General features: G+C 35.9%; 4 protein-coding genes and 1 pseudogene across 4 annotated transcripts in view; 3 read left to right on the forward strand and 2 right to left on the reverse strand.

Moving 5' to 3' along the window:
• The window catches only part of LOC122295522 (serine carboxypeptidase-like 13), a 5,830-nt gene extending 1,069 nt beyond the window's left edge, over nucleotides 1–4,761 (forward strand). The window contains exons 3-14 of the mRNA XM_043104563.1: nucleotides 1,049–1,125; nucleotides 1,237–1,359; nucleotides 1,556–1,658; nucleotides 1,787–1,824; nucleotides 1,954–2,055; nucleotides 2,162–2,248; nucleotides 3,209–3,340; nucleotides 3,452–3,523; nucleotides 3,724–3,842; nucleotides 4,081–4,194; nucleotides 4,309–4,363; nucleotides 4,454–4,761. Of these exons, the coding sequence (XP_042960497.1) occupies nucleotides 1,049–1,125; nucleotides 1,237–1,359; nucleotides 1,556–1,658; nucleotides 1,787–1,824; nucleotides 1,954–2,055; nucleotides 2,162–2,248; nucleotides 3,209–3,340; nucleotides 3,452–3,523; nucleotides 3,724–3,842; nucleotides 4,081–4,194; nucleotides 4,309–4,363; nucleotides 4,454–4,537 (1,106 nt within the window). The 3' untranslated portion in view covers nucleotides 4,538–4,761. The remainder of the gene's footprint in view (nucleotides 1–1,048; nucleotides 1,126–1,236; nucleotides 1,360–1,555; nucleotides 1,659–1,786; nucleotides 1,825–1,953; nucleotides 2,056–2,161; nucleotides 2,249–3,208; nucleotides 3,341–3,451; nucleotides 3,524–3,723; nucleotides 3,843–4,080; nucleotides 4,195–4,308; nucleotides 4,364–4,453) is intronic.
• Nucleotides 4,762–5,464: 703 nt separating this feature from the next.
• On the forward strand, nucleotides 5,465–13,341 carry LOC122296923 (serine carboxypeptidase-like 13). The gene is made up of 9 exons (XM_043106719.1): nucleotides 5,465–5,558; nucleotides 6,193–6,230; nucleotides 6,351–6,452; nucleotides 6,860–6,946; nucleotides 7,090–7,155; nucleotides 12,229–12,339; nucleotides 12,575–12,669; nucleotides 13,112–13,166; nucleotides 13,258–13,341. The coding sequence occupies exons 1-9, from the start codon at nucleotides 5,465–5,467 to the stop codon at nucleotides 13,339–13,341; spliced, it is 732 nt and encodes a 243-aa protein (XP_042962653.1).
• A 10,865-nt stretch (nucleotides 13,342–24,206) lies between these two features.
• LOC122296924 lies at nucleotides 24,207–27,224 on the forward strand (annotated as a pseudogene).
• A 385-nt stretch (nucleotides 27,225–27,609) lies between these two features.
• On the reverse strand, nucleotides 27,610–29,352 carry LOC122295803 (F-box protein At5g07610). Its single transcript, XM_043105059.1, has one exon. It carries the CDS (start codon nucleotides 29,004–29,006, stop codon nucleotides 27,783–27,785), a length of 1,224 nt encoding a protein of 407 aa, XP_042960993.1. The 5' UTR covers nucleotides 29,007–29,352; the 3' UTR covers nucleotides 27,610–27,782.
• Nucleotides 29,353–49,540: 20,188 nt separating this feature from the next.
• LOC122296925 (F-box protein At5g07610-like) lies at nucleotides 49,541–50,411 on the reverse strand. The gene is made up of 2 exons (XM_043106720.1): nucleotides 50,263–50,411; nucleotides 49,541–50,216 (listed from the first exon to the last, which is right to left on the reverse strand). Exons 1-2 carry the CDS (start codon nucleotides 50,409–50,411, stop codon nucleotides 49,541–49,543), a joined length of 825 nt encoding a protein of 274 aa, XP_042962654.1.
• Nucleotides 50,412–65,092: the final 14,681 nt, after the last annotated feature.

Below are 65,092 nucleotides of genomic sequence, written 5' to 3' on the forward strand. Positions count from 1 at the left end.
GCTGAATTAGTTTGAATAGTGAGGTGATATGATCTAAGTTAATATGTAAATAGTAATATTTTGTAAATTTTATTGATACGTGTTTAAATGTAAATACACTGGTATATGTATTTAAATGTATAAAATAAGTTGAGACGTGTTTAATTTTTTTTTTATGAAAAATTAAAAAAGTAATCAGTCCTATCAATAATTAATTTGAGATGGAATGAAATCACTCAACCAACCAAACATGGGGTAATAATTCATGAAAGTTCTACAGGGAGGTTTTTGTACAGATTGTTGCACTGTTCATATCCCGGAAGTGTATCAGCCCTCATAAAATACTACTGTTTATAATGTTAGGGGTTCCATGTCGATCCATGCATTTCTGAACTTGCTTATGCATAAAGAGAAAAAGAAATAATCAAAATGATAGAAGGAGAAAGGTAAAGGTAGGCCAGATGAGAATTGAAATCCCACTAAGTTTCCTGATCCCTCTTCCCTAAACTAAAAGGGTAGGCCTTCATTTGCGATTAAATTACTTTTTTGTGATAAAAATTATGGTCCTGTAAAAATAATTGTGTACCTTTATACCTACCACTAAAATATATATAGTGGTACTAAGCTGGTAGATAAATATAAGAGAAGTGTTATAGTCATAAAAAGATTTTATAAAGTAAACCCACAAACCAGAGTGACTTTTTCATCTTATATGTACGTAAGATTGTAAAACTATTTTTATAAAATCTAAAATAACGTATAAATCTACTGTTATACGTAAGATTGTAGATCTAATGTATTAGATGAAGTCACGTTAGTTTGTGAGTTTACTTTTATGAAATCTCTTTGTAATCATAGCACTTCTTTAAAAATAATGGGCATAAATCTCTTATCCTTAGCTTATTACCATGAAAGTTTTAATTCATGGCCTTCCTTCCACCAAACTACTTGGAAGCCAACCAGATGGTGATGTTTGACATTTAGTTGTGTATAATAACATAGTCCTATTTTATAAGAAAACCCCAAAATATATGGAATTTAACAACTCACAATCTATTGCATATATTAGGTCCTTTAAAGTTCAGAATAGGAAATTACAATGGGAGCCTACCAACACTTGAAGATAACCCATGGGCATGGACGCAGGTGAGAGTTTTATTGCATTATTTGTTTGATCATAACCAACCTCAACCAGATTCTGAGATTTTCGTTTCCATAGATCCTAATCATGAAATGTGATGATGCATGGTTTTTCAGGGCCTCAACATCATTTATATGGATGCTCCTGTTGGTACTGGATTCTCTTATTCACAAAGCTCAGAGGGCTACATTATGGACGATTACAAGCATGTGCAACAATCCTATGAATTTATTCAAAAGGTATCTTAGTCTTTCTGGGTTTTTTTTTTTTTTTTTCCCCTAAAAAGAAGCTTTAGAAGTATGTAGACTCGATCTCCAAACATCGACATAGGAGAGCAAATATATTTATGTATATATATATTTCATAAAAGTATAAACTAATGTGACTTGCTTTGTTTTTCCTTTTGGTTTGCCAACTCATGCAAACTTTATACAGTGGTTGAATTTACATCCTCAATTTTTGGAAAATCAACTCTATGTCGGAGGTGACTCATACTCTGGCACACCTATTCCAATGATTGTGCAAAAGATTGTGAATGGTAATATATGTTGATGAGAGCCAGAACTTACTGAACTTAACCTCTTTTCATTAATCACTAAGTTTTTACTTTGCTTTTATATCCTGTAATTGATTGGTATTTGATTTGATCATATCATGGTGTTGCAGACAATGAAGCTGGAGTTGTGCCAATGATTAATCTCAAAGTACATAATCCATCTTTTCTCATTGAAATAGAAAATGAATGAAAATCTGTTCTTTGAATATAGAGGTTTTATTTTCTAATTTTTCAAAGTTAGTTTGATTGGATACTGCTAAAATATTTTTATCATCAGGGGTATGTCCTTGGGAACCCAGTTACAGATTCTTTCACTGACTCTAATTCAAAAATCCCTTATGCTCATCGGCTTGCTCTCATATCAGATCAACTTTACCAGGTACTTTGGTATCTAACAATTTTTTCTTTTCCAATTTGAGTGAGAAAATTTCTGATTATACCTAACAAGTTTCCTTCTAAACTCTTTTGTATTTTGCGATTTCCAGTCGGCCAAAGAAAGTTGCAATGGCAATTTTGTGCATGTAAATTCTAGCAATTATCAATGTTCCTCAGACATTGATGCTATCGATGAGGTTAGAGATCAAGGATCACAAATCTTGTCTTTATTTAGATCTACATATATAATTGAAAAGTTTATTTGCAAGCTGGTATAAAGGAAATACCTTCTATTGATATGACATGATTTAATTTACAAAAGAAGTTTTAAAATTTGAAACTCGTAAATCAAAAATTACCATATAAACAGTACGAACGGCATGTCTGTTATGATCCCGAGAGTTAAAAGCTTAACTAAAGGGAAATTCTACAAACTATACCTTCATCCCACTATAATGAGGTGGTATTGTCTATCAACCTATAGATTTTTTCTTCAAAAAAGATGAGTGTCACATTTTACATAGTGGGATGAGAATAGGATGTAAATGCAGTTTGTGATATTACTCTAAACTAAACTAGTATCTAACAATCATAGGGTTTTTAGATGAATAGTTGGGTCTTTAATAATTGGTACTAGTGTTAGACATCGCCGGCTTTGGTACAAATTATTACGAGCCCGAATGATGGGTCCTGTAATAAGGTATATTTAATGATAAAAGTAGGTTATTAGAGATAACTTAGCGTCGTTCAACTACAAAAGTTCGGGAATAAACTTCACTCATGCTTTTATTCATAGAGCCGTGCCACTTAAATAATAAATGTAGTGTCTCTGCATGATCATTACACAATAAAAGTCTAAGCATGACGAGATAAATATGATACTCGTTAAGATTCAAGAGATAAAGATAGATGACTTAAGCTGCTAATAATATAATCCTCTTATTAACAAACTATTTTTATTCCATTGGACTCTTGGACTCTTAACTAAGTTGATGAGTATTGCTAATTCCACGTAGCTATGTGATGATGGATGACTACTGGTAATTATCTGTAACTGGACGTTTCACATCGACTTACATATAGAATGACTATAATTTCATCATCAAATTTCTATTCATACTGAGAACATGATGTCGAGCATAATTTGGAATTTGCAGCTGTTAAGAGATGTAAATGATGTACACATTTTGGAACCAGTATGCAGTAACGCAATCCCCAAACCAAATGCAGACATGGAGTCTGTACGGAGATATCTCTCAGAAAATTCAAACCCTGCATTTTGGTGTCGTGTAAAGCTCTCTCTCTCTCTCTCTTCCTCCGAGTAGTGCATGTATTATAAAGTTTCATACAGAAACAAGTTCATGCGATTAACACATTGCTTCAACTCTTATATATGTCAGAGTTATAACCATATGCTCTCTGTCATCTGGGCGAATAACAAAGGTGTTCAACAAGCTCTTGGTGTTCGAAATGTATGTGCAGTCTTTTATGATATATGTTAGCATTAAATGACTGGAAAACTGTTTGTTATCTGTTACTCATCTGCTAATCATTTATCATAAAACGATGAAAAATAAGAGATAAGATGGTTAAAAGGAGGATCATGAATACTATTTTTATATCCAACAGTTGCAACAAAGACTTACTAAAACATTCTCGTTATGTCAACCAGGGGACAAAAACCTCATGGCAAGGATGCAATACCACCTTAGCTTATACTGAGGACGTGACTTCTGTTGTTGGTTATCATCGGAATCTCACAAATGCCGACCTAAGACTTCTGATATACAGGTAAAAATAGAGTTAAAAGTGCAAAATTTGACTTGTAGGATAGAATTAGTACCCGATTGTAGTGCAAACAAACCGAAGTTAGCCACAGTATAAGCTAAATGTTGTGGGATCAACTTTATGTGTTTATCTCTTACTCTAAACGCAAGAGTTTAAACTTTAGGGAATCCTAAATTAGCTGGAGTTATAAGCAACAGTATATAGGCTAAATGCTAATACAATTTTCTTCTAATTCCAACAGTGGTGATCATGACATGTCAATCCCAAACATTGGCACGCAAGAATGGATCAAGTCTCTTGGTTTGAGTACAGATGAAAGCTGGAGAGTATGGTCTTTAGACGGTCAAACAGCAGGGTGAGTTTTGAGTTGCCAATCACTTAGAACACTAATCCCAGTCCCCAACCACTTTTTCCTGGTTGAATCTCTGAGATGTTTGTAGCCTGAAATGTGTTCTCTCATGTATTTCAGGTACACCGAGAAGTTGATCAGTGATTCTTTCACCTTGACATTTGTGACTGTAAAGGCAAGAAAATCTCTCACCCATGTTTCCTTCATCTAGATAATGTCTTCCAAGTCTAGAGGAAGTTTTAATATATTCTTTGTCCTTGTACAGGGAGCAGGCCACCTTGCTGCAGAATACAAGGTTAAGGAGTGTGCTGCCATGATAGATAGGTGGATGGCTTATTTCCCTGTTTAAGTACCATGACCGATTAAAATCTGTCACAGTATGTTTGATCAATTAGAAAACTTTATTAGCACTTCAAAAGTGATCACAGAATAAGCAAACCCCGAAAATTTTCTTTCGGTGTCACTTTGTTTGTTCTGTTCATAACCATGAAAGACAATTTCTAGGTCATACATTAATGTCTGTAACCCTATCATAATAATCGAAAACACTGTAGTGCCATGCATTGATACCAATCCATTTGTGTAACAGCTGCATCATGTCCGTTCAACGTCCAAGTATGCTATCATCAATATGATGAACTAATTACAAGGCACAGCAAGTTATGATGGTGAGATGAACAACAAGGAAAAAGTATGATGAACATGGACTTGTTATGTTTGGGGAAACCTCAAATTGTTTTGAGAACGCTTGGACTCCTACTACTTGACAAGATTCAAAACTATAAAAGTTAAGAATCCAAAGATTATATTGTCAAAATTCAAAAATAAAAATAAAACACAGGTGAATCATTATGATAAGTACTAATCCAAGAGAACATACCGAGCCAAGAAAAAAAAGAAGTTTCATGTTTTCTATTTATTTATCTTTCCACCTTCAATTCTCAAAGGGTTGCTAGTCTTGAGCACAGCTGCTCATTTCTCAAAGTATGGTCATGCCTTTTTTTTTTTTTTTTTTTAAAATTATTATTATTATTATTTTAAATTTTAAAGATGTCATGGTCTTTAGAATGATTAACATCGATGGTATCTGTAAGTCATTAGTTGGCCGTACATAATTTCTTCTACAGACTTACAGTTAGCACTGATATTGATTCAAAACTTGACTTTTAAAAAGCTGTGTGTGATCTTTCTGCAACTTCATATTTATCAGCCGCTAAAGAGCTTATCTTTTGGTGCATCTAAACAATAATTCATCAGGGTATTGCTTATTATCGGGATGGGTTTGCGTCTGCTTCTTCTTTTGGTTTCCTTAGTAACAGCCACCTCTGCCGGCTCGAACACCTCAAAAGAGTCAAAACTCGTCTCGCCGGGTTAGTAAAAAAAAACATAAAACAAGGAAATAAGTCACAGAGAGAGAGAGAGAGAGAGAGAGAGAGAGAGAGAGAGAGAGAGAGAGAGAGAGAGAGAGAGAGAGAGAGAGAGAGAGAGCTATGCTGTCACAATAGTGGTCCATAATGTGTGAAGCTTCTATAATGTTTTTGGCTCAGACATATTTATAAGATTCATTTTATATCTTTCAAATTTAGAAAGCTTGATTGACGTGAATTAATTTTTTCATCTGAAAATGCACTGTATCGGAAAGAAACTTGAAGTTGGCTTTGGGCTTGGACTTTGCTGGTATATATTAGGTTCTGATCTCCATTCAAAATCTTCAGAGGGCATTCTTTTCTATAATCCTGTATATTGCCAACTAATAAATTGAAGAGCTGGAAAGGTTTCTCCAAATTTATGAGAGGATTCAAGCTTTCTTTTAGACTCTCTTAGAGTTGTTACATATATATTATATGTGTGATTGACCCAATATTTCCTTCATAAAGACCAGTACTCCACTATTTTGCAGGCCCTTTAACTTTCAAACTAGGACATTACAAGTTAACGAGAACCAAAACTTCCTATAAATGGAGTTGCTGTTTGTAAAATCTTCCTTGTTTCATGGTGTTGCAGGTAACGAAGCTGGAAGCGTTCCATTGATTAATCTAAAAGTACATGATCCCACCTTTTTTCTCAATAAAAGAGAATATGACTTTAACTGTTGTTCCTAGAAAAACTGGTGCTTTCGTTTTGTCTCCTTAAATGTCTTTGAACCATTAAATTGTTCTCAGGGGTATGTGCTTGAGAGTCCAATGACAGATACATTTACTGACAGTAATTCAAAAGTCCCATTTGCTCATCGGCTAACTCTCATCTCAGATCAACTCTACGAGGTAGTTTGGTGCTTAACATGTCTTTCCCTCTTCAGATTTCATTTGTATGATTTACTTGCACCTAAATGATTCTTTATATGAAAAAAGCTTAAATATTCATTGATTAGTAAACTTTTAGTTTTGAATGGGTATATTTGTCCCCAGTGATTGGGAGTGAGGACTAGTAAGCTCGGATCAGGATCCCGGCCCATTGAGTTATGTTTGGAACTTCAAGATGAACAATAGTGTGCTGGATCCTTTAGGGTGTAAACCTACTCTAACAAGACGGATATTATGTATCTGTCATTCTTCATTATCTTCTTTTTAATGGTACCTTCATATAATCCTTCTCTCCTTTTTACTCCCAATGAATGTCTTCTGATTAAATGTGTTTCATTATAAATTTTGTCATGCTTCATGCCTTCTAGTCAGCCAAAACAAGTTGCAACAGCAATTTTGTGAATGTAGATTCCAGCAATTATCAATGCTCTTCAGACATTGATGCTATTGATGCAGTTAGTGGATTACAAACCTACTGGTTTCTTAGATTATTGTATTATCAAACTTCCCTCTAAACTGAGAATTGGGTAATCATTAGAATTTGCAGCTGCTAAGCAGAATTAATACGCTACAAAATTTTGCAACCATATTGTCTTAGTGGCTCTTCCCAGAATCAAATGAAGAATCTTTGTTAGAATCGCATAATTCTGCCCCTTGGTGTGGGGTAAGCCTCTCTCTCTCTCTCTCTCTCTCTCTCAATTGACATTTAAAAGAGTTCAAACTTCTTGGCAGGGTTATAAGTTACTTATAACCATATGCTTGCCCCAACTGGGCGAATGATAAAGGTGTCCAAGAAGCTCTTGGCGCTCGAAAGGTATGTGCATTGTGCCCTATACAAAAACATGTGTGTGTGTATCATAATATTCAGTCACAACATGGAATCACCAAAATATTTTCGGTGATGTTTTCCACAAAAGGGGACAAAACACCTTTGGCAGTACTGTAATTCTACCTTAGCTTATACTAAGACAGTCACAAATGTCGTTGGTTATCATCAAAATCTCACAAATGCTGACCTACGACTTACTTCTTATATACAGGTAAATCTGGCAACATGCTTATAACAACTCTGTTTCATTGCTTTCTTTTTTTTTTTTTCCACCAACTAAATGTGTAAGCCCTTAACTTTTTGACCCAGAACTTCGTAGTTTAACCTTTTTCACGAATCCTTAAATCTCGACAGTGGTGATCATGACATGTGAGTTCCAAACATTGGCACACAAGAATGGATAAAGTCTCTAAACTTGACTATGTTGTGAGCTGGTCGGAGACAGAGATGATTCTAAATAAAGGAGAGACGAAATTTAATGTGGTTCGGTAATTGCCTACGTCCACAGCTGTTGTAACTTCACTATGAAATAATTTTTACAAAATTCTCTCTATAAACTCTCTCTGCTCATCCACTCTCACTTTCTTCTTTGCACAGCACTACACGCAGCACGCACTATCTATTTTCTCTTTACACTTGTCTGCACACACCTCAATTGAGCTCTCTCCTATTTATACTAGAAAGCAGCCTATAATTTTTTTTTCAGTGCAGGGATTTACGCAAGAGTCTGAGGTGTCACTTGCTGCAGACACTGTGCGTGCCTGCAAGTGGCGCCTAATATGCCAAAGAAAGAAACGGTAGACGACTCACCTATTTTCTCTTTTTTCTTTTCTTTTGTCTCCATCCGCAACAATCTCTCACTTGGAGACAAATGAGTCTACATATCTTCATAGCAACCATCACAGCAACTTCAAGTCATGCCTTTAAGTACGGAGGCCAACTAAAACTACACACAGCTTCAGTTTGTCAACAGTAACTATTTTTGTGAGCATGTCTGCTAGGTTCTCTGCTCCTCGAATCTTCTCAAGTATCAGCTGTCCACTATCGAGAAGAGATCGGATAAAATGGTATCGCAACTGTATGTGTTTCACTCTGGAATGAAAGGTTGGGTTCTTTGCAAGAAAAATAGTACTTTGACTATCACTGTGCAGAATACCTTTTTCATTCTTCTTTTTCAATTCTTCCAAGAATGACTGCAACCAAACCATTTCCTTCTCCGCTTCAGTTATAGCAACGTATTCCGCTTCTATAATTGAGAGAGCAACAATCTTCTGTAATTTAGAAGCCCACGATACAATTGTACCACCTAGCGTATAAACAAATCCAGTAGTACTTTTTCTACTGTCAACGTCACCTGCTAAATCAACATCTACATATTCCTGTAGCTTTAAACCTGCTTTTGTAAAGCATAGTGACGTATTTAAAGAGCCTTGTAGATATCTTAAAATCCACTTGATTGCTTCCCAATGCTACTTTCCTGGATTACTCATGTACCTGCTCACAGCTCCCACTGCTTGTACAATATCTGGCCTTGTACAGACCATGGCGTACATAAGACTACCAATAGCAGATGCATAGGATATTCTGTTCATGCATTCTTGCTCTTCCTCTGTCTTTGGCGACTGGTCCTTAGTTAATCGAAAGTGACTAGCTAAGGGTGTGCTCACTGGTTTCGCCTTGTCCATGTTAAACCTTCTGAGCACCTTCTTCACATACTCCTCTTGCGAGAGTTTAAGAGTATCATTAGCCCTGTCTCTAATAATTTTCATACTAAGGATTTGTTTTGCAACACCCAAATCTTTCATCTCAAACCACTTTGACAACTGTTTCTTTAGTTTATTGATCTCATCGATGCTTGACCCTGCAAGGAGCATATCATCCACATACAACAGTAGGATAATATAAGAGTTGTCAAAATTCTTCATATAGCAACAATGGTCAGCCTGTAGTCTTGTAAATCCATTACTACACATGAAGTTGTTAAACTTTCGGTACCATTGTCGTGGAGCTTGTTTTAGGCCATACAAGCTCTACTTCAGTTTGCAAACTAGATTCTCTTTTCCCTTCACTGAGAATCCTTGTGGTTGGTGCATATAGATGTCTTCCTCCAAATCACCATGAAGGAATGCAATCTTCACATCTAACTGCTCAAGATGTATATTCTCTGCAGTCACAATTGCCAACACTAGCTTGATCGTGGTCAACTTTACAACTGGGGAGAAAATATCTGTGTAGTCGACACCTTCCTTTTGTTGAAACCCCTTCACAACCATTCTGGCTTTGTAGTGCTTGCTACCATTGTGCTCTTCCTTAATTCTGTACACCCATTTGTTGTGCAAAGCCTTCTTGCCTTTTGGAAGTTTAGTTAGCTCCTATGTCTGATTTGATATCAGTGACTCCATCTTATCTTGCATGGCTTTCTCCTACTTGATCGAATCTTCAATTTGTAGAGCTTCATCATAACTTTCCGGTTCACCACTATCTGTTAGCAAGATGTAGTGTAGAGATGGTAAGAACCATTGTGGTGGCCTAATTGTCCTTGAAGATCTTTGAATAATAGTGGGTGGTGTACTTTGCTCAATCTGTGTATCAACATTCTATTGATCCTCGTTCTGATAGTGTTGACTTGAGTAACATCAAACTCAACAACCTCAGGTTTCTTTGGCTGCTCCTCAGGTTCAGCTTGTGACTTAGCTTTGTATAGAATCTGCTCATTGAATATCACATTTCTACTTCTGATGATTTTGTGATTTTTATCATCCTAAAATCGATAGTCAAATTCTTCATCTCATCACCATAACTAATGAAAAAACATTTTCTAGATTTGACTTCTAACTTGTTACGATCAGTAGAATCTATGTGAACATATGATACACAGCCAAAAACTTTCAAATGGGAAAGATTTACCTTCTTTCCGCTTCAGACTTCCTCTGGTAGATCGAATTTTAAGGGAACTGAAGGTCCCCGGTTAATCAAATAGGCTGCAGTGTTAACTGCATCAGCCCAAAAACATTCAGGCAATCCTGAATTCAGCCTCATGCTTCTGGCACGTTCGTTGAGAGTTCTGTTCATGCGTTCAGCTATGCCATTCTGTTGCAGTGTTTCGGGAATAGTCTTCTAAAATCTAATCCCATTTGCAGCACAGAATTCTTTGAACCCTCTGTCGATGTACTCTCTGCCATTGTCTGATCTCAGACATTTCAACTTCAAGCCTGTTTCATTTTCAACTATGGCTCTCCACTTCTTGAAAGTTTCAAATGTGTCAGATTTATTTTTCAAAAAATAAACCCATACTTTCCTGCTTGAGTCATCAATAAAGGAAACATAGTACCGCGATCCTCCAAGTGAAGCGACTGGGGATGGCCCCCACAAATCTGTGTGCACTAACTCCAACTTTGTAGACTTTGGAGTTCTGCCATTTTTCAAGAAACTAACATTTTTCTGCTTCCCAAAAATGCAACCTTCACACATGTCAAAATCAGTTGATTCCAACTTTGGCAACTTCCCCTTGGATAATAGTACTTTCATTCCTTTCTCACTCATGTGACCAAGCCTTTGGTGCCATAGGTTGGCATTTGCGTCAGCAATTGCAACAGTATCTCTAATGCTTGAATTCATGTATAGAGTACCTGTTTTTGTGCCTCGAGCTACTACTATAGCTCATTTTGTTATCTTCCACGTCCCACTGGTAAATAGTACCGAATGCCCATCAACATCAAATTGTCCTACAGAAATCAGGTTCCTCATGAGTTTGGAAACATGTCGCACCTTCTGTAGCAACCATGCACTTCCATTGGGCAGATTGATTCGTACATCTCCCATGCCTTCGATTTCCAATGCTTCACCATCTGCTAAGTACACCTTCCCGAAATCACCAGTAACATAATTCTGCATGATTTCTCGGTGTGCTGTAGTGTGGAATAAGGCTCTTGAATCTAACACCCAAGATTCAATTTGGTTGTCGGCTGAAAGGAGAAAGGCATCTTGGAGATCTTCTGTTGTGGCATTAGCAGAGTCATACTCATTCTTCTTCTTTGCTTCCTTGTAATTATTTCTGAAGTGGCCAATCTTGCCATAATTCCAACACTGTACTTGTTTTCCGGATCTAGATTTACTTCTGCCTCTTCGGGACTTTGACCTGCCCCGATTTGAACTTCTACTAGCTCCTCTACCTTTGGTCTTGAGGTTTAAGGCAGAACTGGAAGTCGATGCTTCTCCTATATCTCTTCTGCGAACTTCCTTGCTAAGAATATGGTCCCGGATATCTTGATACTTCATCTTTGTTTTGCCATAAGAATTGTTAACAGCTGTTCTCATGGCCTCCTAGCTTTTTGGCAATTGAACCAGAGCAATCAGTGCACGTACTTCATCATCAAATTCAATTCTCACTGAAGCTAATTGATTGATGATGGTGTTGAACTCATTCAGATGCTGAATAACTGGAGTTCCTTCTGCCATTCTCAAGTAGAATAGCTTGTACATCAAATGCACTTTGTTATTGGCTGATGGCTGCTCGTACATGTCTGATAGATCTTTCATCAAATCCGTTGTGGTCTTTTCCCTTCTCACATTATGTGCAGCTGATCTTGACAGTGTTAGTTATGACTCCCAACACTTGTCTATCAAGGAAACTCCAATCTTCATTGCTCATGTCATCTGGCTTTCTTCCTAGGAGTGGAAGATGTAGTTTCTTCCCATAGAGATAATCCTCTATCTGCATTTTCCAGTAGGCAAAGTCTGTACCATCAAATTTCTCGATACCAACACCTTTAGCTTATTCTCCAGCCATAACTTTACAAATGAGTTCAAATTTAAATAAACAAAGATCACTGTTGTGTCCGAAACACTCGAATTAGCTGGAAACGAGTCTGGAATTGTCAAAATTGGATCAAAATTGAGTTTAAACAGGCCAAAACAGTTTCGGCCAACCAGAGTGCGACAAGTGGCAGGATGACGTCAGCTCGGCTCGGCTCAAGAACACTGCTCGACTCAGGAACACAGCTCGGCTCGGCTCGGCGAGTAAAGTACATGCGCGGGTTCCCCTAGGGCGCGTGGGAGCGTGTAATTCACGCATCTTCCCCCTCTAGGGCGCGTGGGAGCGTGAGATTCAGTTGTCTTCAACCTTGGGTGTGCGTGGGGTGCGTGAGTTGTAGTAGATGCACACGCAAATCTTCTCAAGGCTCGTGTGGACTCCTCCGACCTCCGTTTTCGATTTCGTTTGTGACAACGGATTTTGACCAATTTGAATTTTCAGGCAACTCGAACCAGAGCTCTGATATCAGTTGTTGTGAGCTGGTCAGAGACAGAGATGATTCTAAATAAAGGAGAGACGAAATTTAACGCGGTTCGGCAATTGCTTATGTCCACAGCTGCTCATCCACTCTCACTTACTTCTTTGCACAGCACTACACGCAGCACGCACTACCTATTTTCTCTCTACACTTGTCTGCACACTCCTCAACTGAACTCTCTTCTATTCATAGGAGAAAACAGCTTACAATTTTTTTTTCGGTGCAAGGATTTACGCAAGAGTCTGAGGCGTCACTTGCTGCAGACACTGTGCATGTCTGCAAGTGGCGTCTAATATGCTAAAGAAAGAAACGGTGGACGACTCACCTATTTTCTCTTTTCTCTTTTCTTTTGTCTCCATCCCAAACAGACTATGGATGAAAGAGTGTGGTTCATTGATGGTCAAACTGCTGAGCGGGTTTTAAGTTTCTACTCCTGTAGAATTCTTTGTTTTCTCTTCCCTCTTTTCCTAACATATTCTCTCTTTCTCATGAACTTGCAGGTACACGAAGAAGATAATTATTGATGATTTCAGTTTAACATATGCTACAGCAAAGGCAAGAAAAACAAAAGTTCTTCAATCTAAACAATGTCTACAACAAGCCCAAACCAAAAACAAAGTTTCATTAATTCTAATTCCTTGTGCAGGGAGGAGGCCACAATGCTGCAGAAGACATGGTCAAGGAGTGTGCCGCTATGATAGATAGGTGGATGGCTTATTTCCCACTTTAAAATGAAGTGATCTGACATTGTACGAGCACGTTTGGCGAAAAATAAGAACTTTTAAATCTTCAGAACTTAGAAGTGAATGCAGATTAACAAAGAAACTCTGAAAAGTCTTCTCTCGACTCACTTATGACTTATAACTTATCCCTTTGTCTATCTCGATCCAAAATGTGATGAGTGTTCCAAGTTTCATGAAAAATTATACGAATCCAGTTTAGGGCCGAAGCTACACTCCCAACACAGGATGTTTTGTTTGACACGTTGTGCCTCATAGAAGACTGATAAAGAATCTGATGGCCTTGTATAATTAAAGTGGGCCCAAGGTTCAAAGGAGAGCCCATCTACAAGGGCCTAGCCCATCTTAACCAAAAAAGCCGACCCGCAAATAGGCATGCTCCGAGAATATTGGAAAGGGAAACATTTGCTTTAATGTAATGTGCAGGAGTGGGTAGGAGATGAGAAATTACTTATCTCAAAAGTTCTACTCTCATGTTAATTGGGTTGGAGATCCAACAGACCGAATGTCCACAACTGGATTTTCTTGGTGACTCTCATTTCCTTGAAAAATCATCAAAAGGCAGTATGCGTTTAGTCTCTTCTGCTGTGCCATGGCTTCAACTACTCTTCAGATTATCTCTGTTGGTTCATCTTAAACTTTTGGAATAGATAGAAATTTTATATAATATTAAAGCAGGGATTTTGAGTTGGAATCTTAACTCTAAATTCTATCCCATTTAATTAAATTAATTACATGTTAGGCCCACTCATTGAAGAGGAGTCTGATTTACACATGAGGGAGAGTATTAAGATATAAAATTAATAATAAAATCTATCTCTTTCCGTTAATTTATTAACATGAGAGTAGGTGCAAATTTCAAAGCTAATGTAGAATGAAGTAACATATCCCAATTTCTATATGAGGGAACCCTCAAATTGTTTTAAAAATGCTTGGGCTCTTGCTACTTGACAAGCTTCAAAACTATATGACTATCTTATTGTATGCATAAAATTTTCTCTATTTCTATATCATTTCCATCTCTTAGTTCTCAAGGGTTGCTATTCTTGAGCACAGCTGCACATTTCTCAACGTAGGGTCATCTTCAGACTAAGGCCTAAGGCCTGGTTAATTTAGATAGAGAGATGATTTCATCTTATCTCGTCTCAATTAATTTAATTTCAATATCTAAACACAACAAATTCAAACAATTTTTAATTTCAAACTTTCAATTTTTTCATCATCATTACTTAATTATTAAAATTTTCCTAAACCTTCAAACAAAAAGCAAAAGACAGTTTAATTTTTTCAAATTCTAAAATAAAAATAATATTATAATAATATTTTAACTTTATAATATTTTTATTCAACTTTTTTCTCTCATTTTTCAAAACCTCATAAAATATTTTAACTCAAATAATTTTTAACTCATCTTAACTTAACTCAACTCAACTCAAATAAGTCACTACTATTTACAAACCAACTCAACTAATCTTATTTAACTTATTATTCAAACCAAGCCTAAAACTAGGGTAATGATTCATGAAAGTTCTACAAGGAGGTTTTTGTACAGTGTTGCACTGTTCATATCCCGGAAGTGTACTAGCCCTCGTAAAACTGTGCTGTAAACAGTAAAATACTACTATTTTTTAATATTAGGGGTCCATGTCAAAGTTTTGAAATCCGTTCCGGAGACCATTCTGATTGAGGCACTGGAATAGAATATTTCGGTACCGACACGTTTCGGGATTAATTATATATTATATATAAATATTTATATATATATATAAACTAACAATTAATAAAATAAATATATATATGTAAGTGTGTGATATGTATATGTGTATATATATAGAAGAATTAAATATTTATAAAATGAATATATATTGAAAAAAATTACAAACTTGAGTTAAGATACAAAAATATAGGAAAAAAATTAAAAAATAGACAGATTATTAAAAGTAACAATACTTCTAGTACACGGAAAGAGATATTTGAATTCTAAAAGTATAATTTTATCCATTATTTTTCAACTTATTTACAAAAGAGTTATTTTTTATTTTTATTTTTAATTTGAATTTGAATTTTGGACCGGAATTACTATTCAGGCCGGAATACTGGAATTCTGGCCGGAATTGACCGGAACGACCGGAATTTGACCGGAACAGCCGGAATTTGACCCGGAACGGAATAGATATCTATCCCATTCCGGTCACTGTTTCGGAACAAAAAATTCTAGCCATTCCGACCAGAACGGAACGATTTTTAAAATATTGGTCCATGTCCATGCATTTCTGAACTTGCTTATGCATAAAGAGAAAAAGAAATAATCAAAATGATAGAAGGAGAAAGGTAAAGGTAGGCCAGATGAGAATTGAAATCCTTCTGAGCTTCCTGATCCCTCTCCCCTAAACTAAAAGGGTAGGCCTCCATTTGCTATTAAAATGACTTCATGTGATAAAAATTATGGTCCAATAAAAATAATTGTGTACCTTTACACCTACCACTAAAATATAGTGGTATTAAGCTTATATAGATAAAATATAAGATAACTGTTACAGTTATAAAGAAATTTTATAAAATAAACTTATAAATTGGAGTGATTTTGTCTTATACATCAAATTGTAAAATTATTTTTATAAAATCTAATATATACGTTGGATTGTAGATCTCTACTGTTATACGTCAGATTGTAAATCTGACGTGTTAGATAAAATTACATCAATTTGTAAGTTTACTTTTATTAAATTTCTTTATAACCATAGCACTTCTCTAAAGATAATGGGCATAAATCTCTTATCCTTGGCTTATTACCATGAAAGTTTTAATTCATGGCCTTCCTTCCAACAAACTAATTGGAAGCCAACTACATCTGATTGCAGATCATGGTGATGTTTGACATTTAGTTGTGTATAATAATTTAATGTCTTTTGATCTTGTCTTAATAATTGAAAGCTACTCCTATTTTGTAAGAAAACCTCAAAAGATATGGAATTTAATAACTCACAATCTATTACATATATTAGGTCCTTTAAAGTTCAGAATAGGAAATTACAATGGGAATCTTTCTTGTTCTCCCCACCCCCCCCCCCCCCCCCCCCCCCCCCCGGCCCCGGCCCCGGGAAAAGAAGCTTTAGAAGTATGGAGACTCGATCTGGCAGAGCAAATATATATATTTCATAAAAATCAACATACGAATTGATGTAACTTGCTAATTTTTACTTTTAGTTTGCCAACTCATGCAAACTTTATAGTGTTTGAATTTACATCCTCAATTTTTGGAAAATCAAGTCTATGTCGGAGGTGACTCATACTTTGGCACACCTATTCCAATGATTTTGCAAAAGATTGTGAATTTTACTTGTTGAGTCAATTTTTATAAAATTAAATTTATTTTTAATTAATTTACAGGAAAAAGAAATAATTGTGTAATAACGGAGGTGTTAGGATATCATTACGCTTAATGTAATGTGCAAGTATGGGTAGGAGATGTGTTGTCACCACTTATCTCAAAAGCTTAATCTGATGGGAAATTATAGATTTTATTATTTATTTTATATCTTAACATTCTCCCTCAAGTATGGATCAGACTCTCCCTCAATGAATGAGCTAACCATGTAAAATATTTACTTAAATGGGGTAGATTTTAGAGTTAATATTTGAATTTAGAACATCTACTTTAATATCATGTGAAATCACTATTTATTCCAAAAACTTAAACTGATAGGAAGATGTAGATTTTATTATTTATTTTATGTGTGAGAGCTTAGATAAAAAGTTTCGAAAAGAACCAACAAGAGACTATGAAGAGTAGTTGAAGCCATGGCACAGAAGAAGAGACTAAAAACAAATTCCCTTTTTATGATTTTTCAAGGAAATGAGAGTCACCAAGAAAAACCAGTTGTGGACATGCGGTCTGTTGGATCTCCAACCCAATTTATAACATGAGAGTAGGTGCAAATTCCAAAGCTGATGCAGAATGAAGTAATAGATCCCAATTTGTATACGAGGGAACCCTCAAATTGTTTTAAAAATGCTTGGGCTCTTGCTACTTGACAAGCTTCAAAACTATAGGACTACCTTTTTTATGCTTAAAATGTACATGTTCTCTATTTCTTTATCATTTCCATCTCTAAATTCTCAAAGGGTTGCTAGTCTTGAGCACAGCTGCACATTTCTAAAGGTATGGTCATGTTTTTTTTTTGGGGGGGGGGGGGAAGGGGAATAATTATAATCTACTGTAACTGTAAGTCAGCAGAAGAAATTATGTACAGCCAACTAATTATTTCATCTTCAGACTTACAGTTAGCACTGATATTGACTCCAAACTTAAACATTAAGCTTTGTGTGCATGACATCTTTCTGCAACTTCATATTTATCATCAGCCTTGAGAGAGAGTTTTGCTATTGGTTCATTTAAACAAGAATTCATCAGAGTAATAATGCTTGTCGGAATGGGTTTGCGTCTGTTTCTTCTATTGGTTTTCTTAGTAGTAGCCACCTCTGCCGGCTCGAACACCAAAAAACTTGTCACGACTCTGCCGGGTTACTCCGGTGAGTTACCCTTCAAGCTCGAAACTGGGTAAGTAATTACTATTCCATCTGATATTATTATCCAAAAAATTCAAATTAAGTCCCTTTCTCGAAGATAATATCATCATTAACTATCCTTCTCTACCTTTATTTAAATTGCCACCCTTTTTACTATGTGATTATCAAAAAGTTTTAATGTTATCTTCATTGACACAATCGAGATTCTACCATGCTTGCTGTCACCTATGATTCATCAATGTTAGCATTCAGAATAAAACAAGAAAATTCGAGTTGAGAAGAAGTAGTATTTTAAGCAGGATGTGCCAAAATGGAAACTGAGATACTGCACAATGATAGGTCCCAACTCAAAAAAAATGCGAAAGTAAATAAACAAGTATCTCTTCGGGTGAGAAAGTACCGCAAGGTTTAAATAACAAATGATTTCTTTTTTCTTCATTGATGATTGTAGGCTGCTTAAATAAGCAAAACCTCATACAATGTAAACCACGTAAACCGAAATAATAGGACTAACCACAAGACACAAACACACATAAACAATACAAGAAAAACATAACACAACTACATGAATTAAAAGGAACGTAAATCACGCAACAATAACTACTGAAGATCCATTTGCAACTGAAGACCGACTCATTCGCACGTCTCTCTACTGGACGACGACCCAGTCTTGTCCTCCACTTTCCACGTGCCTTATTGGTTCCGTCGACTGCTCACTACGTTGCATGCAACGTTCTTTCACGTATGGTTTCATCCCAAATATCTGGGATTTGGCTTATGGGCCCTCCCAGATCGCCGTGGCTTATCAATGCCTCCCCCAACAAGCGGATCCTTGTCCTCAAGGTCCAGACTCGGAAACATTTCCTTCAGCTTGGCTATTGATTCCCACGTTGCCTCCTCGACTGGAAGATGTTTCCACTGCACCAAGCCTTCTTCAACCAGCTGAGTTCCTTGCTTGACCCAACGGTAATCTAAAATAGTTTGAGGTTTTAAGATGATGACCCCATCGTCGGAGAAGGGTGGTAGCTCAACTTGTTTAGTTTCAGCCATCTCTCCGTTGACTTCCCCGTTAACCTGGTAGCGTTTAAGCAGCGACACATGAAACACCGGGTAAATGCGTGCTTCCTTCGGCAGCTGTAATTTGTATGCGACTGGCCCAATTTTCTCGAGAATCTGATAGGGTCCGTAAAAACGGCTAGCGAGTTTTTGGTGTACCCGTTTAAAGATCGTTTGCTGAGGATATGGATGTAGCTTCAAAAGCACCCAATCACCGATATTGAACGTAATGTCCCTCCTCTTTTGATCTGCCAACTGCTTCATTCGATTCCGCGATCTTTCTAAATTAACCTTCAATTGTCGTAGCAGTTCATCTCGGCTCAGGAGTTGTTGGTCAACTTCGTGTACTGGAGAAAGGCCATCCTTGTACGTCGGAATGGAGGGTGGTAATCGTCCATACAGCGCCTGGAACGGAGTCATCCCAGTCGAAATGTGGTATGTTGTATTATACCAATATTCAGCTCAAGGTAAGTAGGAACACCATTTCCGTGGCCACTGATGAACAAAACACCGTAGATATTGTTCGACGCAACGGTTGACGACTTCCGTCTAGCCATCCGTTTGTGGATGGTATGAGGAACTGAGCTGCAGTTTGGTGCCCGACATCCTGAAGAATTCTTGCCAAAAATTGCTGATGAAAATCGGATCCCAATCGCTAACAATAGACTTGGGCATCCCGTGAAGCTTGATAATGCCTTCCACAAATTTTTCTGCCACATTTTTTGCAGTAAAAGGATGACTGAGGAAATGTGCAGACTTACTGAATCTATCAACAAATACCATTATGGTATCCTTTCCTTGCGAGACCGGTAACCCTTCAATAAAATCTAGGGTGATGTCGTCCCATACTCGGCACGGAATTGGTAGTGGCTGAAGGAGTCCGGCTGGAGCCAATGTCTCTGTTTTAATTTTCTGGCAAACTTCACACCCTTTTACGTAATTCTGCACTGCTCCATGCATCCCAAGCCAGTAAAATTGTTGTCCCAGCTTCTTAAATGTACGTAAGACACCCGAATGACCCCCTACCTTGGTGTCATGCATCTCGTGCAGCAACTTAGCCCGTAAGGCTGTGTCGTTCGGAACAACGATCCTTCCCCTATAATGTAATAGTCCTTTGCACCATGTATACGAACTTCCAGGTTGTTTTGTGGCCACACGACTTTTTGACTGGATGTTAGGGTCATTTTCTGCAGCTTTTTTAATTTCATCCCACAAGTTAACCTGCGGAAAGAAAATATGTTGAAGGACGAGGCTGCCCTGTTTTCGAGAGAGAGCATCAGCTGCAGAGTTTTCTCGGCCCGGTTTGTATGTAATTTCATAATCGTAACCCAAAAGCTTAGCAACCCATTTTTGCTGCTCCGGGGTTGCTATTCGCTGCTCTAGGAAATATTTGAGGCTACGTTGATCAGTCTGAATATAGAATTTCTGACCTTCTTGAAGGTAAGGCCGCCAGGTGCGTATGGCTTCGACGATAGCCAACATTTCCTTAGCGTACGTCGACCATGATTTCTTAGCCACTCCGAGAGCTCGGCTCATGTATGCCACTGGCTTGCCACGTTGAGATAGAACTGCTCCGATGCCTTCTCTCGACGCATCCGTTTCAATAGTAAAAGATTCATTAAAGTTTGGCATGGCCAATATAGGAGTGGTCGTCATGGCCTGTTTGAGAGCAAGAAAGGCACGTTCAGCTTCCTCGTGCCATCTGAATTACCCCTTTTTGAGAAGATTGGTGAGAGGTCGAGCTATGATGCCGTAGTTTTTGACGAACTTCCGGTAATAACCTATCAAGCCTAAAAACCCACGTAGTTCCAAAATGTTAGTGGGTTGGGGCCAGGCTACCATGGCAGCAATTTTATGGTCATCCACTTTCACGCCTTGACTAGTGATGATGTGCCCCAAGTACTCCAGTTCTTGCTGCCCAAATGCACATTTGCTAGCTTTTACAAAGAATCGATGCTGCCTCAATATTTCAAAGGTTTGCCTTACATGTAATAATTGGTGATCCCAATGCGGACTATAGATTAGAATATCATCAAAGAAAACTAATATAAATTTTTTAAGATGCTGATGAAAGATGGAGTTCATGATAGCTTGAAATGTAGAAGGCGCGTTACATAAGCCGAACGGCATTACTAAGTATTCGTAATGACCATTATGTGTCCGAAAAGCAGTTTTATGGATGTCACTTGGTTTAACTCGTACCTGATGGTAGCCCGCTCGCAGATCGAGTTTGGTGAAATAAGAAGCACTGTAGAGCTCATCCAACATATCATCTACTGTCGGTATCGAAAATCGGTCTTTAATGCTTGCGGCGTTGAGCGCTCGATAATCTTTGCAAAAGCGCCAATTCCCGTCTTTCTTTTTTACTAGCAATACGGGTGATGAGAATGGGCTAGTGCTGGTTTGAACAAGCCCAGATTGCAGCATATCCTGGACCTGCTTTTCGATCTCATTCTTCTGATAATGTGCGTACCGATAAGGCCGAACGTTTATTGGTTCGGTTCCTTCCTTAAGGGTGATACAGTGGTCAACTTCCCTTGGTGGTGGTAAGCATGAGGGCTCTATGAATGGATCAGAAAATTCCTGCAATAATTTTTGCATGCTTGGATGAATATTTATCGGTGGTTCTGCTTGAGCGATCTGGAAGCATAACTCAAACAACGTTTGACTGGGACGAAATTCCTTGGTTAGCTCCTTGAGTGATGCTGCTTGGATGTTTTGCCTGTCGATGCCGATCAATTTCTTGGGTTGGTTTTCCCATAAAAATTCCATGGTCAACTGTTTCCAGTCGCACACCACAGAACCAAGTAACTCAAGCCATTAAATCCCCAGTACTATGTCCAAGCCTATGAGAGGTAAGGAATAAAGAGTTAAGGAAAACACAGTGCCCTGCAAATTGATTTGTACCTCCTCGAACCTTCCTTCCTTGACATATGAGAGGTTCTCCATTGGCAACCCGAACAGTGAAGGTCTCTGTTGGTACCACCGGTAATCGCAGCAAGTTAGCTAAGCGCTCACTAATGAAATTGTGAGTTGATCCGCTGTGATTTAATATAATGACGTCGTGGGCACCGATTCTAGCCACTACTCGCATGGTCTTGGGCGCTGACCAACCCATTAATGCATGCAACGTAATCTCTGGTTCGAGATTCTCCTCCTGGTGTCTTCCCGTATTTCTTTCCTCATTGACGCCATCACAGATAACGTTGTTATCGTCCTCGTAGCCCTCCAACATGAGTAACCGGGGCCCCTGACATCTATGACCTGCAGTAAAACGTTCATTACAATTGAAACATAAACCTTGGAGACGTCGTCGCTGCATTTCCTCCCAACTCAGTCGTCGAATTGGAGCGACAGGTGCTGCCCGATTTGTTAGTGGAAGAGCTGGGGGAGCTCGTAATGGTGGTGCAGGTCGTAAGAACCTCCTTTGTCTCATTAGTTGGTCATCCCTCATCCTTGCAAAACGTATAGCATCTTTCAAAGTCTGTGGTTTAAACATACGGATTCCATCTGAAATTTCTGTCTTCAAACCATCCATGAAGGTGCCCACCAGAGCCTTCTGTGTCCAACCTTTGACCCGGTTGCCTAATTGTTCGAATTCCCATTGGTAATCACGCAGGGAACCCGTCTGCCGAATTCGGGACAAAGCCTCGTCAAAGTCTTCGCAATCCGATGGCCCAAAGTGCACCCATAGTTCCTCTTCAAAATCGATCCATGAAAGAACTCGACCTTCCTCTTGAAAAGTCCTGCGAATCCATTGCCACCACTGGTTGGCTTCTCCTTCCAAATGGTAAGATGCTAAAGAAACCTTTTGGTTCTCAGGAGTGTTTTGGAACTCGAAAAACTGGTTCACACGGTTGAACCACTCCGTCGGATCATCTCCTGAAAATTGAGGAAATTCTAACTTTGCCGTTTTGGAGGATACCACAAGCCGTCCCCCATTGTGACCTTCACGGTATTGAATGCCCTGGTTTGGAGGTTCTTGGTCGGCAAGGAGCACATCAGAGAGACGGTTAAGAGTCTCTTCAACATGCCGCAGTCGATCCGCCATGCCCAGCTCCATCCGGTGTAGCCCCTCTTGAACTTCACCGAGTCCAACCTCCAGATGTTCAATTCTCTCTTTATTGGTTCCCATATTAACCTGGCTCTGAGGCCAATGATAGGTCCCAACTCAGAAAAAATGCGAAAGTAAATAAACAAGTATCTCTTCGGGGTGAGAAAGTACCGCAAGGTTTGAATAACAAATGATTTCTTTTTTCTTCATTGACGATTGTAGGTTGCTTAAATAAGCAAAACCTCAGACAATGTAAACCATGTAAACCGAAATAATAGGACTAACCACAAGGCACAAACACACGTAAACAATACAAGAAAAACAGAACACAACTACATGAATTAAAAGGAATGTAAATCACGCAACAATAACTACTGAAGATCCATTTGCAACTGAAGACCGACTCATTCGCACGTCTCTCTACTGGACGACGACCCAGTCTTGTCCTCCACTTTCCACATGCCTTATTGGTTCCATCGACTGCCCACTACATTGCATGCATGCTGCATGCAACGTTCTTTCAAGCATGCATGCAACGTTCTTTCACGTATGGTTTCATCCCAAATATCTGGGATTTGGCTTATGGGCCCTCCCAGATCGCCGTGGCTTATCACACAAATTCTTGGAAAAATATCTGTTATCTTTTACTTGCCCATTAACTAATGAAAATATGATGATTAAAAGAATAATTAACATATGATTTATGCTCGACTTCTGTGCATATGGATCAGATACATCGGAGTAGGGGAAAACGAGACTGCACAACTGTTTTACTACTTTGTTGAGTCCCAAAGGAACCCTTTGCGAGATCCAATCCTGATTTGGATTAGTGGAGGCCCCGGTTGCTCTGGTCTTGGCAGCTTTGTCTTTGAGAGTGGTACGTTATTCTTTATATAATATGATCATTTTAGCCATATTTTGTGGTAATTAATGGCAGCCATAGCCCCATAGGTTCACATTCCTGTATATATCAATTCTCAACATATATATTGAAGAGCTGGAAAGGTATATATTTCCGATTGATTTCATTTATAAGAGGATTCTAGCTTTCTATTTGACTCTCTTGGCATTACATAATAGAGAATAATTTGTGTAAACCTGTTTTTCTGGTGGATTGATCCCACTTTTTCTCAAGGAGCTTTCCTCGAACTTGCACGTCCGAAATTATATCTAGCATTACTTGCACTTCTGAACAGTCTTCTTAATCTGTAATCCATGCACTATTTTGCAGGCCCTTTAACTTTCAAACTAGGCAATTAAAATGGAAGCCTACCAACGCTTCATGATAAGCCATGGACATGGACCCAGGTGTGAATTTAATTGCACTTGCTTCGATCTTTTTGTGCGATTAATGCCAACCAGATTTTCATCTTTCTTACTTTTTCCATGTCAAGCAAATTATGTGTTGAACTGATGATGGTGTTTCAGGGACTTAACATCGTATATTTGGATGCACCAGTCGGAGCTGGATTCTCTTATTCTGAAACCTCAGACGGATATGCTATGGATGACTACAAATATGTGGCACAAGCCTATGAATTTATTCAGAAGGTGTCTGTTTTATTTCAAATTTGATGCAGTGTATGAGGTGTTTAAAGCTCTTTTATAAGCTAAGTTTCCAACCTGATGCAGTGGCTGATCGAACACCCTCAGTTTATGGAAAATCAACTCTACGTCGGTGGTGAATCGTACGGTGGCAAGCCTGTTCCGATGATTGTGCAACAGATTGTGATAGGTAATACAAGTTGATGAGAACCATTTCACTGAAAAGGATGAGTTCTAATTTGCCAACTTCTTACATCTCTAAAATTGGCCTTGATTTCATGATGTTGCAGGTAACGAAGCTGGAAACGTGCCCATGATTTATCTGAAAATACACGATCCAAATGTTTTTCTCAGTAACAGAGAACATGATTTTTAACTGTTGTTCCTAGAATAACTATTGTTTACTTTGTCTCCTCAAAGATCTTTGAAGCATTATGGTTCTGAATTTCCAAGTTAGGTTGGCTAAATATTGTTAAATTGTTCTCAGGGGTATATGATTGAGTCTCCAGTGACAGATTCATTCACTGACAGTAATGCAAAAATCCCACTTGCTCATCGGCTGACTCTCATCTCAGACCCAAACTCTACAAAGTAGTTTGGTGCTTAACAACTCTCTCTCTCTCTCTCTCTCTCTCTCTCTCTCTCTCTCTCTCTCTCTCTCTCTCTCTCTCTCTCTATTCAATTTTCAAATGTACGATTTACTTGTACCTAAATAATACTTATTTTAAATATTCTTTGATTAGTGAAGTTTTAGTTTTGAATGAATCAATCTGGCCCTGAGGATTGAGAGTGAGGATTGGTAGCCTCGGATCAATTTCTCCTCGAGTTACCATCCGAATTCTAAGGCTTTGAATGGGAGAGAGAAGAACAAAATGAGTAGACTGTTCGACATTTATTGTTGCTTATGTGATTCCAAAATGATTGATTCTCCCGTACAAAATTTTGGGACACTGGATTTTGTATTAGATAACCAATTGAATTGTTGCTTTAGGTCCTCTAAACATAGTATGATGTGAGATTTCATACCTAAAAGAAGGATGTTTTTCGATATGAACTTCTGAAAATGCGAAACTTTGTTATGTTTCATGCTTTCTAGTCAGCCAAAACAAGTTGCAACGGCAATTTTGTGAATGTAGAGGCCAGCAATTATCAATGCTCTTCAGACATTGATGCCATCGATCAGGTCAGTGGATCACAAAACTACTCATTTCTTAGACTATTTGATCATCAAGTCTCCACACATTCTGAGAATGGGTGATCATTTAAATTTGCAGCTGCTAAGCAAAATAAATACGCTACACATTCTGCAACCATATTGTCTTAATGGCTTCCCAGAATTAAATGAAGAATCTTTCTCAGAAAAGCCTACTTCTGCTCTTTGGTGTCCTGTAAACCTCTCTCTCTCTCTCTCTCTCTCTCTCTCTCTCTCTCTCTCTCTCTCTCAATTGACATTGTAATAACTTCAAACTTCTGGGCAGGGTTATAACCATATGCTTTGTTACAACTGGGCGAATAATAAAGGTGTCCAAGAAGCTCTTGGTGTTCGAAAGATATGTGCATTGAACCATACCGAGTTGTAAAGAGTTGAAAGTTCATCATTTTATTTGTGTATATATATATATCATAAGATTCTATCACAAAATGGAATCACTGAAATATTTTGGGTGATGTTTATCAAAACAGGGGACACTACAATTTTGGCAGTACCGTAATACTACCTTAGCTTATACTACAACAGTCACCAGTGTTGTTGGTTATCATCGAAATCTCACAAATACTGACCTACGACTTCTCGTATACAAGTAAAATCTGGCAACATACTCATAGCAACTCTGTTTCATTGTTTTTTTCACTAACTGAATATGTAGGCCCTTAACCTTTGAACCCAGAACTTCTTTGATCTCTCAAGTATAACCTTTTCACGGATCTTTTAATTCGACAGTGGTGATCATGACATTTCAGTTCCAAACATTGGCACACGAGAATGGATAAAGTCTCTAAATTTGACTGCGGATGAAAGCTGGAGAGTGTGGTCTGTTAATGGTCAAACTGCTGGGTGAGTATCAAGTTTCTGATCCCCTTAGAAATTGGAATTCTTTTCCTGAAATATGTTCTCTCGTTCTCATTGACTTGCAGGTACACGGAGGAGTTGATCAATGATTATTTCACTTTGACATATGCTACTGTAAAGGCAAGGAGGAAAGAAAAATGCTCTTTAAATCTAAACAATGCTTGATACAAATCCAAAAAAAGTTTCATATATTGTTATTCTTTGTGCAGGGAGGATGCCACTATGCTGCAGAAGACATGGTCAAGGAGTGTGCGGCCATGATAGATAGGTGGATGGCTTATTTCCCAGTTTGAAGTGTAATTGATCAAAATGTATTTGGCGATTCGACATTGTTTGAGCACATTTGGTGAAAAATAATAACTTCAGCTCTTCGAAAGGGATTGCAGATTGACAAAGAAACTCTGAGAAGTCTCCCTCTCGTCTCACCCATGGCTCAGCTTCTATGAAAGTAAGTTCCATGAAAAATGATATGAATCCAGTTCAAATCTGAAGCAACAACCCTGACCTAAAAATTTATTGCCTCACATGCACCTTATGCCTAATATAGGACTGACTCACTTATCCATTTGTTTAACTGGATCATAACTATGGAAGTGTTCCAAGTTTCTTGCTAATAATGAGCACATTTTAACTTCCGATCTGAATATAGCAAGGCAATAAGAGCGTGGGAAGGATATAATGCCCATAACTTCAACATATGGACATTCCCTCACAGCTCCAACTCATATTCACCAATTCAGATTAGGAATTTTTCTTACAGTCCCCGATGCGCAGCCTAATGAATTCGGCAGAGCGGTTTAGGGTCTGTTTGGGAACACAGCTGTTCTTAGATATTCTCAAACTTACTTCACTACTATTCACAAACTACTTCACTATTATTCACAGATGATTCTCTTAGTTTACCATGATCATCAAACTTGGATTTGGGTTTGCAACTTTGAAAATAACCATAAACTAGCAATTCAACCACTTCTTGAGCTGCAAGCAAACATGGCAACCAAATGAAGCCCACAATCACTTGAAAGGTGAAGCAGAGATTATATCATTCATTATATCCATCAAAAGAATGTGAAAACCAAATGAAATCCAAAATCACTTGAAAGGAAACATGAAACTGCACACCAGGAAAAAAAAAAAAAAAGGACTAGAGGAGTCCAAGATTGACGTATAAACAATCAAACACAAGCCAAAGACTCCATATATTGATAGGCATCAAGCCAACCAAATTGCAATGAGCTACTAGATTCATTGCTGTAGGGTGTTAACTCGCAACACTTGTTGAAACTCTTTTCCCTAAGATTATAGGATAAGATCTTACCAGGCACGTGCAACAAGAGCTCTGCCTCCTCCTCTTCATTCCTAACAACAAAAACTATAACGAACGCAACGTAAGACGAGTCACATGGGTCGAGAAAATTCCGGACCATCTCCGGAAACGCAGCAACAATTCCATCAAGATCGACCTCGTACTTCACGAACCACCCTGAATAGTCGCTCGACATCTCAAAGACTTGGAATTGGGTTGTGCCAGCACCGTAGATTTCGATGAGATGCAAATGGCCACCGGACTCTCCAAAATATCTGAACCTCCTCTTTCCCCACGCTTCAGAACCGGGAAGACTCGGCATTGTTCCGAGGATCTCCTTGTCGAGATTGAAGAACATCGCCGCTCCCGATGGACTAAGCCAATGAACTGCTCCATTCCAAAACACACCTTGGTCGAACACCATGTCGAACGGAGCGACGAACGGAGAGCCGCAAGGTCTCCAAGCGCGAGTCTTGGACGAGTATATCTCGATTTGGTAGAAGTACACTGAAACAGCAGCGCTCCGAACACAGACCACTTGGTAATACGGCGATTTGGTGGGCTCAAATGCCAGGGAAAGACCGAATATAGTGATGGGTCCGTCGGTACTTATGAAAGGAAGCCTTGAGAATTGCTTGGTGGTAGGATTGCACACGAAGTAACGATGACTTTGGCCTGTCAGTGTCTTGTTGAGTCTACGGCACAAGAGCAATCCATTGCAAGACTCTAAAATCTTGATTCGCGAAGAACATGGAGGATCAATATCGTTGTCGTTGTCTTTGTCGGTGATGAAATCAAGGGATGTGAAGGGAGGCTTAGAGTGGGTCCCATCAAGAGTGACGAACTGAAATTGTGATGGGATTCTTCTGCGGAGGAAGACGCCGGAGACAGAAACGCGGGGGTGGTGGTAGCGACGAGAGAAATGAGGATCGGAGATGAGGGAGAGCCAACGCTTGGATACGCATTTGAAGCGGACAAGGGGCTTGACAGGGAGACGGAGGAGGATCTCAGTAACAATGTCGTCGTTACCTCCAATCATCTCAGCTGCAGCTGTGGGGCCGCTCGGATTTTTGTTTCCGGCAGTACTCGCCATACTATAGATGTCGAAAACTTTCCAAAACCGAGCTCTGCTTGACGGAGACTTCGAAAGTAAAGATCAAGGGCCCAGGTACTGTAGTCGATGAACGACGAAAGAATAGACAACCAAAAGAGAATTATGTTGCTTGCCCTCGTATAGAAGCAAGCTTTTCTCTTTCTTTAACAACCGCCATTAACACCATTACAAAGACCGTCCAAGACGCGAAAGGTGCTTATAAATTTATAATTGGCTGGAGAGACAAGCACATTTTATTCGAGAATTTCGAGGGCGTTGATGCCGGCAACAATCCAGCCATAGCCAAACTTACGTGAATCCTGAACTGTAAATAACGGTGATCGGATCGATTGATTACACTTTTTTTAAATCATAAAAATATTAAAGGGCAGTGCTAGCGTGCCGCCGCTGGGCGTGCCCGCCAGCACAAAACTCTATTTTTATTTTTATATTTTTTTAATATATTTAAATATTTTTTAAAAAATATATTAAAAAATAAAAAAAAATACATCAAGACATTAAAAACTACTTTCTTGATTATTAAATAAAATATAGAAACAGTCAAAATAAGATAATAAACTGAGACAGTTTACTAACATTTTCTAATATTAAATACGAAGAGACGATTTTTTGAGTTTTACGTTTCATTATCTTGACGTAACAAAATTGTCTTTAAGATATGAAAGTTTGCAGTCGATTTTATAAAAGTGAATTTATAAATTGAGAATTTGAGGTAAGTAAGCATAATTAATTAAATATATTTTATAATAAAAATAATATTACAATTTAATAATCGTATTAATTTATAAATTTATCATTATAAAATCAACTAAAATATTTTTCAAATAAATATTTACAATAAGTTATGTTATCAAATGTAATTATGCATAATAAAATTTTAAGATGAGTAATATTAGGTATAAGTCTTAAATAGATAAACTTTATATAAGTCATTTATAAAAAGTGGATCTCACTAATAAATAATAGTTTTTTTTACACTTTTTTTTTAAGTAGGTCTATTTTTTTATAAGAAAAATTATATACGGCAGCCTCACATTTTTTTATACCATTTAAATATGTGATTTTACTATTTTATCTTCTTTGATTCTACATTTCAAAAATTCTAATTTATTGAATGTGAAACTACTGTGTAACATGTCTCTTTTTATATAAAATTGTATAATATTTATCTATTTAAAGCTTGTATAAATATTTTTTTCATTAAGTAATGTGTATATTTCAAGTCACTTCTCGTTTAAGCAATCGATTTATGAAATCATATCAGTCATTGATGTTTTACTTCAATCATTATAATTAATTAAAATTTACTCATCATTCATATATTATATATAATTTTTTATTTTTTTTAATTTTTTCTCTTATCAAATATATAATGTATGAATGATAAATAGAAAATTTTAATTACTTTATGAATAATAAAATAATAAAAAATTAAAAAAATTAGAAAAAAATAAAAATAAATATAGTGTGTTGTGTGTGAAGATAATGAATGAGTAATACTATATACAGTCATTTTTGTGTACTCTCTACACTCATAATAGTAAGAGAAATTTCATTTGCAATCTCCAAGTGTAGACTGCATATGCAGGCCCTTTATTAAAAGAGAAAAAAATATTATTTTAGGAGAGATATTTTAATCATTTTAAAAAAATTTAAAGTTAAAATTGCTTGTACTTGCATTGCAGTCCCCAAATGGAGACTGTACGTAGTATTGCTCAGTAAGTAAAATGTATAGAGAATATACAAAAGTGACTGTATGTATCATTACTATTTTTATAAATGTCTTTCCATTAAATTATCATCCAAAATTCTAATAGATATGTTATACAAAATCATTCTTTAAATTTAATGCGATCTTAAGGTTATATTCTTTTAATAATAACAATTTAATTCAGTTATACAAATATGCAAATTAATTACAAGTTAAATATATTGACACACAATTAATTTGTTTATTAAATTATTTATTTATTGATAGAAATTAAATTATTTATTTAGATTTACATAATTCGATTTGAGTCTTATTACGTTAATCGTGGTACCTTATGTTGAATTGACATAAAGTTTCCCCTAATGTCAAGTTATAATATAGGGACAGCAATAATTACATATTTAATCCTCACAAGTAAAATGTGTCGATAAAACAAAAAGTCAATAATAACTCATTAAAAAAATCACAAATTCTTTTCTATATGACTTTTTTTTATTGGTCCAATAATGAGACAATTTTTAAGGCAGATATTAATTGCATTAACCTAAGGGTGGCCATATATTTTGAAAGGATTACTTTGTAAATTGTTATAGATGTTTTTCACCGCTATTTACATGCGATCACCTGTAATAAAATAATTGAGTGGCTTGAAGGTTTTGGAAAACGTTTCTGATACCTAAATCAGTAATCACAAGGAAAAATCTATTTTCTATATCAGATAGCTTTCATGTATCTAGATTGTTTGTATATGTAGAGTTCGTGAGACTTTTGTTATTATATGATAGCGGGTTTATTAATAGAACACTTTTGATACCTAAGTCAGTAATCACAATGGAAAACTCCATTTTTCTATATCAATGAATTAGATAGTTTTCATGTACCTAGGTTGTTTGTGTATATAGAGTTCGCGAGACTTTTGTTATTATATAATAGCAGGTTTATCCACTATTTAAAATTACCTTAACCCCGAAGTTACCACCCTTTGGCAATATGGCATATCCTTAATATCACTTTTCTAATGTATATATTACCTGTCAATTTGAAGCAGATTCAGCTACAACATGAACCTTTGATACGTTTCTAAAGAATTAATAAAGAAATAATTATCCTAATATACTATTTATTTATATATTTATTTTGTCTATTTTGATAATTGATATTTGTCCGAATCATTGTTGGCTTAATTTCAAAGTACTTTATCATGTGGTGAGTCATGACAAGTGATAGCATGGGTTTCATATTTAATAATTCCCACAAGCAAAATGTGGTCACTAAAAAAGGACAATGATTAATAAAAAACAAAAGAAAAATCTCAATAATGCCTTCTCCATATCTTTGCTCCCACGATAAGAAATATTTTAAGACACATTATGAGTCCATGACAATTAATTTAATCGTAGGATTATGAGTGTAGATCCAACTGAACTTTATTTTTTATGGTTTTTATTTTTCTTCAGAAACAGTAATATTATAAATAGTCGTAAAGTGTGCAAATGTTATATAGTCGCTTAGAAAAATAATAGTGTTCATATTAAAAAATTAATTTATTTTCATATAGATCTTGTATTTATTTATTTTTTTAAAAATAATTATACAATATTTACACACTTACGACTGAAACTGTTACGCAAATAGAGTTTTGCCAATTCAAGGTAAACTTTTCATTGATGATTTGCATATATTTATACACGTTGAGAGAATGAATAAAAGGAATATTTTCTGTTACAAAACTTGAGAGAAAATGCTAACTAATTATCTATTGTTATATTCTAGAATATTTTGGTGTCTGCTGTTTGTATGCTAACTAGCACTATCCTTTAAATTTTTGGTTTAGTTGTGATCAAGATATATTATTGAAGAGAAGAGTGGATCTTGACCACCATCGATTTCAGACACACGTGATGCCCCAATGAAATTAAACGGTAAATACTTTTAAATAAGTGTTTGGATGAAGATAAATAATCAAATCTATATCTTTCTCTTAATTTAAATCATTGGGATAAGTAGAGATTTAAGATGATATTAAAATGAGTAATGTTATATACTATATTTTCATTTCATTACGTAAGATGTGACATATTTATTATAATCATGCATATTTATCACTATTAGATGATTATAATAAATGTGTCATATTTTACGTAGTGGATTAGTGAAAGTAAATTGGCAATGTGATATATAAAATTTTTCTATTAAAATAGAAGTCTTCAAATTCAACTTCTCATCGTTACACTCCATTCTATTTAATTAAGGGTTTTGCTACATACAGTCGCCAGATGCAATCGGTGTGCAGTCGGCTGTACGGAATGAATAAAAAAAAATTATAAATTTTTTTTTTATATTCAAGGGGACCTACAGGAATTATAAAAAGTTATAAAAATAATTTTTTTTTTTCATGTAGGTCCCGTATTAATTTTTTTTTACAGCCGACTGCATCTGCCGACTGCAAAAAGTATTTCTCTTTAATTAAAGAGAAATAATATTTACAGTTTTATAGTGGACAAGTCTCATGTATTATTTCTTAAAAAAATTATAAATTTAGGATTCATATAAAAAAAATTATTTTTTTTAATGGTTGACCATATTTTTTCCAACGAGAGTGTGTAACACTAAGTTTGGATCCTCATCCCACTTCAACTCATCTCATATAATTATTATAATTTTTTTAAATTCCAACATAAAATATAATAAACAATTTAATTTTTTCAAATCTCGAAATAATAATAATATTAAAAAATAATTTTCTAATAATATTTTATTCAACCTTTAACTTTTATCTTAATTCAACTCAACTTAATTCAATTCAATTCAACTCAGCATCCAATCGTAGAAGACTGTATTTAGTATTATTTTTAATTAAATATTATATGTTTGGAATCAGTTAACCCACTTGAAGGCGTTACCTCCCAATGTGGAGCAATTTGTTCCAATTCTTTAGTACAATGTTGGACACAAAGCATTCAGCAATGATTGTCCATTGCCAATTTTCAAATGATGCATGAAAAGTGGTGCACACAAAGCATAATGCTTTGTTTCCCAATTGCCAAAGTTCGAAGATGAGATACTTTTGGTTTTTTCTTCCCGAGAAAGGGCTCAAAATTGAGTATCAGATTCAGATGTGAACAATAAATAAATTATAAAAATTTTATATATAATCATTATTATATATTTTTGTATACATTTTATTAATATAATTGATTGTATTATTTTTTTAATATAAAATAATTATATTAGCTATTATTTTTTAATATAAAATAATTATATTAGCTAATTATATTAATAAAATATATAAAATTATTCTCTGTAATTTTCGGAGGGAAATTACTTTATAGACATCAATGATCAAACATGTGATGAATAAAAAAAAAAAAAAGACGTGAAACGTGTTGAAACATAAAAGGGGAAACAAAAGATAAAACGTCTGAGCTGTCCACCTTGCATTATCGGTTTCATCATTGTCAGGGGACTCACAATAGTTTATTCATTAGACCTTTTAAAATATATCATTAAAATTTATTTTTTTATTTTATATATTAATTTTTATAATAGACTATACATTAATTTATTTATTTTTTTATATTATTTAAATAATAATTTTTATTTTTTTAAACATTTTCTTTCTATCAATAAATTTGTAATATCCATATTTTTTTTTATATTTACAATATATTATTATATATAATGTAATATAATTCAGTCCTATAAATATAAAATAAAATTATATAAGTTAAATAAAAATAAAAAATAAAATCAAATATGAAAAATTGGATAAATAATATTTCCAAGATTTAAAAAAAAAATAAAATAAAATAGAGGTGTTTTAAATGATGAACAATAAAAAGAATTTGAATTGAAATGTAAAAAAGATAAAAGGAAATGAGTGAGTAAATGAAGTATAAATAATAATAATAAAAAATTATTTGAATGATGAACAATATCATCTACATGTAGCGGTGTATCGGGTTACTGTAGCAATTTATATTTTATAAAATTTTTTATCTAATCAAATGGAGCTCATTTTATAAACATTCCTTTAAATATTTTACATTTTTTATATTATACATGAGCCATTGAAAATGCTCTAAGGAATATTAAATTCTTAGCTACTTCTTCACCTTCCAACTTTTAGGACATGTTCCGAACGAAGTGGTTCTTAAATATTTTTAAATTATTTCATTATTATTAATTATTAATGAACTATTGGTTATTTTTATTATTGATAAACTATTTCATTACCGGATATTCTAAAATATTCTTAATATACAAACAAGTCCTTAAGTTATTGCCTAGACCTTATTATTGTCTATATAAATATTTTGGACAATATTAAAAAAGTATTAAGTATTATAAAATTTATTTTATGTGTTTATTTTTCTCCTACTTAAAACCCACAATTTCAAATATAATTTCTTTTAAAGAAAAATAACTTGATCATAGCATGTATCTATCCAATAGAGCTGATTTTCTACTGTATTTTATTTTAAAGGTCTACCACTAATTAGTATTCAGCTTTTTCATTTGGCCACTTATTTTATGACAACATGCTATGCTAACAAGATGATTTTCATGAAGGAAAATTTTATATACTATTCTCTCATCTTATTAAATAAGGTGTGACACGTTTATTATCACACTTAATAATATATTTATCATCATTAAATAATTATTTATTACATTCTTCTTTATCATCTAATAATGATAAATATACCATATCTTACTTAATAGGATGAAAATAAAATAAGAATATAGTGTATCGAGTATTCTCTTTACAAAAAATTAGATCTAATAAAAAATAATTTTTTATATAGATCCCTGAATTTTGTTTAAAAAAATATGTAAGATTTATGTATTTTAAATTTTAAAAATTAAATAAAATATTATTTTTTAATATTTTTATTATTTAAAAATTTAAAAAAATTAAATTATTTATTATGTTTTATGTAAAATTTTAAGAAAGTTTGTTAATCAGACTACCCATTCTCAATGATTTTCACGTGTAATTCCAGCCGAACAAATAATTAAAAAATCCAGATCGTACAACAGGTTGTTGGAAAAAGAAAAACCTACCAATACCATAAATATTATTAGTTAATTTAAGTGTTCACCTCGATTTTCAGTTTTACACCCGCAAAAATCGTGGTCATTACTATTTCCATTACAAAAATTCTATAAGAAGGAATTTATATATATATTTTTTTGTATATTTTATTGACATAATTAAATATATATTAAAAATAATTAATATAGTCAATAAAATAAATAAAATATATGTAAAAATAATTATATATAATATTATTTTATTATTATTTTAAATTTGATGATGCGTCCAATTGGCAGGTAAGGACAACCTTTGCATGGACATGGACAAAATCAATTATTATTCTTTTCATGGAGAGTGTTTAAAGAAAAAATGATAAACAGATTGAATCTGACCAAATAGGACCCAATCGGTATGTTTGGTTCCATTCGTAAATGGCTCTAAATCAGTTTGTTATCAGTGTTCATATTTTAAAAATTGGTTTCTATCGAATCGGATTGATATATATTTTTAATTTTTATATTATATATAAATTATTATTTATATAATTATTTATATTATATTATATGTATTATATGTTAAATTATTAATTAATATAATATAAAATTTTAATCTTATTATTCATGTCTATTAATATTATAACATAAAACTAATATAATATTTGAGATAACATAAAATTAATATGAAAAGTTTTAATATAACATTAGATTTATGATATAACATAAATTAATCTTATATTTTTAATATAGCATTTGAATTTTGATATTAACATATATAAATTTTAATTTTATAATTTTTTAGTCAAAAATTATAAAATGAGGGATATGGGTCAATCACTTGCTAAAATTTTATTCGAGTATAATTTTATTTATCCGTAAAATTAAAAAAACTAGACCGAACAGAATCGAAACTAAAAAAACTGAAATTTCCAATTATGATAATTAATCGATTTGATATTAATTTTTAAATTTTAAAAATTGATTCATACTTATTCGATTCTACAAAATGTTCAAAACCAAACTTGTTACCTCCCTAGTCGTAAGTGTGGATCCCTCTATCGTAGGCCCCAATAAGATGCTTCATATGCTGGCCACAACCACATGGGATAACTACTTTGAGAGCATTGACAATGTGTGATGACCCGCTTTTACGTGTATTTTCACTGAAGGATTGTTTTTATTTTAATTAATATATCAGTTATTTTATTTTAATTTATTTACGTTTTAAAAATTGGGTTTTAATTTAATTTAATTTATTTGAGGTTGTATTTTATTTCTTTTAGTTGTTTTGTGGTTTTAATCTTTTTGGCGGTTTGTTTCGTTTTCCCGGATTGAGGACTGGACCTCATCTCTTTTCACATCCTTTTTCATTTTTTCTCTTTTTCCTTTTTCTTTTTCCCTTTCTTTTCTTTTTCTTCTTTTTCTTTTTTTTTCTTTCTTTCTTTCTTTCTTCTCCCGCTCGACCGAACCCCCCCGTGCTCTCTCTCTCTCCTCCCTCTCCCTCACGCCGGCGTCACCTTCTCTCTACCCTACCGCCACCGTCCGGCCACCGTTCGGCCTCCCACCGGTCCCATTCTCTTCCTCTCCCTCCGGTGCACCACCCCTCCAAAACCCACCCCCAACCGGCCGGTCGTTTGGCCGGAAAAGCACCAAGAAGGGCGCACGGATTTTGCTCCGATCCGCCGCCGTCGCTCCACCTCCGGCCACCATTTCTTCACCACTTCATCACCGGTCCCTTGCCGTCCTAACCCACCTATTTCCGGCCTCCAACGACCACCGGAACAGCTCCTACGAGCTTAGTTTCCGTTTTGGGTAATCCGGCCATTTCCGGCCATTCCGCCGCCACCCACGGCCGTTCGTCACTTCCAATAGCTTCACAACCATCCCTAGACCATACCCTATCAATCTCGTGTCCTAGTTTGTCTCCGTTCAAAAGTGGGTAATTTATTACCCACGGCAACAGTGTAAATTACACTGTTACGTTGCTTTTCCTCCGCCGTTTGCAACGCCGCTTGTTTTCTAAAATTGCTGTATAGCGCTGTAAGTATTTTCCAAACCCTATTTTCAGATTTTAATATATATTGCTCATTCAATTATTTATTGTTGTTGGTTGTTGATTCCGGACTAAGTCCGAGGAGTTTCGGGGGTCGGATGGATGGAGGACGGAGTTGCCTGTTTATTTGTTTTATGTTGTTTGATTATTTTATTATGCATTGTTATGACATTACATGGTGCATGCACGGGTGTTTGTGGATTTATGTGAAAAGTCGGTGTTTTGGCGTAAGTGTGTTGCGGGTGCGTGTGTATCACGAGCCCAAGCCGGGATGGGTTATTATCTCGGTGGAGCTCCTCTGGTCACTCGGGAGCGGAATAAACTGAGTGATGTCCCCTGAGTTGTCGAGAGAGATGACGGGAGCGGGGCTAGGGGATGCTTGGCTACGAACGCGCCGGGCGTGGAACCGGGCATCGCCCTACTCACCGACTCCGTGGCCCTTCGCTGGCGAGGGCTAGAGGATGCTTGGCTACGCACGCGCGGGAGGCGCGGAACTGGGCATCGCTCGTTAGGTGTCACATGCGTGGTGGTACTCTACGGTGTGACACTGGAGCCAGGGTGTGCGGATGACCCCTAGGGGAGGTCATGGTGCATACGGTTAAAATTGGATAATGGTTTATGAGGCCAAATGGGACTTTTGGCGTGGGCCAGATGGACTTCTGGCGAGATATTGGGCCGGATGGACTTCTGGCGAGATATTGGGCCAAATGGACTTTTGGCGGCCAAATGTGACTTTTGGCGTGTTTTTCGGAAAGGATGTGTTTTTGGGTCAAATGGATTTTTTGGCGTGTGTGGAAAACTTGTGTTTGATGGGCTTTGTGCATTGGGCATGGTTCATGCATGTTGTTTGAGTTTTATGTGTTTTTATCTGGTAGTGTTTGGGTTTTACTTACCTGCGGTACCATTCGTGGTTCCGTAGCTTTTGGTGCAGAGTTAGAGGACGAAGAGGAGGAGGCTGAGCCCGAGGATGCGGCTCCGCCGGGTTGCTGATGCTATCTTTTATATTTGTTTAAACTGTATTTGGGTTTTTTGTAATATTTTATTTATGTATGTTTTAAACAGCTTGTATTACGTTAAGAAAAATTATGGTACTTAGTTATGACTTTCGTTATCCGCTGCGTGTTTCTCTGTACACATCTGTTGCCTTGCACACACTTGGCACCCGCCGATGGGATGGTGACCCGGGTTGTCACCATCCGGACGCCTCAATTTCCCCGTGTTCGGGCGTGGGGATTTGGGGGCGTCACAGGTGGTATCAGAGCGGTTTGGCTCTGGGTAAAACCACATGTCCCGTAGGTAGTACCAGAATGTTTTTAAAGTTGTGTTTTAAAATTTATTTTAAGTAAAGTTGCTATTTAACATGTTTTATTTGGTTTATTGATTTGAGCTTGTTTGCTTGTTTTTATTTATTTAGTTATGTTATTGCATGCTGGTTTCTTTTGTTTCTGGCTGTATGGTGTTGGTTTTGGTTTTTGGTTTTATGATGGTTTTATTTGTTTTCTTAAAGGAGGGTCAAGAGTGCTGTTGTGACAAGAGTATGGGGAGACTAGGGAGACCAAGGAAAAATACTCAGGAACCACAGGAAAATACCTCCAGAAATGACTCCATAGCCGAAGCAATTCGGCAGATGACGGAGTTTATGCAACAGAGTGCGAGGTCCCAACAGGCAGGGCCTTGGCCACCACAAGGACCTTGGCCACCACAAGGGGGTCCTTGGCCACCATCAGGAGGGCCTTGTCCACCATCAGGAGGGCCTTATCCACCGTCAGGAGAGCCTTGTCCGCAACAAGGAGGGTATTGGCCACAACCAGGAGGTCCCTGGCCATATCAGGGAGGGCCTTGGATGTATCCAGGAGGGTCCAGTAGCATGGTGCAAGCCGGATGCACCTATGAGCGCTTCTTGGCGCATCGGACCCCACACTTCACTGGAAATGAGGATCCAATTCAGGCTGGAAAATGGATTAAAGATCTGGAGAAGACTTTTGAGGTGTGTGGGTGCACTGAGGCACAACAAGTACTTTACGCCAGCTACCTCTTGCAAGGCACTGCTTCTGATTGGTGGGATACCAAGAGGGTGCTGTTGGAATCTGAACTGGGATCTTTCGCTGCGGTGACCTGGCAGCGTTTCAAGAAGGAGTTCAATGACCGCTTCTTTCCCGCATCGGTAAGGAAGCAAAAGGCAAGAGAGTTCTCCAATCTGGTCCAAGGGGGCGCGACAGTGGAGTTGTACGCCCGGAGGTTCATAGAACTTGAGCGGTTTGCTCCTCACCTTGTCGCCACTGAGGAGATGCGAGCAGATCGTTTTCAGGAGGGGTTGCGTCATGACATACGCCGCATGGTGGTCAGCCATCGGATAACCACTTTTCAGGAGTCAGTGGATGTGGCCACCCTTATAGAGCGGGAAAATAATCTGAGTATGGGCTCCCCTTCAGGGCAAAAGAGGTGGAGTTTTTCTGGTGAAAGAAGCAGCTCGGGTTCGCCTCAGAAGTTTGTTCAGCGGACCGGAACTCGACCTCAAGCATCCTCAAGTGTTCGCATGGGAGGACGTATGCCTGTTTGTGGAGTTTGTAATAGAGCTCATGAGGGCGAGTGTCGGACGAGTAGCGGACCCCAGTGTTATCGGTGCGGCCAAGTGGGGCATATTGCTCGGGATTGCCCCGTTAGAGCTCAAGGAAGCCGTGGAGGTAGACACGGTGGAAGAACCAACCCGAGACAAGCAGTGCAAGCCCGGGTTTATGCTGTCACACCCGGAGAGGTGGATGATGAGGCACCAGCGACCCATGATGCTGGAGTCATGGCCGGTATGAGTCTAATCTAATCATTCGTGATGAATGCCTTGTGTGGTTTTGTTTTGTTTTATATATATGTTATCGAGGCTTAAAGAGAATGGCATGATCTGGGTGATCTTTTAGGGAAGTAGAATAATTGAGTTCTTTGGTTCCGTGGAGTTTATGAAATGGTCTTTAATGTAGTAGGTTGTAAGTTCCACAAATTTCGATGTTAGATTTTATGAAGTTTCGACAAGTTTTAAAGTTTGGGGCCTTATAGATTTTAGGAATATAAGTTTATGGTAATTAAGGTGTTAGGTTCGACAAGCTTTGGGAGGAAATAATTAAATTTCGAGTTTTAGATTTCGTGATTTGGATGAGTAATTTGGTGGCAATTGAGGCTTTAGATTTTACAAGCTTTTAAGGTAAATGATTTGGATTAAAACCACCAATCTTGAGAATTTCAGAAAATGATTTATTATCTATTAATGTTTTAGAATTTGGAAGATTTGGGAGTCGATTTTTCTTTTATAGGGATGTAAGTTCTTTGATCTTAGAAGTTTCGGAAGATGATTCTTATTTGATTTAAGGTTTTAGAATGGTAGAGTTGAAGGACTGGTTGATAATAAGAATTGAGTTCTTAGTTTTACAGACTTAGTGCTGTAGCTTGATCTACTCTAGTGAGTGATTAGTTGTAACCATTAAAATGGAGTTGTTTCGAGTTGAGTTATTGATATGAAAATTTTTCTAGAGTAGATTCCTTTGAGGATTGGAAGTAATGATCTAGTTCATGTATTTCTTTGAGGATTGAAGATATCGAACTAGTTTAGAAAATAATTACTGTTATAGCTCGAGGTTATAGTGATAGGTTTTAGGATTGATTCATGCCGAGTGAGGATAATAGATGATGCAGGTTTTAGAAAATGAATTTTTGTTTATTTTGAGGATAAGGTACGGATGTTGGAAATGGAAGTGATGGATCACTTATCCGTTAGAATGATTATTGATCTTAGCTAAGGGGTACATGAGATCCATTTATAATGGTGGTGAGGGTGTATGGATTTCGGAGAGTACAAATCCTAGTCTCTTTTTGGCTTTGAGTTGTTTGGTAAGTGAATGGAATGTACAATTGAAGTGGGTTACCAATTGGAGTGATGGTTGGCATTAATGGTTGAGTCTATCTTCAAGAATTAATTGTGACTTGAGGTCACACAGGAATTTAAATTGGTGAGGCTATACTTTTCTTTGGAGATCAAGTATCTAGTTGGGAGAATTGGGGATATGGTTATATAGCTTGAAAGGAGATCGTTAGGTCACCATGTGTGGAGTATGAAGTAATGAATCTTGGAAGTTGAAACCTATGCATCAAAGGTGGGTAGCATGATCATATGTATGAGGTAATAAAACATTAGGATTCATGAGTGTTGTTTAATGGTTTTGATGGATTGAAGATTTGAACAGTATGATCTGTCTTGAGATTTTGTTTGTGAAGTGCTATTGAAGGAATTAGTTGTGCTAAAACTAAAGTTTTTGAGGGTATAAGTAGGTGAGTGAGTTCCCAAGAGCGTTTTGATTATGTCTAGGTGAAGTCAATGGGAGTTTATAGTGAGCTAGTTATTGCAAGATTAGATATTATTCAAAATATAGGTTATGAGCTTGAAGTGTGGGATATCGGATAGAGGTTATAGGCGCCCTTGTTGGTTGGCAGGGAAGGACTTGGGCCTTTTGGAGATGTTCCTTATCTTTAGAAGAGACAAGTGTATTTTGGGGATGATGTTATATGTTTTCAAATTGGGGCCTGGAGGTTGATTAGTACTGGTTCTGTCATCAATCAATGGATGTATTTTGCGGAATGTTGGTTTTCGATTGGGGCAGCAATGGCCAACTGAGGAATGAGTGGAGATTTGAGGTTTTTGGAGGTATATGATTTTCTATGGAAAAGTGATAAAGGTTTTATTATGATTAGGTGTGGCTTGAGCTTATACTTCATGATATTAATTTTGAGGATATAGCCTTTATGTATTTTGGTGAGTTATCAGAGTGTGCGCGAAAGCGTGATTTTTGGAGATTCTTAGGAGTTCAAATTTTGTGTTGATGTTGAGGATTTAGTAGTGATTCGAAATTTTAATGGGAGATTAATCTTTTGGTCGTACAATTTGGTTTATTGATGGTTAATTTTGGAGGTGGCTATTAGGTTACCAAGGTTGGAATAGGATGAAAATTCGGAAGGTAAAGCAGAGGCGTCGTCGATATTAGCAATTTATGGTGTGAAGTTAATAACCATTGGATTTGTTGGGAGTTGTTGATGATATGTATCTCTCAAATATGTTTGGAGTTGTATGTTGTATCTGTTTGGCGCTGATGGTTGATCTTGCAAATTTCGAGGACGAAATTTGTTTTTAAGGGGGGAAGGATGTGATGACCCGCTTTTACGTGTATTTTCACTGAAGGATTGTTTTTATTTTAATTAATATATCAGTTATTTTATTTTAATTTATTTGCGTTTTAAAAATTGGGTTTTAATTTAATTTAATTTATTTGAGGTTGTGTTTTATTTCTTTTAGTTGTTTTGTAGTTTTAATCTTTTTGGCGGTTTGTTTCGTTTTCCCGGAGTGAGGACTGGACCTCATCTCTTTTCACATCCTTTTTCCTTTTTTCTCTTTTTCCTTTTTCTTTTTCCCTTTCTTTTCTTTTTCTTCTTTTTCTTTTTTTTTTCTTTCTTTCTTTCTTTCTTCTCCCGCTCGACCGAACCCCCCCCGTGCTCTCTCTCTCTCCTCCCTCTACCTCACGCCGGCGTCACCTTCTCTCTACCCTACCGCCGCCGTCCGGCCACCGTTCGGCCTCCCACCGGTCCCATTCTCTTCCTCTCCCTCCGGTGCACCACCCCTCCAAAACCCACCCCCAACCGGCCGGCCGTTTGGCCGGAAAAGCACCAAGAAGGGCGCACGGATTTTGCTCTGATCCGCCGCCGTCGCTCCACCTCCGGCCACCATTTCTTCACCACTTTATCACCGGTCCCTTGCCGTCCTAACCCACCTATTTCCGGCCTCCAACGACCACCGGAACAACTCCTACGAGCTTAGTTTCCGTTTTGGGTAATCCGGCCATTCCGCCGCCACCCACGGCCGTTCGTCACTTCCAATAGCTTCACAACCATCCCTAGACCATACCCTATCAATCTCGTGTCCTAGTTTGTCTCCGTTCAAAAGTGGGTAATTTATTACCCACGGCAACAGTGTAAATTACACTGTTACGTTGTTTTTCCTCCGCCGTTTGCAACGCCGCTTGTTTTCTAAAATTGCCGTATAGCGCTGTAAGTATTTTCCAAACCCTATTTTCAGATTTTAATATATATTGCTCATTCAATTATTTATTGTTGTTGGTTGTTGATTCCGGACTGAGTCCGAGGAGTTTCGGGGGTCGGATGGATGGAGGACGGAGTTGCCTGTTTATTTGTTTTATGTTGTTTGATTATTTTATTATGCATTGTTATGACATTACATGGTGCATGCACGGGTGTTTGTGGATTTATGTGAAAAGTCGGTGTTTTGGCGTAAGTGTGTTGCGGGTGCGTGTGTATCACGAGCCCAAGCCGGGATGGGTTATTATCTCGGTGGAGCTCCTCTGGTCACTCGGGAGCGGAATAAACTGAGTGATGTCCCCTGAGTTGTCGAGAGAGATGACGGGAGCGGGGCTAGGGGATGCTTGGCTACGAACGCGCCGGGCGTGGAACCGGGCATCGCCCTACTCACCGACTCCGTGGCCCTTCGCTGGCGAGGGCTAGAGGATGCTTGGCTACGCACGCGCGGGAGGCGCGGAACTGGGCATCGCTCGTTAGGTGTCACATGCGTGGTGGTACTCTACGGTGTGACACTGGAGCCAGGGTGTGCGGATGACCCCTAGGGGAGGTCATGGTGCATACGGTTAAAATTGGATAATGGTTTATGAGGCCAAATGGGACTTTTGGCGTGGGCCAGATGGACTTCTGGCGAGATATTGGGCCGGATGGACTTCTGGCGAGATATTGGGCCAAATGGACTTTTGGCGGCCAAATGTGACTTTTGGCGTGTTTTTCGGAAAGGATGTATTTTTGGGCCAAATGGGTTTTTTGGCGTGTGTGGAAAACTTGTGTTTGATGGGCTTTGTGCATTGGGCATGGTTCATGCATGTTGTTTGAGTTTTATGTGTTTTTATCTGGTAGTGTTTGGGTTTTACTTACCTGCGGTACCATTCATGGTTCCGTAGCTTTTGGTGCAGAGTTAGAGGACGAAGAGGAGGAGGCTGAGCCCGAGGATGCGGCTCCGCCGGGTTGCTGATGCTATCTTTTATATTTGTTTAAACTGTATTTGGGTTTTTTGTAATATTTTATTTATGTATGTTTTAAACAGCTTGTATTACGTTAAGAAAAATTCTGGTACTTAGTTATGACTTTCGTTATCCGCTGCGTGTTTCTCTGTACACATCTGTTGCCTTGCACACACTTGGCACCCGCCGATGGGATGGTGACCCGGGTTGTCACCATCCGGACGCCTCAATTTCCCCGTGTTCGGGCGTGGGGATTTGGGGGCATCACACAATGACCTATGTATCTTTATATTCATCTTCATATGTGAATAATATCCCTCTAAATTAGTCTACATTAGATTATGTATTTTCAAAATTTTGAAGAATTATGAATAGTATTTTTTTCAAATTTGAAGAACCACAATTCACTCTTCAAATATTATTTTACTATTTTTTTTCTCTCCTACCCATTAAAATCAATTTTGTGAAATTTGTATTAATATGATTTTGATATATTAAGTTTATATTAAGTTGATAATACAAAGTATTTTTTTAATATATATTAATATTTATTGATAAAAGTAGTCATTTTGATATATAAAATTGGTAATATTTAGATATATGGAATTTGTATTTTTGAGCACATTGTGTTAATTGTAAAATATATAAAAATAATAATTTAAAAAAATAAAAAAAAAATATTTTATTGTTATTTGGTTCAAAAATGCATAATCTAATGTGGGAATTTTTTTTTAATATGCAAAATTAATTTTTAAAAGTTATAATTTTAAAGATAAAACTAATGTTAGTGTTCTGATGAGAAAAACTTCTCCTGATGATGACCTAGTTGACCAATTAATTTCAGCTTTGACGAAGTACTATTCAGGTAGAGAAATGCCTAGGGCCGTATGGACAGGATCGGCGCAACAGGTAAGGCAAAAATTTTGAGTGAGGTCTTCTTATATAAAATTTTGGTCAAAGTTCTTGCCAATCGGTAGACGGTATTTTCATTCCATGTAATTTCAGCCACACAATGTGCTTTTATGTCGGGGAGATTTAATTATTGATAATGTTTTACTTGCATTTGAAACTGTGCATACTATTAGAAGGGGAAGATGACATAGTGAATGTATGTCTATTAAACTAGACATGATTAAGACGTATGATGGGATAGAATGGGGTGTTTCTATAGAGGGTTATGCAGAAAATGGAGTTTAGTCCAAGGTGGATCACTTTATCATGGCTAGTATTTCTTCAGTTTCATAATAAATTCTTCTACATGGTGCTCTTACTGAGACTACTTTACCTACCTGTGGCCTGAGACAAGGCTATCCTCTATCAAACTCTCTCTTTGTTCTTTATGGCAAGCTGCAGATGACAGTTCTTTACAAGGTATTCGTGTGTGTAATAGAGCCCCCTTGTCTTAATCACTTATTTTTTGCTGACAATAGCATCATTTTTTGTCATGCCACACCTGTTGCAAAAGCAAAGGTTTAACACATTTTATCTGTTTATGGGAAGCTTCGGGTCAGCTAGTTAACAGGGCAAAAACAAAATTGATATTCAACAAAAAAGACTGGGTTTGAAGCGATAGATCAAATCAAGGCACTATGGGGTGTACAATCTATTCGATCTCATGATAAATGCCTTGGGTTACCTTCTTTTGTGGGTTGTTCTAAGTATGCTAGTTTTGGGAAAATAAAGGAGAAAATATGAAAAAAGTTACAAGATTGGAAGGAGAAGCTTCTTTCACAGGCTAGTCCAGAAGTTCTTATTAAGACGGTGGTACAAGCAATTCCTAATTATACTATGAGCTATTTTAAACTCCCAAAGGGCTTTTGTAAGGAATTGGAACAAATGTATGCACTGTTTTTGTGGGGATAACATGGTGATGAGAGAAAAATTCATTGGGTTAGTTTAATCGTTTGTGTCAGTCCAAGATCAAGGGTGATATGGGTTTGGCAAAACAAAGATGACGGTTACTTCACAATCATGATTATCTATTTTATCAAGTTTATAAAGCCAAATATTTTCCGTACTCCAATTTCTTAAACTCCAGTTTGGGTTTTTTCACCCTCGTACAAGCAAAATGTGTATGGCGGATAGGAAGGGGTGACCATATTAGGATATGGGATGATTACTGGCTGCCAAATTCTCCTCGTAGGACAGTTCTCACTCCATGTAATACAAAAGATTTCATTGGGCTTTTGGAATGCTGAGTTGGTAAGAAATGTTTTTCTTCCTGTTGATGCTGCTGAAATTTTACAGATTCCGTCAAATGTACATAGAAGTAAGGATAAATTAGTTTGGAGTTGCACTAGAAATGGGATGTTTACTGCCAAAACTGCATATCATGTAGCTTTGAATGTTATTTCTACGGTGGACCAAGGACCTAGTTCTCATGGACAATGTCATGAAGTGTTTTGGAAGAAAATCTGGAATCCAACCTTCATATATACTGAGATTAAAATCTCACTTGGCGTGCTTGTGATGCTTTATGCAGTTGCCCTATTATATCTCGTGTTGAAATGTTGCTCCTTTTTAGTTCCACTTCGGTGGGATTAAAGTAAAGGTACAGGCCATGAGTTATAAATAAGAGACTTAATCTCTTAGTTTAATTATATCAGTTGAAACCTTATCTAGTAACTTTTAATTTTAGTTAAATTCTTCTGTTGATCTTTTTGTGTAAAAGAGAAAGAGGTATAAAGTTAAAATTTTACTAGTGGGGAAGCTTTGTGGGTGTATTTGAGGATGAGGAGAAAAATTATGTAATTGTAACAATTTTTCACATAATAAATTTTCTTCTCTGGATCTGGTGGTTTTTCTCCTGTTTTAAAATTTCTACGTAAATTTCTTGTATTGTTATTATTTTTTTATTTTTCTTGTTATTCCTGCAAAAAATAGATCCTAAGAGGGATGAATTTGGGAGGTCTGAATTCCTAATTGTGGGGGACTTTTTTTGAAGTTAAAAGCTTCAATTTTCAGAAGTACTGCCGATTTGATTTGCTGGTTTGGGAAGTGATGCAACTTGTTGATTAGTCTTTACTTGAAAGGTTTTGACCATAGGCATGGAGTATGTGGAAGTATCGACATTTGAGATTGTTTAATGAATCTGATGTTGAACCTTATGATCTTGTTCTTACAACAAGTTGAATCTTATCATGTGATTTATCAAAATTAGCACTACTTCGTTTAAAGCCACAAGATTTAATATCAGATGTAGATCAGGGAAAGTTAAAAGACACTAAATATAATCAATTAATCAAAATTAAGCATCTTAATAAAGATAATACATAGCAATTTTGGAAAAAAAAAATTGTTCTCGGTCGTAGAATACTTTTATATTGCACTACTTGTTGAAAACAATCGTACTGAATAGACCTGCTGAGGAGATTGTACAAAGGAGACCCCATTTGGTTGAGTGCGTCCTTAGTCACCCCCGATAAGCCATACACTTTAGGAAGCTTTACCCAATTCATTGAAGAGAGAGAGAGAGAAAATTAAGGACTTCACATAATGCAACTAAATCCCATTTGAATGTTGAACTGAATTGTAATGAGTTAAAATTCTTTATAAATAGTAGCAAGTTAATATGATAGAGTTAGTTTTGTGAAACTTACCTAAAATGAGTTTATATTTATTTAAATATTAAGATGAGTTTAAATATATTTATGGTAAGTTGAAAAATGTTATGAGTTCCACGTATAAAGAAATGTTAAGTTGAAAAAAATTGTAGATTTCACGTATAAAGAGGTTTTGAGTTGAATGATGTTTAGTGATTTAAAATTTATGTATTTGGATGTTGAAATAAGTTAAAAAAAGAATCCAATTGAGATGAGTTGAGCTCATTTAGAATCCAAACGAAACCCACGCTTACCCAACTCATCGTTTTAACTCCCAAGAAAGGAAGATGCTCACGGATGAAGTGATAGTTTATTTCAACGTGCTTGGTCTGAGCATGAAAGACAGGATTGAAAGCTAAATAAGTGGCACTAACATTATCTCAAAACAACACAGATGGCATAGAAAGAAACACACCAAATTCTTTAAGAGGATATTGCACCCAAGTGAGTTGAGCAGTAACCAATGCCAAACATATTTTTTAGATTTCCACTCCTAATTTCGATATGATCTCTTTTCTATTTTATTAAAATCTTATTAAAAAAAATAAGCACAAGAACAATGATCTCATCGCTATAGTAATCGGGAAGGAGCTAAATCATGATTAACATCATCATTTTAATTATCATTCCATGAGATGACATCAAATAATTCGAGATATATTTATTAGTTTTAAATTATATGACACTCACCATAAAAACACAGTGTTCAAATGCGAGCAAGGGTCTCCAAGTATTGATAAGTCTTGATCCCAGGGGTCTCCAATTCATAAGCCCCGTTCCTCTTGTTTATTACTCCAAACATTCCAAAATGACGCAAAGTCTTTGAGGCATTTGTCTTGAGATTGTAAGAAATCACTTCCCCAGGTACGGCCATCACAAGAGTTGCCTCCTCCTGCGTTTCTCCTTCAAGTAGGCACAAGAGATGAAACACATGAAGGTTATCGTAGTGAGCACAGAATATCCTTGGGAATGCATATTCCAGAATACGAAGATCACAATGATATTTCACAAACCAACCAGACCTGTCTTGTTTCATCTCATAGACAGTAAGTAGCATAGTGCGGAGTCTGCATGTTGCAATGAGATGCAAGTTGCCGCGACTCTCCAAAATACTTGACAGAACTTATTTTCGGCCAATCCATTAAATCCGGCACTCTGTCTAGACATTTTGTATCTAAATCAAGGTACCAAACTGCTTTCCGGGTTTGATCATACCAGTAAATAGCACCATTCATGTAAACTGCTTCATTGTTAAATCCTGCATCATATGGTACTATGACAACTTCGGCAGGCTTCCAAGATTGGGTCACCGATGCGTAAATATCAATGTTCAGTCGAAAGTTAGATGATGCGGAAGGTATTTGATGAATCAAGATAACTTTGTAGTGAACTGACTTCAAAGGATCAAAAGATACAATGCCAACTTTTAAACGTATTGTTGACAGCACATCAAACACACCGATTCTTGTGAACTCCCCGGAAGCAAGATGACAAACATAGTAAGAAATTTGTTTGGGATTATGAAGATCTGCCATAGAATAGCACAACAAGCCCTTGCAGGAATCTAAAACACTTGTACCCCACTTGTTGAGAAAGTTGAATGGTAAAACCCTAGGAGGTTGATACTCCCCAAGGGGTACGAGGGAAAGTCCTGGGGCTTGTTTGAGACCTTTCAACAATAAACCATTGGATCTACAGTTTCTGCGGGCATGACTGAGAAAACTCAGGATCAGAGATGAGAAAGCACCATTTTTTGCACACAACCTTGAGTCTGACAAGAGGTCTCACAGGAAGACGCGTAAGAATCTCTCTCAAGAGGTCTTCACTGCTAGCGACTGCAGCAGCCGACATCTGCAGCCTGGTTGTTCTAGACCCGCTGGTGCTCTGGCTTTTTCTTATTGTTGCCATTGCTGCAATGTGGTCCTCACTATTAGTTCCTCTTCCATGTGAGCATTATAACACTCTTCCAATGACAAAAAAATACCGAAAGTTTCTTCTTCTTTTTTCACAAGAAAAGAGTAATTTTGCTTATCATCTTAATTAAACATGAATCATATTATACTTTGTTTTACATTTCATGCTGTATGTTTAAATAATTATTGTCAAATTTTCATTAACTACCAAACAGGTTGATATACTTTCCATCAACTGAGATGTATCGTTGACATGACGATGTGAGAAAATTCTTTACTTATCAACTATATAGTTGATAAATCATGTGTTGACAAACCTGTTTTCATAAACAGTTACTAAAAACTGGAGCTTAGTTCTCCAGAACTTTTTCAAAAGCACTAACAACTAACCATCAACAGTAATTTGCTTTCACCCAGTCAACCAACTTATGCTTATGCTGCATATCTATATAGAAAATAGGTAAGAAAACAAATCATATTTGATTCCCCATATTCCTTTGTAGCTGCTCTTGTTTTCTTAGCTAATAACATTCTAAGGTTGGCAAAACATACTTGGGATATCAAAAAATATTGTTTTGATTGGTGAAATAAAGTCCATACGCAACAAAAACATCGATACATATTTCAATACTAGAGACATTTGGATTTATTCTGACTGTCATTTTTTTAGAAAACAGGAAAACATGGAAGAATACAATGTGTATGGACCATGCATGAAACCAAAGAGAGATGTTATTAACCATTTCTTAAAAAATGAAATACTAGCAAATTTGAATGTTTACCTGCTCTTTAACTTTATCTGAAATGCTAAATTTATGTTATGAAGAATTAGCCAAGGCAAGCTGTAAGTTCCTCAAATTAATACTTGATCTGCTCTCTCTCTCTTCAGTGCCTGCAAAGCAAAGCATACAAAATCCAATCAAATAGTTTCAACCCAGTGTTGGATTTCTTATATAGAGTGTGAAAAAACTTGGAGGAAATTGTAAAGCTTCAAATTCATAACTCAGGGTAAATGCCCAAAAGCTCTTTATACACATGCCGATAATATCAATTACCCAACCAAGTCCATTTTCTCAGCAACTAAACAGAGAATTTTAAAAAGGGTCGGGCTACTATGCCGCCCAGGCCTTTATTTTTTCAATTTTCTTTTTACATTTTTTAAATATATTTAAATATTTTAAAAAAAATACACCAATATACTTAAAATCACCTTTAATCACTAAATAAAAAAAAATGCCGAGCGGTTCACTTGAGCTGAACATCTTATGCGGCATAGTAGCTTTTCCCTTTTAAAAATTAAGAGAGAGAGGAGAAGAAGAAGAAGAAGAAGAAGAAGAAGAAGAAGAAGAAGAAGACGACGACGATGATGAAAAAGAAGAAATTACGCACTAATCCGTGTAGAGCTCGCTGGCCTTCTCCGAGAATTTCTCAGCTCTCAGAAAAGTTGTAATACAAAATTCGACACAAAGTGGAAGTGAGGTCCCTGGCTTTCATTGACCAACAAGATCAGCATGGACACCGAAAGCAAAGATGATCGAGTGGTTAGTTATCCCTGTCGATTGCACAGACACACTGAGCACTGAGAGAGAGAGAGAGAGAGAGAGAGAGAGAGAGAGCAGCCAACTCGTAATTTGATTGGTTTTAGCAAGTCAACCTTAAAACTTGAACGGATGTGTTTTCTCAATTACAAGTAGCATAACTCACCTTCGTTGATGAAGATCGGCATGGACACCAGAACCAAAGACGATCAAGTTCTCACTTCTCCTTGTCCACTGCACAGAGAGAGAGAGAGAGCGAAAAGCCGACCAACTCGTAGTCAAGCCCAATTCCAAATTTATTGTTTACGAATAATTCATTTATTTTTTTCCATCTATCTTCCTATTCATTTAAGTTACTTTGATTTATCATAAAATAATTATTGATATTATATTTTATATAAATTATATAGTTTAATAATCAAATAATTAGTTTGTAAACAACCTATGAGCAATCTTAAATCTTATTTATTTACAACTCATGCTTGAGGACACTCATGTAATTATCATAAATTTTTTAAATAAAATATAATAAATAATTCAATATTTTTAAATTTTAAAATAAAAATTATATTTTAATAATGTTTTATTTAATTTTTATGTCAACTCAAGTGACTGTCCAAGTCATCGAATTGGTAGTCCTATAAATACCTTGCTTTTCTTTCTTTTTAGGAAAAATATAGTTGCAAACATAATTGTGTACTAATCTGTGTATCAATATGATGTGATTGGTCAAAAAGTAGATTTTATTAAAAACAGTGTTAATTTAAATTTTAAGTATGAATAAATCAGTATTGGTACACAGATTAGTATACGACTGTACTTGTATGTAGTAAAACTCTTCTTTTTATCATGAAAACTCTCCTTTCAAAGCATTTCATTACCTTTTTTTTCTTTTTTGGACATAAGGATGAGGAATGAACGAACGTAGTCATAGTCTGCCTTATCAAGATGGGATAATCATTTTCAAAACTTTATATAGAGTTATTCAAATATATTTTTAATTTTTTTTTTTTAAATTAGAAAAGTATATCCTAATATTTTATTGAGTTTAAAGATTTATATTTTTGCTAGTCTTTTATCTCAAATTTATAAATTCATATTTATTATAAAAATTTAATTTAATGTGACATTGGGGCAAATTGAAAATCACATGAAAATTTAAAGGGGAAAAATGAAATTTTTACTTGGGGGTATTTTTGTCTTTATAGGTGAAGAAACTGCACGTGAGCAACATGTGCTCAATTTCCATCCAATTTAATGCTAATAGTAGACGGAAGGGGGGTTGGAAAGTTTTGAAAGTAAGCAAATCCACTTTAATGCAATTATTAATTTTTTATGCACATTATGAATTGAGTGAAAATTCGAGAAAGTAAAGTATAATCAATCCTAAATTATAAAATCTTTGTGTGCCTTTGAATTACCTAAAACTAAATCAGTGTCATCACATTCTAAAACCTTTCAAAGAAAAAAAGAAACCAAATACTTTCCCTGATTGTTAGGTGATTCAACAGAGAACCTAGCTCTATTATTCCCACGATTATTATCGAGCAGTTCTGAAAGTCTTACAGAAACTTCCTGTACGGCGTACCTGAATTCGCATGTGCTGCAAAAAATGAAAGTCAAAACGCAGGGTGCTAGGGTGTACAAATGGCCAACAAAAATAGGACTAGAATGCACAAAGCAAGGACAACATAGAGGTAAATTGCTCACTGTTTCAGAAAAAAGTTCAGGCATGAGGCAACAAAGCAAACAAATAAAAAAAAAATTAACAAAAAAGAGGAACAAAGCAAAAGCAATTTTAAATGTCAAAGGCATCCTCCGTTGGCAACTTGGCAAGTCCATTTAAACCTATGATTCCTGGACAATGGATTGGTAGACTTGATGGAAACATGAAAAGTTGTTCATATAATTAGTATCCATGAATATTGCATCCGAAAAATGCGAAATAAGAAATCCATGGCGTATGCATTGGATTACAAACTTTAAAATCACATTTTTAAAGTGAGACTCACATCACTTATAATGTTATTTTTTTTTCCCTAATCACGTTGCTTAAGTGAAAATGATAATATTTCATTTTTTTTTTTTTTTTAGAGATGTAGGGATATTATCATAAGTAATATTTACACATACTAAGTCTTTAAGAAATATTTTGCAGATTGAGTAATGCTAAATACAAGCCTTAGATATACAAGTCTTTTGTAAAAATGTGAGTCTTACTTTAAAAAAAGTAAGTTTTTCAAACTAATTGAGAGTGTGGTCCACTTTTTTTATAAAAGGGTTTATATGAGGCTTATATGCTTGAAACTTGTATATATCATTTCTCTTTGCATATTAGCCTCTACATGTACTCCATCATTCCAAGTAGTAGTAATCACATCCTTGCAATCATCTTGAGTTTCATATCTCCAAATTATCCTCTTATAAATCAAAGTAGTGCCAAACTTCTTAGCATTCTCAAGTATTTCATTAAAATCCTCAATAACTAATCAAGGGATATTACAAGGTACTTTAATTTGTCTTAAAAGTGCCCAACTACCACAACGAGATGCCACTTGAGAATGACCACAAACCCTGTTAAGATCATTTGAATGACGCTCTTGCCATTGATACTTCGACTTGTATATGTTGGAAAGAAAAATTCCAGAGATCAATAATAAAAGCATCAGTTCAGAGTAAAGCAATACCACCACTAGCTCCAATAGATTTGGATAATCCAGTTTCAATTTAGTTCCTTCCATTTTCCGCCTTGTTAATTTTGTTTCCATGGATGGCCTCTTATCCTTTACCAATCAAAGGCCACGAACTAACCAAGGGTTGTCAAGCCCACGACAATTTCAACTAATTAGACTCATAATTCCTGACAGGGTTGTACAACAGCCTCCACCGATGTTTCATTGTCTGGTTTAGGTTCCTTCATGATAAACAGGCCAGACCAAGTATGATATTGTTCAGGAATCTTACTTGGTTTCGGACTGGCATATGGTGTTGCTCCTTGATTCCTTTTGTCCTTCATATCAGTTGGATTAATATGTAGTGGAACATTCTCCTTTCCAAAACGAGTTCTTTTTTTTCCATGTTCTAACTTCAACACAGGGAGCAAGAAGTGGTTTAGAATGGACCAAATCAGAATTAGTAACAAGATTATGCTCTAAGTGATCCCTAATTTGTAAGAGATTTTTCATCCCCCATTTTTGTACCTTGAGATGTGAATCCTGTCAGAGTAACTGCATAACTGTCCTCTTGAGTTTTATTAGAGACAGAGGTTACCATCTTCCCCTCCTTTCGCCATAACTGTCTCTTGATGAAATAGCTCTAACTGGAGATAAATTGGTGGAGAAAGAGGGCTAAATTTGCTAATAACTGGTACACATGAACTTGAAGATGCATGGATCCAAGGGCAAGGACTATACTGATTTCTGGAAGAAGCACCATGTGGCATGTAGTGTTGCCCTAGGGGGTGCTGGGCATCCACTTGGAGAATGTTTGATGATCCCAGTACAATGGAATCAAAAGCGGGGAAGCCTTTCATACCTTAATAAAACCCATGTCGAACGACTCTAAACCATTACTAACTGTTAGAAAAATATGATGAAAATAATGAAATCACAGAAAATAAAATCTGGCTTAAACACTCAATCCTAACAACGATTTATTTAGAACATATTTTGTCCCCTTTCAATGTGTTAAGAGTATTGATAAAACTGTTCCCATGATACAATGAAGCTCTCTCTCTTCACAATATTTAACAAGAGAAATGATATTTACAGTTGTGGTTGTGCAAGTGGCGTGCAGTCACTTTGAAAAAAATGAATTAATATGAGATCCACATGTTGCCCAGATGACTAACACAAGAGGGGGGTGAATTGAGTTGTATTAAAAAAATAACAATTACAAATCAAATATATAATATAAAATATAAACAAAATATGAAATAACAATAAATATAAAGAGTAAGGGTAAGAGAGAAGCAAACTCAGTATGTTAACGAGGTTCGGCCCCACTGCCTACGTCCTCGCCTCAAGCTACCCCTTGAGGATTCCCAAATTCACTATTCAACCTCCTTCAGGTGGAGATAGAAACCTATTACACCTTTGAACAACACCGCTACAAAGGATCCGTGTAGAACACCCTCTACACTTGCAATCACCTTACACATGGTGATTCAACTATTCCCCGTGTAGAATACTTTCTACACACACAAGGGTTATACACACCCTTTTTCTGATACAAAAGCTGATAGTGGGTAGGTTATCAGAAAACACTCCTCAATGAGTGAAATAATAACAATACAGCGCAAACTATATCTCTCAAAATGAACAAGGATTAAGGCTCAATGCTTAGAGAAGAGAGAATGAAAGCTTTGAATGAATGTTGTATGCTCTTGGTGTTGTGAATGTGAAGCTCTCAAATGATCTATTTATAGGCATTTGAGACTTCATATTCAAATTTAAAAAGATTCACATGTCAAAGACAACATCATTCACTTTTTCAAAAAATTCAAATAAAATGTTCTTCTTTTTCAATTGTCAAAGACAACATCATTCACTTTTTCAAAGAATTCAAATAAAAGGTTATTCTTTTTCAATTGTCAAAGACAACATCATTCACTTTTTCAAAGAATTCAAATAAAAGGTTCTTCTTTTTCAATTGTCAAAGACAACATCATTCACTTTTTCAAAAAAATCAAACCTAATCTTTTACTTTTGACATATGACAAAATGAGCATACTTTCATTTTCAAAAAATTCAAACCTAATCTTTTACTTTTTGTATAAATCTAAAAAAGCATCAATCACTTTTGAAAATATTCAAATAAAACATGCACATGTAAAAGATGATAATCAATCATCTTTAATATTTTCAAAGTTCAACCCTTTAATCAAGGCATGCACATGCAAAAGATGACAATCAATCATCTTTAATATTTTCAAAGTTCAACCCTTTAATCAAGGCATGCACATGCAAAAGATGACAATCAATCATCTTTCAAAATTTTCAAATTTAATTTTCAAAAATATTCATGCACATGTGGAAAATGTATTTTAATGCTTTATGATAAAATATTAATTTTGAGCATTAATCCTAATTTCGAATTTTGAAGAGATTTACAACATTACTCTATAATTTTAATGTGAACTTGTTCCCTTCTTGCTCATGCTTGTTTCCTTGATGTGCTTGACTCCATTGTGTAGACAACTTGAGCTTGAGACTTCTTTATTCTTTGAATTCATTTGTTATCATCAAAATCCATGTGTAAATATATAATTACACAAAACTTGAAATCTTGGGTTCAACAATCTCCCCCTTTTTGATGATGACAAATATTTGATAGAACCTGAAACCTGAATTAATACTTAAGCTCCCCCTGAGAATGTGCGTTAGTTTTTCAAGCAAAAGTATAAATATAATTCCAAATATATATAATAAGTTTAGCAATTCAAACGATGTTAATGTTCTAGTCTAACACCTCTCCCCCTTTTGGCATCATTAAAAAGGATCCGCAACAAGTAAATGCACTGAAGAAAATGATGCGTTTAATAGTCACTGTAGATAGTTGAAAAATGGAGCCGTCCGTGACCCGACAAGTACTGCAAAGCCTCGAGGCCTAACTCTATGAATTTAATACGGCTGAAGATTTAAACAATCGCCTAATGTTGTTGACAAACGGGATTGAAGGCTCCGAGTTTCTATAAAAAAATGATCATTTTCATCTATCGGATGCCAAAAAAAAAATAATCACTTCTTGACCTGAGTTCTGTTTTTCCACAACGATAGAATGGCTGAGCAATTCTCTTCCACTAATGTTCCAGACTTGAATCAGGAACCCTTGACGCATCAATCATCAATCTTCTCTCCTGAGGCCGTCAATACCATGATAGGAGCAGTGAACCGTTTTTCTAGTAAGGCTGATTCTGAGATTATTGTAGAATCAAGAATGCTCAGTAATCAATATGCTGCCTCTGTTACGATCATGTCTCGAAGGTTAATGGCGAGGGTAAGTGAGATTGATCATCTTAACATGCAAATATCTGAGTTACGACAGAAGCTTGCTAATAAGGATAGTGAGAATAAAAGGCTAAAGCAAGAAAACCAAGAGTTGAAAAAATTTGCAGATTGGTATGCTCATGATCTGCAACCATGAATAGAGGAGCTGGAACGAGAAAGGGTTCAGATACAAGGTCAACATCGGCAGATAACAGCAGAGGTTCATCGTTTACTAGAAAAATAGGGACAATCTACTGTTAATCTCGCTGGCTTAGTAAGAAAACTTTTGACAATGTGTGTCCAGCATATCTTGTATTTCTTTTGACTAAATAAGATTTGAAGAGAAAATAGTTTGTCTTATTCTTTATGCTATCTCTATAAAATCAGTCCTGAAGTTCATCCAATCCGCATCAAGTTTTCATCTCATCTCTATAACTCATCTGCATTCCTTCAGCATTCTCGTTTTAAGCCTTCTATTCTTTTCTCAATGGCTCATTCTTCTAACATTTCTCTAGATCCATCCATGAGGCATTCTGCATCTCAATCTCCTGTTCTTTCTGCAGCTACCATTGGTGCCATGTTGCAGCAAGAAAATAATAATCTGACTAATAAGTCAGATTCTGATGCTATTTATGACTTGGTGAGTCTTGGGACTCGCTACTCTTCCTCTATTGTGGCTTTTTCTCAGCGGCTACAAGCCAAAAATCACGAAGTTGAAAAGCTCAAAGAACAAATTGTTGTACTTCAACAAATTGTTCAAGAGTCTCACACAAGGGAAGGAATCATTCGGCAGAAGAATAAACAGTTGAAATCTTTATTAGATTCTTCATTCCGCTTGCCGGTTCCCATGAATAAGAATGACATGATATTGTATGAAGAGAATGAGCGTCTCAAACATGAGGCTAAGAATCTCAAATTTATGTAAAAGTATTAAAAAAAATCTATCTCTATTTTTATTGACTCTGGTCTATCTTTTAAGAGATATTCATAGCATGCATCATACCTATTTCTCTTCTGATCATACATAATCTATCTTCTGGTAAAGGTTTTGTGAAAATATCTGCTAACTGATCGTGTGTGTTTGTGAACTCTAACATTATATCACCTTTTTGCACATAATCTCGAAGAAAATGATACCTTATTTCAATATGCTTAGTTCTAGAATGTTGTATTGGGTTCTTTGAAAGATTTATAGCACTTGTATTATCACATTTGATTGGAATGTGATTATACATGAGTTTAAAATCTTCAAGTTGTTGCTTCATGTAGAGAACTTGAGCACAACAACTACCCGCAGCAACATATTCTGCCTCAGCAGTAGATAGTGCAATAGAATTTTGTTTTTTACTAAACCAGGAAACTGATGCATGACCTAAGAAATAGCATGCTCCACTAGTGCTTTTTCGATCTATTTTACAGCCAGCATAATCTGCATCTGTGTAGCTGATTAGATCGAAAGATGTGTGCTTAGGGTACCATAACCCTAGGTTAATTGTACCACTAAGATATCTAAGAATGCGCTTAACTGCAATTAAATGTGATTCTTTTGGAGATGGTTGAAAACGTGCACATAAGCACACACTAAACATAATATCTGGTCTACTGGCTGTTAAATATAATAAGCTACCAATCATACCTCGATATATCTTCGAGTCAACTGGCTTACCGGATTCATCTTTATCAAGTTTAGTTGATGGGCTCATTGGTGTTCCAATTTCCTTAGCATTTTCCATCCCAAACTTCTTCAGTAATTCCTTAATATATTTTGATTGATTGATGAATGTCCCACTTTTTGCTTACTTAATTTGCAATCCGAGAAAGAATGTAAGTTCACCCATCATGCTCATCTCAAATTCTTCCTGCATAGTCTTAGCAAAAACTTGACACATATTTTCATTAGTAGCACCGAATATTATATCATCAACATAAATCTGAATCAAAAGAATATCATCATTTTCATATTTAATGAAAAGAGTTGTGTCGATTTTTCCTCTTGAAAAATCTTTTTCAATCAAGAAATCACTGAGTCTCTCGTACCAAGCTCTAGGAGCTTGTTTAAGTCCATATAGTGCTTTTGTGAGTTTGAAAACATGATTTGGAGAAATATGATTTTCAAAACCTGGAGGTTGCTCAACATATACCTCTTCATTTGTAAAACCATTTAAGAAAGCACTTTTAACATCCATTTGAAAAAGTTTGAAATCTTTATAACAAGCATATGCAAGTAGCATTCGAATAGCTTCTAATCTTGCGACAGGTGCATATGTCTCATCATAATCGATTCCTTCTTCTTGATTAAAACCTTGGGCTACAAGTCGAGCCTTATTTCTAGTAATGACTCCAGACTCATCTTTCTTGTTTCTAAAAACCCATTTTGTTCTAATAATAGTATAATTTTTGGGTCTAGGAACAAGTGTCCAAACATCATTTCTTTCAAATTGATTCAACTCTTCTTGCATAACTAGAATCCAAGATTCATCAAGAAGTGCGTCATCAATATTTTTTGGTTCAATTTGAGATAGAAAAGCAGTATGATTACAAATATTTCTAAGAGATGATCGAGTACTTACACCTTGTGAAGGTTCTCCCAAAATTTGTTCCACTGGATGATCTTTCACAAATTTCCACTGTTTGGTTGCATCTTGTATTAAATTTTGATGATCTTTCCTGATGGCTCCATGTTGAACTTCCTCTATTGCTTTCTCTTTGTTGAGATTGAGACTTTCTGTGTTATTTATACCTTCTGTTTCTTCATCAATAGATTTCTTGGAGAGTGGAGAATTAGATTCATCAAATACTACATGCATAGATTCTTGTACAGTCAAAGTCTTTTTGTTGAATACTCTATAAGCTTTACTATTAGTAGAATACCCGAGAAAAATACCTTCATCAGATTTTGCATCAAACTTGCCTAAATTATCTCTGTCATTCAAAATAAAACATTTGCATCCAAATACATGAAAGTAACCAATGTTGGACTTTTTTTCATTCCAAAGCTCATAGGGGGTTTTATCTAATTTAGACATTAACATAACTCTATTTATAACATAACATGCAGTACTTACCGCTTCGGCCCAAAAATAACTAGGCAAGTTGTTCTCATTGAGCATTGTTCTTGCCATCTCTTGAAGAGATCTATTTTTCCTCTCTACTACCCCATTTTGTTGAGGAGTTCGAGGAGCAGAAAAATTATGAATAAAATCGTTTTCATCACAAAATGTTTCAATATTTTTATTAACAAACTCTTTTCCCCTATCACTTCGGATACTTAAAATAGTATAGCCCTTTTCATTTTGAATTCTCTTGCATAACTTGGTAAAGGCATTATGTGCCTCATCTTTATGAGCAAGAAAGATGACCCAAGTATATCTCGAGAAATCATCAACAATAACAAATGCATAATATTTTCCTCCTAGATTTGCAACTCTATTTGGTCCAAAAAGATCTATATGTATCAGTTGCAATGGTCTAGTAGTGGAAATATGTTTCTTAGTTTTAAAAGAAGTTTTTGTTTGTTTACCAAATTGACATGCATCACAAATTTTGTCTTTAAGAAAATATGTTTTTGGTAAACCTCTCACAAGATCATTTTTTGAAAGTTTGGAAATAAGTTCCATGTTAGCATGACCTAATCTTCTATGCCATAACCAACTAGTTTCATTTTGAGCTGACAAGCAAATAGCATCTTGTGAGGTAATTTCTTCAAAATCAATTGTATAAACATTATTGTTTCTAAAAGCAATAAAACAAATATTACAATCATGATCATTCAAAATAATGCATTTATCCATTTTAAAAGTAACTGTAAATCCTTTATCACATAATTGACTTATGCTCAAAAGATTATGTTTTAAACCTTCAACAAGTAGAACATCTTCAATTATGAGAGAAGATTCATTACCAATTTTACCTATTCCCACGATCTTCCCTTTCGAGTTGTCTCCAAATGTCACGTGTCCTTCTTCTTTAGATCTAAGATCAAAGAACTTAGTCTTGTCTCCCGTCATGTGTCTTGAACATCCACTATCTAAAAACCACTTATTTTTGCTTGTGGATGACTTCATGCATACCTCAATGTCATCTTTAGCCATAAGACAAAGATTTGCTGATTCTTCATTGCTTGCTTCACTATCTGAGCTACTTGAATCATCATCCCATGTAGCTTTCATTGCTTTCTTGCCCTTGTTTCGATTTTTCTTTAGCAGAGGACAATCTGGCTTGATATGACCAGGTTTATTGCATTTATAACAAATTAAAGTGTCGTTTTTACCTGAATCTTTCTTGGAAAACTTTTTGAAAGATTTCCTCGGAGGAGTTCTATTTTTCTTCAAGAACCTCTGAATTCTTCTTGTTATCATCGCAACTTCTTCATCTTTATCGTCATTTTCCTCATCTTCATCACTTTCACTTTCATGAGGAACAGCTTTAAGTGCTAAGCTCTTCTTTGGCTTTCCTTCTTCTTCTCCTGTTTTCAATGTGTACTCATGGGTGATAAGTGACCCGATGAGTTCATTGACTTCGAGCTTCTTGAGGTCTCTAGCTTCAAGAATCGCTGTAACTTTTGATTCCCAACGTTTTGGTAAAGAGTTGAGAATTTTTCTTACTATTTCCACCTTGGAATAAACTTTGTCAAGACCTGTCAAGCTGTTTATGATGTTAGTAAAACGAGTGTGCATACTAGAAATAGATTCATCATCATTCATCTTAAACATTTCATATTCATGAGTAAGAATATAAATTTTTGATTCCTTGACTTGCGAAGTTCCTTCATAAGTTACTTCCAAGTTATCCCAAATTTCCTTTGCCGTAGCGCAATTCATTATTCTATTAAACTCGTTTCCATTAAGAGCATTATATAATAAATTCATAGCAGTTAAATTTAAAGTATAAAGTCTATCGTCTTCACGATCAAACTCTTCTTCTTCCTTTTTGACCTTTACTCCACCAACCACTTTTGTTGGAATATAAGGTCCATTTACAATACATTTCCATATTTCTCTACCTTGAGCTTGAAGAAATATTCTCATTCTAACTTTCCAGAATGAGTAATTATCTCCACAAAAGAGTGGAGGCCGACTACTAGATTGACCTTCACCAAATGAAACTGCAATGTTAGCCATAAGATCTTAACTCAAAAGATAGTTAATCTTATAATAGAGCTCTTAGCTCTGATACCAATTGTTACTGATCATAGGCCGCACCTATGTCACCTAACAATTGTACCTACCAGACTAGCCGGCCACCGTCTCTACCGGTGCACCGTCCCCCATGGTCGGAGAGTCTTGCTTCGGTGACACAGTCACAAGCGAGAGTTCCCATGAGTGATCTGCCTGTATGAACAGTACAGGTCAACTAGCTCTGATACCAATTGTTGCCCAGATGACTAACACAAGAGGGGGGTGAATTGAGTTGTATTAAAAAAATAACAATTACAAATCAAATATATAATATAAAATATAAACAAAATATGAAATAACAATAAATATAAAGAGTAAGGGTAAGAGAGAAGCAAACTCAGTATGTTAACGAGGTTCGGCCCCACTGCCTACGTCCTCGCCTCAAGCTACCCCTTGAGGATTCCCAAATTCACTATTCAACCTCCTTCAGGTGGAGATAGAAACCTATTACACTTTTGAACAACACCGCTACAAAGGATCCGTGTAGAACACCCTCTACACTTGCAATCACCTTACACGTGGTGATTCAACTATTCCCCGTGTAGAATACTTTCTACACACACAAGGGTTATACACACCCTTTTTCTGATACAAAAGCTGATAGTGGGTAGGTTATCAGAAAACACTCCTCAATGAGTGAAATAATAACAATACAACGCAAACTATATCTCTCAAAATGAACAAGGATTAAGGCTCAATGCTTAGAGAAGAGAGAATGAAAGCTTTGAATGAATGTTGTATGCTCTTGGTGTTGTGAATGTGAAGCTCTCAAATGATCTATTTATAGGTATTTGAGACTTCATATTCAAATTTAAAAAGATTCACATGTCAAAGACAACATCATTCACTTTTTCAAAAAATTCAAATAAAAGGTTCTTCTTTTTCAATTGTCAAAGACAACATCATTCACTTTTTCAAAGAATTCAAATAAAAGGTTATTCTTTTTCAATTGTCAAAGACAACATCATTCACTTTTTCAAATAATTCAAATAAAAGGTTCTTCTTTTTCAATTGTCAAAGACAACATCATTCACTTTTTCAAAAAAATCAAACCTAATCTTTTACTTTTGACATATGACAAAATGAGCATACTTTCATTTTCAAAAAATTCAAACCTAATCTTTTACTTTTTGTATAAATCTAAAATAGCATCAATCACTTTTGAAAATATTCAAATAAAACATGCACATGTGAAAGATGATAATCAATCATCTTTAATATTTTCAAAGTTCAACCCTTTAATCAAGGCATGCACATGCAAAAGATGACAATCAATCATCTTTCAAAATTTTCAAATTTAATTTTCAAAAATATTCATGCACATGTGGAAAATGTATTTTAATGCTTTATGATAAAATATTAATTTTGAGCATTAATCCTAATTTCGAATTTTGAAGAGATTTACAACATTACTCTATAATTTTAATGTGAACTTGTTCCCTTCTTGCTCATGCTTGTTTCCTTGATGTGCTTGACTCCATTGTGTAGACAACTTGAGTTTGAGACTTCTTTATTCTTTGAATTCATTTGTTATCATCAAAATCCATGTGTAAATATATAATTACACAAAACTTGAAATCTTGGGTTCAACAGCACATAAAAAAAAAAAAAAAAACTAACTTTTTAATCGTGAACCCTACTCTTTTTCAAAGCGATTGCGCGATGTTTGTAATTCCACGACTGTATGTAATATTGCTCATTCTACAATAGCACTTTTAGAAGGAGAACTCTTATTCTTCTTTTCTTTTCTAAAATCCGAACAAATCAATTATTTATAGGCATTTATGAAGCATTCCAACGGCTAGAAAACGGTTTTTCTTGTTACATAACAAATGCCCTCTAACGGCTAAAATAAATGCCCTCTAACGACTAGAAAAGACTAGTTTTCTTGTTAAGTAATATGTGCTGTTTAATATTTTATTTTTCATATATTTTAATGGTTTGTAGTTCTCCATCAATATACAATATTTTATT

The sequence above is a fragment of the Carya illinoinensis genome, chromosome 15 (genome assembly GCF_018687715.1).
Source record: "Carya illinoinensis cultivar Pawnee chromosome 15, C.illinoinensisPawnee_v1, whole genome shotgun sequence".
Classification (NCBI taxonomy): Eukaryota; Viridiplantae; Streptophyta; class Magnoliopsida; order Fagales; family Juglandaceae; genus Carya; species Carya illinoinensis.

Coding starts and splice junctions, on each gene's coding strand:
- LOC122295803 (XM_043105059.1), bottom strand. CDS start 29,006: ATGGCGAGTACTGCCGGAAACAAAAATCCGAGCGGCCCCACAGCTGCA.
- LOC122296925 (XM_043106720.1), bottom strand. CDS start 50,411: ATGGCAACAATAAGAAAAAGCCAGAGCACCAGCGGGTCTAGAACAACC. Junction 50,217..50,262: donor CTTGTCAGACTCAAGGTTGT/GTGCAAAAAATG, acceptor GAGTTTTCTCAG/TCATGCCCGCAGAAACTGTA.
- LOC122296923 (XM_043106719.1), top strand. CDS start 5,465: ATGGGTTTGCGTCTGCTTCTTCTTTTGGTTTCCTTAGTAACAGCCACC. Junction 6,947..7,089: donor ACATTGATGCTATTGATGCA/GTTAGTGGATTA, acceptor ATATTGTCTTAG/TGGCTCTTCCCAGAATCAAA. Junction 12,670..13,111: donor ACGAAATTTAACGCGGTTCG/GCAATTGCTTAT, acceptor ATGAACTTGCAG/GTACACGAAGAAGATAATTA.